The 72,089-nt window shown below is 42.3% G+C and overlaps 1 long non-coding RNA gene across 1 annotated transcript; it reads right to left on the reverse strand.

Moving 5' to 3' along the window:
• Window positions 1-7,924: 7,924 nt before the first annotated feature.
• On the reverse strand, window positions 7,925-20,559 carry LOC148151811 (uncharacterized). Its single transcript, XR_015758945.1, has 3 exons — window positions 20,451-20,559; window positions 20,254-20,337; window positions 7,925-8,970 (listed from the first exon to the last, which is right to left on the reverse strand). It is a non-coding gene; the product is annotated as an uncharacterized LOC148151811 (long non-coding RNA).
• Window positions 20,560-72,089: the final 51,530 nt, after the last annotated feature.

The following is a 72,089-nucleotide window of genomic DNA, read 5'->3' on the forward strand; positions in this document are numbered from 1 at the left end:
AAATTCTATATTAATTGAAAAGCAGACTAACATCATGCTGACCCAAGTCAGTTTCAGAACTAAAACAAAAGAATGCATATAGCTATTAGACAGAGGCCCTTCAGCCCATCACATCATTACCAATCACAAACAAACGCCTCAGCATTCTAATCTCATTTTCCTGCACTTGACCCATAGCCTTGTCACCACAAGTGCACATTTAAGAATGTCTTCAATCTTATGAAGGCTACTGCCTCTCCCACCCTTACAGACAGTGAGTTTGTGTTTCCCATCACCCGCTGGGTGAAAATGTTTTTCCTCACATTGTTTTTCCTCCTGCCTCTTACCTTAAATCTAAGCCCTCTGGGAATGATCCCTCCATCAAGGGGAAAAGTCTCTTCCTACCTCACCTACCTGTGCTCCTCATAATTTTATACATCTCAATCATGTCCCCTCTAAATCTCCCCCGCTTTATGGAAAACAACTGCAATCTGTCCAATCCCTCTTCATAAATGAAACTCTGCAGCCCAGAAATAATCCTGGTAAACCTTCTCCAAACCCTCTCCAGTGTTATCACATCCCTTTTATAATGTGGATTCCAGAACTGCACACATTACTCTAGCTGTGACCTAACCAACATTTTATACGGTTCTAATAAAACCTCGCCTCTCTTAAACCTATGTCTTGGTTAATAAAGGCAAATATGCCTTCTTAATTATTTTATCCATCCATCCTGTTACCTTCAGGGACTGTCAACATGCACAGCAAGATCCTTCTGATTATCAGTGGTTCCAAGACATGTATATAAAGTACTGCTTTACGCAAATTTATTTCTTATTAAACATAATAAGAAAACAGATTATCACATTGCTATTTGTGGGACGTGGTTGTGTAAAAATTGGTTGCTGTCTTTCCTACATTACAACACAGATTACACCTAAAGAGTACTTAAAGAGTACTTTTTGATAATTTATGAAAGGTGCTACATAAATATAAGTCTTACTTTTTATCTTTATTCCTCTTTGCAGAACTTCATTAGTCACTGGCTGCCAAACTGAAAAAGACCCCTTAATATTTACTGTCTGCCTTCTGCCAGTCAGCCAACCATCTATCCATGTCAGTATCTTGCCTCTAACACCATGGGCTCTTATCTTAGTTAGTAGCCTCCTGTACAGCACCTTATCAAAGGCCTTCGGGAAATCCAAATAGATAACATCCATTGGCTGTCCTTTGTCTAAATTGCTGAGTAGATCCTCAAAGACTGCCCAATGTTTTAGATGGTCTAGGTACTGGAACCAATCTCTTAGCCTATAGAGTGCCTCCAGGATCCTAACTGTTTCAATGAGAAAGCCTCTTAGTCTTCTAAATGACAGAGATAGCGAACCTAATTTCCTCAGCCTCCCAGTATTCCACTTGGCTTTGCATCATCAGATCGTTTAATTAAAGAGCAAAGCACTGTGTAGGCTGGAAATCTGAAACAAAAACAGAAATTGCTGGAAAATCTCAGCAGGTCTGGTAGCATCTGTGGAGAGAAAGCAGAGTGAAGGTTTCGGGCCGAGTAACCTGAGTTCTGAAGAAGGGTAACTGGGACCTGAAATGTTGACTCTGCTTTCTCTCCACACATGCTGCCAGACCTTCTGAGGCTCTCCAGTAATTTATATTTTTGATTACTTCAATCCCTGCTATTTCACCAAAACTGTATAGAATATAAGCAGCTGTAGTCCTTGCATTGATCATTGTGCCATCCCAGCTATTAGTCACGGTCTGTCGACTTGAAAATATCCCATTTACATCACTTCTTTACCGTCTGTCCACTAACCAATCCTCTATCCATGCTGATGTATATAACTCTTTAGCTTAACTATGGATATTTTGTAGGAGCCAAGTAAAATTCCCTTTGGAAATCCTTTTGGGCTACATCCACCTTTATGTGGCCTACTAGTTACATAATGAGAAAGAACATTCTTTAAAACATTATCAAACTCCATTTCCATTTTGTAACACCATGCTGATTTGTGAAAGATTTTGTTAATAATAGACACAGCATCGCCCTACACTGATGAAGGGCTTTTTGCCCAAAACATTAATTCTCCTGCTACTCGGATGCTGCCTGACCTGCTGCGCTTTTCCAGCACCACTCTCTCAACTCTGATCTCCAGCATCTGCAGTTCTCACTTTCGTCTATTTCCCTGCACTATGTTAGTCTAACTGGCCTCCTTTCTTGAAAAGCAGTATTACCATTTAAACTAGTGGGACTATTCCCAAATACGAGGAATTTTGGAAAATCATAGCTATAGCATCTGCTATCTTCACAGCTACTTCTTTTCGAACCTGGGGGTTTACGGGCCATTTGGACTAAAGAATATTTTGGACTTTAGTCCCTTTGTTCTCAATACATTTTTCTTCACTGATATGACTTCCCTCACTGTCTTCACTGTCTCTAAACCCTGGTTGCCCTCTGTTTCTGGCATGTAACTAGTGCTGCTTACATGTGGCTCAATATTGAATGTACTTTAAAATAAATTGTTGGTTGAAGTGTGCGATTGAAAGGTTAAGAGTTCACTTCCAGAGTTTTTTTTGGGGTTCTGTAAATTACACCAGTTTCCTCAGTCCTGAAATTATGAAAAAACTTTCACCAGAAAGCTAAAGTTGTTGACTTTGTGCTGAAGAAGGAATTTGTGTCTGATGATTTAAATGCTTCTGAGCTTCAAGAACTTGTAAAACAGTTTATAAGGCAGAATGAATCACTGTCTTAACCGTTGAAATTATTTAAAAGACCGTCTTTCATCTGAGTCCCAGTTTAGTTGATTTCCACTTTCATAGTTGTGGAACAGTACTGGTCTATGATATTTAAAATTAATTATTCCCCTCAATAGGACAGTTGCTATGGTAGTTTCAAAGCAATGATTGTAACCAAATGAATATTTACAAGAGTAGTGGCATATTAGCTCAGTCTGAGACTTCCAGTCTGTGGTAGAAATAGAAATGAGCTCCTTAGGGATGTGACCTCAGGTACTGTTCTCCATCTTCAATCAACCCACATTCTTCAGCAGGATCAAAATGCACCATGCTCGGTACTGAAGTTTGAAAAGGTAGCCTTATCGTTTGGATTCCAGGCTCCACACCTCACTGCCTCCCCCTCACCCACACCTTCAAGGTTATCTTTACTCTCCCCACTTTGATTAAACATAATCTAGGATACTTTCTCTTCCAAAATAGGGCTTGCAATGTTTATCTCATCTTCAGCTAGCCTGTGTCCATCTCTTACCATGCTCTTAAATATGGATTCTGTCTCTATGTCTTGAGAACATCACAGGGATTGCAATTTGAGAATAACCAATTAAACAAGGTCATAAGAATATAAGAAGTAGGAGCCATTCAGTCCCTTGAGCCTGTCCACCCATTTAATACGATCATGGCTGATCTCATCTCAGCCTCAACTCCATTTTCCTGCCTGCTTTTTATAATCCTTCAACCCGTTACTCATTAAGAATTTGTCTATCTCCTCCTTACATTTATTCAGTGTCCAAGCATCCATTGCACTTTGCGATAATGAATGCCAAACACTCGTAAGCTTTTCTGAGAAGTAATTTCTCCTCACATCTGTTTTAAACCTGCTACCCCTTATTCTCAAACTATAACTTCTCATTCTAGATTTCCCCACAAGGGGGAACATCTGCTCTAATCTACTCTGTCAATCCCCTTCAGCATCAATATACTTCAACTAAATCTCTCATTCTTCTAAACTCTAGCAAATATAGGACCAAACTGTTCAATCACTCTTCATAAATTAAGCCTTTAACCTGTGGAATTAATCTAGTAATCTGAACTGCTTCCATTTGCCTCCAATGTACTAACATCCTTCCTCAAGTAAAGTTATATGCAAACGTCACAGATTTTCACTGATTTCTCAGCAATGGATGCTCTAGTGACTGGCTTCAGACTCAACAGGGGCTCACCTATCATATAGTTTAGCTCATCTGGCCTCTCCCAAAAGAGAGCCACACTCATTATCTATCTTTAAAATGCAGAATTGAGAGTCGAATGAATACCATGAATTAATTGTTGATGGTGGGCAAAAGCCCATCTGGTTCACTAATGTCCTTTAGAGAAGGAAACTGCCAACCTTACTGGTCTGGTCAACATGTGACTTCAGACCCAGAGCAATGGGGTTGATTCTGAACTGCCCCTTGGGTAATTAGGGATGGGCAATAAATACTGGCTCAGCCAGCAACATCAACATCCCATGAATGATTTTTAAAAATATGCAAAAACAACTGATAGCGCTCTAGAATATTTGGCAAAATATAGCACAAAAACTGGAGCATCAGCGAGAGAGACAGAGAGAGAGATAGAGACACAGAGACAGAGAAAGAGAGCGAGGGAGAGAGGAGAGAGAGAAAGAGAGGCACAGAGAGAGGGCAGTTCAGGCAGCATCCAATGAGCAGTAAAATCGACCTTTCGGGCAAAAGCCCTTCATCAGGAATACAGGCATAGAGCCTGAAGGGTGAAGAGATAAGTGAGAGGAGGGTGGGGTGGGGAGAAAGTAGCATAGAGTACAATAGGTGAATGGGGGAGGGGATGAAGGTGATAGGTCAGGGGGGAGGAGGTTGGAGTGGATAGGTGGAAAAGAAGATAGGCAGGTAGGACAAGTCATGGGGACAGTACTGAGCTGGAAGTTTGGAACTGGGGTTGAGGTGGGGGAAGGGGAAATGAGGAAGCTGTTGAAGTCCACATTGATGCCCTGGGGTTGAAGTGTTCCGAGGCGGAAGATGAGGCGTTCTTCCTCCAGGCGTCTGGTGGTGAGGGAGCAGCGGCAAAGGAGGCCCAGGACCTCCATGTCCTCGGCAGAGTGGGAAGGGGAGTTGAAATGTTGGGCCACAGGGCGATGTGGTTAATTGGTGCGGGTGTCCAGAGATGTTCCCTAAAGTGCTCTGCTAGGAGGTGTCCAGTCTCCCTAGTGTAGAGGAGACCGCATCGGGAACAATGGATACAATAAATGATATTAGTGGATGTGCAGGTAAAACGTTGATGGATGTGGAAGGCTCCTTTAGGGCCTTGGATGGAGGTGAGGGAGGAGGTGTGGGCACAGGTTTTATAGTTCCTGCGGTGGCAGGGGATGGTGCCAGGATGGGAGGGTGGGTTGTAGGGGGGCGTGGACCTGACCAGGTAGTCACGGAGGGAACGGTCTTTGCGGAAGACGGAAAGGGGTGGGGAGGAAAATATATCCCTGGTGGTGGGGTCTGTTTGGAGGTGGCGGAAATGTCGGTGGATGATTTGGTTTATGTGAAGGTTGGTAGGGTGGAAGGTGAGCACCAGGAGCATTCTGTCCTTGTTACGGTTAGAGCGGTGGGGTCTGAGGGCAGAGGTGCGGGATGTGGACGAGATGTGTTGGAGGGCATCTCTAACCACGTAGCAAGGGAAATTGCGGTCTCTAAAGAAGGAGGCCATCTGATGTGTTCTGTGATGGAATTGGTCTTCCTGGGAGCAGATACGGTGGAGGCGGAGGAATTGGGAATATGGGATGGCATTTTTGCAGGAGATAGGGTGGGAAGAGGTGTAATCCAGGTAGCTGTGGGAGTCGGTGGGTTTGTAAAAAGTGTCAGTGTCAAGTTGGTCGTCATTAATGGAGATGGAGAGGTCCAGGAAGGGGAGGGAGGTGTCAGAGATGGTCCAGGTAAATTTAAGGTCAGGGTGGAATGTGTTGGTGAAGTTGATGAATTGCTCAACCTCCTCGCGGGAGCACGAGGTGGCGCCAATGCAGTCATCAATGTAGCGGAGGAAGAGGTGGGGAGTGGTGCCGGTGTAATTACAGAAGATGGACTGTTCTACGTAGCCAACAAAGAGACAGGTATAGCTGGGGCCCATACGGGTGCCCTTGGCTACCCCTTTGGTCTGGAGGAAGTGGGAGGATTCAAAGGAGAAATTGTTAAGGATGAGGATCAGTTCGGCCAGAGGAATGAGAGTGTCAGTGGAAGGGTACTGTTGGGGATATCGGGAGAGGAAGAAGTGGAGGGCTTGGAGGCCCTGGTCATGGCGGATGGAGGTGTAGATGGATTGGATATCCATGGTGAAGATGAGGCGTTGGGGGCCGGGGAAACTGAAGTCTTGGAGGAGGTGGAGGGCGTGGGTGGTGTCTCGAACATATGTGGGGAGTTCCTGGACTAGGGGGGATAGAACAGTGTCGAGGTAGGTAGAGATGAGTTCAGTGGGGCAGGAGCATGCTGAGACAATGGGTCGGCCAGGGTGGTCAGGCTTGTGGATCTTGGGAAGGAGGTAGAACTGGGCAGTGCGGGGTTCCCGGACTATGAGGTTGGAAGCTGTGGGTGGGAGATCTCCTGAGGTGATGAGGTTCTGTATGGTCTGGGAGACGATGGTTTGGTGATGGGGGGTGGGGTCATGGTCAAGGGGGCTGTAGGAGGAGGTGTCCTCGAGTTGGCGGAGAAAGTGAGGTCTGCAGATGCTGGAGATCAAAGTTGAAACTTTATTGCTGGAACAGCACAGCAGGTCAGGCAGCATCCAGGGAACAGGAGATTCGACGTTTCGGGCACAGGCCCTTCTTCAGGAGGAAGGGCCTGTGCCCGAAACGTCGAATCTCCTGTTCCCTGGATGCTGCCTGACCTGCTGTGCTGTTCCAGCAATAAAGTTTCAACTTCGTCCTCGAGTTGGCGTCTGGCTAAACTGGCACCACTCCCCACCTCTTCCTCCGCTACATAGATGACTGCATTGGCACCACCTCATGCTCCCGCGAGGAGGTTGAGCAATTCATCAACTTCACCAACACATTCCACCACGACCACTTCCACCACAGAACACACCAGATGGCCTCCTTCTTTAGAGACCACAATTTCCCTTCCCACGTGGTTAAAGGTGCCCTCCAACGAATCTCATCCACATCCCGTACCTCCGCCCTCAGACCCCACCGCTCCAACCGTAACAGCTCAGCACTGTCCCCATGACTTGTCCTACCTGCCTATCTCGGTTAAAAATACGGGGTAGACCATTTAGGACAGAGATGAGGAGAAACGTCTTCACCCAGAGAGTGGTGGCTGTGTGGAATGCTCTGCCCCAGAGGGCAGTGGAGGCCCAGTCTCTGGATTCATTTAAGAAAGAGTTAGATAGAGCTCTCAAAGATAGTGGAATCAAGGGTTATGGAGATAAGGCAGGAACAGGATACTGATTAGGAATGATCAGCCATGATTATATCGAATGGTGGTGCAGGCTCGAAGGGCTGAATGGCCTACTCCTGAACCTATTGTCTATTGTCTATTGTCTATTCTTTTCCACCTATCCACTCCACCCCCATCCCCCCTGACCTATCACCTTCATCCCCTCCCCCACTCACCTATTGTACACTGTGCTACTTTCTCCCCACCCTCACCCCCCTCTCATTTATCTCTCCACCCTTCAGGCTCTCTGCCTCTATTCTTGATGAAGGGCTTTTGCCCGAAACGTCGATTTTACTGCTCCTCGGATGCTGCCTGAACTGCTGTGCTCTTCCAGCACCACTCTAATCTAGGCTCTAGTTTCTAGCATCTGCAGTCATTATTTTTACCACAGAGAGAGAGAAAGAGAGAGAGAGAGAAAGAGAGTGAAAGAGAGAGAGAGAGAGAGTTAGTTCGGACCATGACAGACACATTAATATCGATGTGGTGGAGGGAAGCAATGTGCCTGATTTTAACTCTCTGCAAGTGGGTGGGTTTTGAATTAGTTAAAAATGTGCCCAATGTTTTCTCATGGGACCAGGAAACATACATGCAGAAGAAAATAAGGTGAGTTGGCCAATGACATTAATTCCTCTATTTGAAAATAGTAGACATGGAATTTAACTTCAATTCAAAATTGAAGCTTATTCTCAAGTTGTAAAGACCCATCTGGTTCATAAATGGCTTCAGGGAAGAAAATCTGCCAGTTTGACAGATCTCACCCACACGTACCTCCACAACCACAGCTCTTTATTGATTGCAATCTGAAATTGTTTAGCAAGTCACTCAGTTCAAGGTCATTTAGAGATGGGCAACAAATACTGGTCTTATAAGCAATGCCCATAATCCATGAAAAAAGAGGAAAAGCAATAAAAATTCAGAAGGTGATTTAAATGGAGTGGCGTACAGGAGAACATTGATGGTCATGCACACCAAGTGGCTTGTGTTACCACACATGCTACAAACTCTCATGTCACTGTCAATCTGACTCCGCCATGGCACAGAGCTTCAAGCAAAGTCTGAAGCTAATCCCTTCCACTATGGAACTAGTGGTCATCTCCAGCACCGCAGCATCTAGTCTCCAATGTGTTAGCATCCAATACAGTGCAGGCAGAAGTCACCTAACTTCTCAGCATTGAGCTTAAGAGGGACATGACTGAGATGTATCAAATTATGAGGGGCTTAGATAGGGTAGACAGGAACAGACCTGTCCCCTTGATGGAAGAATCAATAGCCAGGGAACATAGATTTAAGTTAAGGGGCAGAAGGCTTAGAGGAGATTGGAGGAGAACTTTTTCACCCAGAGGATGGTGAGAATCTGGAACTCACTATCTGAGGAACAGTCATTTTATTTAAGGAGTATTTAAATGGGCACTTACAAAGTCAAGGCATGCAAGATTGTGGGGCACGTGCTGGAAAATGGGGTTAGAAAACTGAGGTGGTTGTCTTTGACCAGATGGACTGAAGTGTGTTTTTCTGCCCTTTAGATCTCTGTGACTCAATCTCATCGCTGCGCGGAACCTCAAACTAAGGTCATGTGATCCATATTTGATAGCTTGCAAGACCAGACTGCGACCTTCAAGATGATGAAAGAGTCCTGAAAGGAGTATTCCAGTTCTCACAACAGTCCAGCAATCTCACTTCCAGCAGATTACTATGACTGCTGTAGCATTGGCCAATGCACAAATCCACTGTCTTTGCTCATGACACAGCTCCCTCCTCTTTTTCTCCTTTCTTCTTTTCCTCTCCCTCCCCCTGAGGAGATGTCTGAATGCCTGGTGACATCCTAGAAACATAAGGTGTTTACAGCACAAAATGAATTGTCATTTGCAACAAAAAGGCACATTTTAACAAAACTTTCCATCTTGCAATCAATAATTTGCAGAAAAATTAATTTTAGGAGAAAAACATTTAGACTGTATGAGAGGAGAGTGGTGTTTGGTTGGTAGGAATGTTCTGATTGTTAGAGATGTTGCCATAGGGATTGACTACCAATCATCATTAATTCATTCAATATCCATGGCAACACCTCTCCCAGTACACATGCCAACAATTCAGCTTGCTCCTTTCATGTAGGATCAATTTCGGTTTCCGCTTCAATTAGCAATGTTTGCAAATTGTCCTGATGAGTGCAAGACAAAAAGCTTTAAAAAAGTCTTTCTTTTCAGCCATACGGATTGAATCATCTTCCCTGTGAGCCTGCACTGGGCTGGCAAAGAACTACCAAGGCTAATCCCATTTTCCTAATCTTAGTTGTGAACCTCGTCAGTCACAACATCTTCAGAACATAGACTGTAAGAACCAGGTCTTTATGACCTTTAAGCCTGTGGTGCCATTCAATAAGAACTGCTCACTTGCTCTCTCAGCACACATTCACCTGCTGTCTGCAGCATGCCTTGCCTTGTCTTGCCTAACACTACTGTACCTTGTGTTGGCAACTGACCCAGTCACACAGCCTGGTGTGCTGTACAACAGTCCTCAAAAAAGGGCACGTATATGTTGCTTGTTATCAGTGTGGCACCAATACTGCATGAATTCAATGTTCTCATCAAACACACACACGCACATGTACATGTACACACACAAGCACACACACACAGACACACACACAGGTATATATACACACACAGACAAACACACACACACACACACACACAGGCACACAAACACACACACAGGCACATACACACACACAAACATACACACAGACACACTCTTTCTCTCACACACACAAACACAAACATACACACAGACACAGACACACTCTTTCTCACACACACAAACACAAACATACACATACAGAGACACATAAACACACACATAAGACACACACACACACAAACACAAACATACACATACAGAGACACAGACACCCACACACACACACACACACACACAAACACACACATAAGACACACACACACACGCACACACACATTGCAGGAGAGATGTTCACTGAGCAGTGAGTTGCTTGCAGAGCAGCAAATGGTGAGATGGGCCAGAAAATCACACTAAGTGTTCTTAATATTTTATTTTGTGAGAGTTTGTCTGTATAGGCTTTTAAATTGCTGTTTTGTTGCCTCAATTTTGGATTTATAATGTTAACAGTGATGTGACTTTGGTTTCAATTATATTATTTCATATGATTTTAGATTTCCCTGCACAGCTGCACTTTCACTTGCTTTACTGTCAATTGAAATTGTGAAATGTAAGTCATTATTTTTTCACGTCTAGTCTCCTCAGCTCATTCTACACCATTAATTTAAAGTTTTCTTTATTCCCAAAAGGAATGTTTACCCTAATCCACAGAGCTCCAAAGTCTGTCTATTTCTCAGCTGAGCCATGAATGCAAACTGCTCCAACAGATTCTCACTTCTTGATGAATTTGAATCTCCCGCCTATAACTAGCATCGAGCTCAGAACCCATTCTTCACTTCTTACCTGATCTGAAATTAAAGACTTTTACAATAAAGTGCTGTTTCTGTCCTCTGATTGCTCCACAAGTTCCTCTGCAAGATATATTCAGTGTTCAGCTTCTTCACTGTTCCTGCCACTGAAACTACTGACTGCCTTTATGAGTAGTTCTTAAAGCTTTAAATGTAAAAAACTACAGTTGTAAATGGAAATTGTCTCTGGGTTCACTGAAATTAGTTCTGTACAGCTGAATTGAATTCCAATGCTCACCGCTGATCACCATGTTATATTTGATTTTGGAATATAAACCATCTGCTTTTGTTTGTACTTTTCTACCACCAACTGAGTCTAAATGAGAAGAGGCACTTACCTGACACAAGATGGAGCTTCTTGCATTTGTTACAAGTGTCAGTAGTGCATTCTTTGCTAAGACTATAGGAGTCCTGTTGATATCTGTCTTCAGTTCACCCAGATTCTAAGATGTTCTGTTATGCATCATCAGATCAGGTGGAGGTTAAAGCAGTCTACAACATGAATGATCTCAGAACATTTATCTCATAAAACTGAATAAACAAAACCCTAGTCCCTTATACTAATATACTATACTTATATTTCCTGAAGAAGGGCTTATTCCCGAAACGTCGATTCTCCTGTTCCTTTGATGCTGCCTGACCTGCTGCGCTTTTCCAGCAACACATTTTTAAGCTCCCTTATACTAGTGTTAACTTCAGCCATGATTGACAGTAAAATTACTCAAGCATATCGATTCAGACCAGGAGAGTGGTTTCAGAAGATGCAACAGGTATTGATGGAGTAAATAGCCTACTTATCATTTCCATATTGATGTTCTTCCTTTAGAATCCTTATAAATCCATCACCCACTTATGCCAAAGACTGCTGTAACCTTTAACGTCTTTGCACTGAATGAATTAAATCCAAAATGTAAACATTTCTCAAGCCACTGCTCTATCATTGATTACAATGGTCAGTCGTAAAACTCCATGAGACATTTTCACACTAAAGATGTTGCATTCAGATTCTTATTTATGAGGAATAATTGGAATCTAATGTTCTAAACTCTGTTCAGAAAATAAAGAAAACATTTTAAGGCTTAAAAGAATCTAGATTTATAGCCTCAGGCAGCTGGTTGTCATGACAACAGTCGACACCAAACATTAATAATTATTGTCCTTCACATTAATGAACAACATTTGAATTTTATTCTCCAAAATCCTGTAATCCTTACAAAGATTTTGCATTTCCATTCATCATGTACAGGAATTCCAATTATCTGTCTGAAAACCATGCAATTTTAAAATATTACTCAGGCTGTTTAGAGGTCCATATATTGCCAGCATTCCAATTTAATACTGTATTCATTCACTAATGTTTTGATTCAATTTTTTTTCTGCGATCATTCTCTGAGGCTTTTATTTTACTCTGAGCCCAATGTCATGTCCTTAATCGCATGGTAGACTGATTAGCAAGGTTAGATCACATGGAATACAGGGAGAACTAGCCGTTTGGATACAGAACTGGCTGGAAGGTAGGAGACAGAGGGTGGTGGTGGAGGGTTGTTTTTCAGACTGGAGACCTGTGACCAGTGAAATGCCACAAGGATCAGTGGTTTTTGTCATTTATATAAATGATTTGGATGTGAATATAGGAGGTACGCTTAATAAGTTTGCAGATAACACCAAAATTGGTGGTATAGTGGAGACTGAAGAAGGTTATCGCAGAGTGCAATGGGACATTGATCAGATGGTCTGATGGGATGAGGTGAGGCAAATGGAGTCTGATTTGGATATATGTGAGTTGCTCTGTTTTGGTAAGACAAATCAAGGTAGGACTTATACATTTCCTGATAGAGTCCTAGACAGTGTTGCTGAGCAAAGAGACCTTGAGGTGCAGGTTCATAATACCTTGAAAATGGAGTAGCAGAGTGGTGAAGGCAGTGTTTGGTATGCTTGCCTTTGCAGTGCATTGAGTATAGGAGTTGGGAGGTCATGTTGTGGCTGTATAGGACTTAGGTTAGGCCACTGTTTGAATACTGCATTCAATTCTGGGCTCCCTGATATAGGAAAGATGTTGTTAAACTTGAAAGGGCTCAGAAAAGATTTATAAGGGTGTTGCCAGGGTTAGAGGGTTTGAGCTATAGGGAGAGGCTGAATAGGCTGAGGCTGTCTTCCCTGGAGTATTGGAGGCTGAAGGGTGACCTTATAGAGGTATACAAAATCATGAGGGACATGGATAGAGTGAATAGCGAAGACCTTTTTCTCAGGGTAGGGGAGTCCAAAACTAGAGTGCATAGGTTTAAGGTGAGAAGGGGAAGATATAAAAAGGACCTAAAGGAAAACTCTTTCATGCAGAGGCTAGTGCATGTCTGGAATGAGCTGCCAGAGGAAGTAGTGGAGACTGGTAAAATTACAACATTTAAAAGGCATCTCCATGGATATACGAATAGGAAGGATTTGGAGGGATATGGGCCAAGTGCTGGGAAATGGGACTAGATCAATTTAGGATACCTGATCAACACGGACGAGTTGGATTGAAGGGTCTGTTTCTGTGCTGTTAACCTCTATGACTCTATGGTTCTGTGTGTAAACTTAAAAATTGATATTCATCTCATTCGCTAAATTATAAAACCTGAACACAAGTCCAACTTTGTTCTCACATTATAATATTTGTTATTTGATTATCCATCTCCTTACCAAAAATTATCAGTGTGAATCTTTCATATAAGACTGGCTGATTCTGACACTACTTTGTGGATGTTAAAAGCCTCATTTGTTTTCACAATGTTGGACAGGAGTATTTCAATATTTGAAACTTTGGAACTCCATATTAGGCAGATAACTGGAAACCTAGAAACAGCTTTTGTGCATTTGTAGAGATTTCTTAAAATGTTACCAAATCTAATACTTTTAGACTTTTATTCACTCATAGGATGTAGGCATTGCTGGCTGGGCTAGTATTTATTGCCCGTCCCTACTTGCCCTTGAGAAGATGGGGGTGAGCCTCTTGAACCGCTGCAATCCACCTGCTATGGGCTGACCCATAATGACCTTGGTGAGGGAATTCTCGGATATTGACCCAGTGACAGTGAAGGAATGGCAATATATTTCCAAGTCAGAATGGTGAGTGGCTCAGAGGAGAACGTGCAGATGGTGCTGTTCCCATGTTTCTGAATGGAATTAGTTGACACATGAAAGATGTCAGATGGAATTAGACACATGGACAAGTGTGAGTTAACCAGAGAAAACCAGCTAGGATTTCTTAAAGGTAAATTATGTTGATTTGACTTGGTGGAGTTATTTGAAGAAGTAGCAGAGAGAGTTGATGAAGATAATGCTGTTGATGTAACATGTGTGAACTTCTAAAAGGTGTGTGATCCAAAGTAACATGACAGACTTCTGAGATAAGGTGTAGCTCGTAGAATAGAAAGAACTGCATGAATGTGGCAGCAAAACGATAGGAAACAGAGTGATGGCTAAATGATATTTTTCAGGCTGGAGGAAAGTTTGTAATGGAGCTCCTAATCTGTCAGTATTTCTTGATAAATGCAGATGCCAGGTTGTGAACAGCTCTGTGCTTGATCACATTCGCAAGGCGATTTGTTCGCAAGTGGTTCAGAACTCAACGGAAGACAATAAACAGCAGTCATTTGTAAATGCAGAAAATGTTCATAAGTCAGATATCTAAAATTGTACCATTGTATGGGGCAGCATTCACAAGTAGGAACATTCATAAATTGGGGACCCCTGTATATTTGATTGAACTAGGCCTTGGAGCACAGGGAACAATTTCAAAGTTGCAGATTGTACAAAACGTAGATATAATGTGAATTGTGAGGTGGGCAGTGTAGAATTTCAAAAGGATACTGACAAGTTGGTGGAAGGGTGGGATAAATATCAGATGAAATGTAAATAGTCCAACAGGTTTATTTGGAAGCACTAGCTTTAGGAGCACTGCTCCTTCATTAGGTGGCATCAAGTGTAAACAGATACTTTTGGGAGAAAGAAAATGGAAAAGTAGTATAAAAGAAAGTCTACTACTCAAAAAAAGAGCATAGAAGTTGAGAGACCTGAATCCCCATGTGCATTAGTCATTAAAGTTGGCAGGGCAAGGGAGGATTGTGGTTAATCAAGCAAACAGTCTTCTTGGCTTTATTACTAATGACACGGATCACAAGAGCAGGAGGCCTATGTTGAATCTGCATAAGACGTTAAGTACATTCTCAGTTGGAATGCTGTGAATGGTTGTGGACACCACACTTTAGGAAAGAAGCCAGCTCACTGCAGAGAGTGCAGAAGCAAATGTTGCTGCGTTTGGAAACTTCAGTTCTGAATACAGATTGGAGAAGCTCAGAGAGGCTGTTTCCTTGGAGATGGGAAGGATAATAGGAGATTTGATTGAAGGTTTCAAAATCATGAGAGATGTGGACAGAGTGCAAAGGGAGAAACTGTTTCTGCACATTTTTCAAATATTTCTTTGAACAGTGGAACAACTCTATCTATTTTTGATATGAAAATAAATAACAAAATACCATTTTACTTTACTTTCAAATAGATAACTGCTTTCATCACAAATTCATTCAGGATTTAAAATATATCCCTGAAATCTTTAAATTTCTTGCTGTCTGAAATCAACGATTGATTGGATGTATGTTTATTTCACAACATGTTAGACATGATATTTCTAATTGGTTCATGTGTTGTGAGAGCTGGCAAGGTCAGTGTATATTGCTCCTCCCTAGTTAATCTTAAGAAGGGGGTAATGAGCTGCCCTCTTAAGCCCTGAAGCAGATGATCAAAGGCAAGTCAAGACAGTGAGTTACTTGGATGGGAACCTGCAGGTGGTGGTGTATGGAGTTTAGAGTCATACAGCATAGAAACCGACCCTTTGTCCAATTCATTCAAACTGAACAAATATCCCAAACTAAACCAGTCCCATTTGCCTGCGTTTGGCCCATATCCCTCTATACCTTATCTATTCATGTCCCTGTCCAAATGTCTTTTAAATGTTGTAATTGCACCTGCATTCACCAATTCCTCTGGCAGTCTATTCCATTATGAACCACGTTCTGTGTGAAAAATTTGCCCTCATGTCCCTTTTAAATCTTTCTCCGCTCAACTTAAAAATATTTCCCCTAGTTTTGAACTCCCCCACCCAAGGGAAAAGACCTTTGCTATTCTCCTTGTATGCACCCCTCATGGTTTTATAAAACTCTACAGGGTCACCCCTCAACCTCCTATGCTCCAGTGAAAAACGGCCCAGCCTGTGCAAGCTCTCCTTATAAGTCAAACCCTCCAGTCTTGGCAACATCCTGGTAAATTGTTACTAAACCCTCTCCAATTAGATAGGATAGGTTTTGTGTTTGCGGAATGTTTTTGAATAAGCCTTGGTGAGTTGCTGCAGTGCATTTTATGGACTTTATACCATGTGAACCAGTCTGCGCCAATGATAATGGAACTAACATTTTGAGGTTGTGGATGGTGTGGCAGTATTGTGAGCTGCTTTGGCCTGGATGGTGTCATGCTTCCTGAGTGTTGCTGGAGTTAGATTTATCCAGGCAAGTGGGAAGTAATCCATCATACTCTTGATTCATAATTTGGTAAATCTAGAGTTGAGTTACTTGGTTCAGTATTCCCAGCATCTGACCTAATCTAATAATCTAAGTATGGTTTAAGTTTCTAATGAATCATAAACCTCAAGATGTTGATGCTATTGATTTCAATCACGGTAATACTGTTGAATGTTAAGAGAGGTAGTAAGATGCTCTGTCTCCTGAGAAGTAGTCACTGCCTGGCACTTGTGTGGTACAATTGTTAGAAACTATTTACCAATCCAAGCCTGAATGTTGTTCACATCTTGCTACATGTGGACATGAACTGTTCATTATCTGAAGAGTTGCAATGGAGCTGAGCATTGTGAAATCATCAATGAACATCCAAATTTCTAACCTTATGATAGAGAGCAGGCCTTTCATAAAGCAGTTTAGAATATTTGGGTCTAGGACACCACAGGAACCCTTTCAGTTATGGCACTGACAAAATTGGCCTTCAACAGCCACACTCACTTTTCTTACGTTGGGTAGTACCTCATTCAGGTTTTCCCAGAACTCCACCAACTTACCACAGCTCCTCGATGCCGCACTTTGGGTAATGCTCCTTTGATATTAAGGGCAGCCACTGTCATCTCACTGATGACATTCAGCTCTTTATTACTGCATGTTGCCCTTCCCCATTTGTATAAAAGCTGACCAAGAATCCAAACATTTGTGGTTCAGTTGCAGTGCTTGCGGATTGATACCTGACAGAGTTTGGGATTTCAATTTATTTTTACGTTGTTTTCTGCTTCAGCCATACCATTTGTCTTTTATCTAATTGTAAGTCACCACTGACCTCATAATTTTCCTTATTTTCTCTAGCTTCTCGTAGTTCAGTATTTGGATTTCCTGTCTTTGTTAGAAGATTTTAGGAACGTAGCACCATAAGACCAAGGAATAGGAAGAAGAGGAGGCTCAACCATTCTGTAGGATCATAACTGATCCAACATTCCTCATGTCCATTTTCCTGCCCTTTCCCAGTAACCCTTGATAACTCGACTGACCAAGAATCTAAATATTTCAGCCCTAAATATAGACAAGGTGTCTACCTCTATGGGTCTCCATATCTAGGTGTTCCAAAGACCCTCTACAAATAGAAATTCTTCCTCATCCCAATGTTAAATTGGTGCCCATCTAATCTGAGTCTATGGTCTCTGGTCCTGGACTCTGAGGTGAAACATTCTCTCAGCGTTCACCCTTTCAAGCCCCTTAAGAATCCGATATGTCTCAATGAGATCACCGCTCATTCTTTTGAACTCCAGTGAGTAGAGTCTCAACCTGTTGGTCTTTGCTCATAATCCTTCCATACCAAGGGTCTCTCTGGTGAACTGAAACTATGACAGGTAATCATATCAAAAGCAAAACACAGGAGGTCTGAGAGACAAAGAAAATACTGGGATCCACTCAGGAGTTCAGACACCATCCACTGTAGGACCTGCTGAGGATTTGAATAATGAGTCAGAATTGTTTTGTGTCATGGCTGGACCAGGGCTACGGAAGAGGGAGCCTCTCTAAGTGGGGTGTGCAGATCTCGAGCTTGGCCCAGCATAGCCTACGTGATATCCCAGGTTTGGAAAATTGTTGTCTGATAAAGTATTGGGGAATCAATGGCAAAAGGTATTGATTTGCACTAATGATTTGCCTTAAACGGTTGAACTGGGTGCTTGCAGACATGGCAGACTGAAGATCGCAATGGCTGTGGGAATCACAAATGAAATGATTGCAGGCATCGTTGCCTAACCTTGGACTGTTCTTGTCTAATCTTCTCCCCTGTCTTTGAATGGACTGTTTTTTTAAATTAATAGAACATTGTTGACTACTGTGCTTATCTACTTTTGACTTATGTGGACACTACTATTTTGGCCTATATGAACCACTACCAGATGTAGTAACATTAAATCATGTGGGGCTTGGGAAATGTGTACTAGTCATGCATTTGAGGGCTATAAAATATACTACTTTTACGCTCTGGACAGAGATCTGTTGAGAGTCCACCAAGAGATAGCTTGAAGGTTACATTGTGGTGTCGACTCTAGATCTCTCGCTGGTTAAGCTGAAATAAAGGGTGTGTTGAAACTGAAGCTTTTGCGTGGTTTTTTGAGTCAACGTTCATACCATGTGCGTGCTGCTAGCTTCCCTGCCTGTCTCAACATGACATCAATCAGCTCACCCAGCAGAATTAATGCACAATTTTAATACCTGAACCTTACGGGTCTATTCACACTATTCACACACCAATAAACCTGCATACATGGCCAGGGGAAACCACCACCAGCACTATTTAAATGTTCATGCATTCGACTTGGAGGTGAGATGAGTCACTCTAACCTCTGCTGTTTAAAATCTCTGGCAGTGTGGCTAAATATTTTTGGAGATGCTGTTCTAGATTCGACGCGGTGTCTCCTTGCATCTTCATAGGACATGGGGAGGATTTTGTTGCCGATCCACACCAATGCTGCAAACTGCTGGCAGTGTCACTTTGCCTGCAAGGTGTCAGGGAGGTTGTGCAGAGGCACCAGAGATGGGAAGCTTTGTACAATGCCCTCTGCCAACTTGGAGTTGGATTTCTCTCTCCATTGTCCTTGACAGTGACAGGAGACTGCCTGGAAATCCAGCTAATGTAGCCATCATGTGGTTGTGCATCCTGATTTGTTTTGATTTGACTTATTATTGTCACATGCAGTGAAAAGTTAAGTTTAGCGTTCCTCATCCTCATCAGTGTTCTCCATTATGTCACCAATGTAAGATCATCATCTGAGCTCTCTGCCACAACACCCACCTGTCACCTCACTGCCTTGGGGCCAACACAGACACCATTCTTTACCCATAACCTCACTGCAAACTCTTCACACCCAGTGACCCACCATACCATAATTGTTATCCCGCCCTCGGTTCTAAGACACATGCTATGCTCAAAGCTGAACTGATGATAAGGAATTGTAAAACAGGGGTTCCTTCATCAATGTTGTGGTTTTAGTCTCCTTTCTTCCCTTTGGATATGCAATAGCTGAGTAACTCCTGGGCATCTTGAAACAGAAACAATAGCCTTAATCTCAGATCCCCGGCTTCCGTATATCTATAACATACTCCTACAGGAATATTAGAACAGGAGTAGGCCATTCAACCCCTCAAGCCTGTTCCATTAATCAATGTGATTGTGGTTAGCTTAGTTGGCTAGATGGTTGGTTTGTGATGTTAACACTGTGGTTCAATTCCTGTGTTCTCTGATGTTACCATGAAGGGCTTCTCTTTCTGTGAGGCATGTTAACCCACCACCGATCATCTCTCTTCATTTAGAGAACAGGACTATAGAGACTTGACCCTCTAATATTTTACTAATGGAAATATTCCTCCAGGAAGCCCCAAACTATGACTGACAAACACTTATATTATTTCCTTCAGAATGTTGGTCATGTTCTTTTGTGCAAGCCAGATTGTCTTCAACATGAGTCAGCAATCCCCCTTCACTTAAATGTACCTTGAAATAGCCTTTCCTTGTCAGAATGCATTACTGGGTACTATAGCAAAAGGCAAAAGTGTCCAACATTTGACAGAATGTTTCATCTCAGCTGGATCACTAAGGGAACATTGCTCACATGAGAATTTAAAATCAACACAACATGATGAACAATTTCTAACAGTCTAGCTTTATCACGGATCATTTAATTGAGATTAAATGGATATGCTGATTTTGGAAGAAAAGATTGATTTTGCCAAAGCATCTTCCTAAAATACGATGAAATAATTGCTTGCAACCAGCTTTATAACAAAAATTGGGTGGCAGATTCAATATGTATCTACAATCTGATAAAACAAACAGATAAGTAAGAAAATTATGGAAGTATATAGCCATTTCAATCAAAATTATGAAAACAATCCACCTATGCAAAGAAAAATGTAATGTTTTCTATAATATCTACCCAGCACTAAGTATTGTGCTAAAACAATGAGACATTGAAATTACAAATTTTTCATTTGATTTACAAAAATGAACATTTCTAAAATAGATTCCAGGTCTATTCTTTTTGTAAATGAGGGGACAAGCACCTGTCATCGAAACTCTTTGGCAATGAGTTTCCAGGAGTAAAACAGCAGGCACCAGACCCAATCCATTCAGACTTAGTTGAAAGTCTAGAGAGCAACAACAAACAAAAGCAGATTTTGATGCTGTCCAGAAATCCAACCGCATTAGGAGTGGGAATGGAGAGAACGGCCTTATGCTGTACTTGTTGTCAGATCCTTACCTTATTACATGCTGATGTTGTATCCTGACCTTTTATCTTGGCATCTTTATAGCATTTCCTTCCAGTCTCAGGTGTATGATGAGAAGACAGCTCCTGCCTAGAATGGGATTTGGATCTGTGTAATTAGCATTATTGTGAACTACATGCCAGCCAACAGAGCCAACCACCAACAACACCTCCTCTGGTGCAATGGTACAGGGATAAATAGTAATCTCATAAAATGCTCCAAACAGGATAGAATTCCATACTGAGTTTGAGAGTGAAACAAGAACATCACACTCAAAAAGAATTATGTATTTTGAGTGGGTTGGCGAAAGTAAATTGTGAAATTAAAAGATATGACAGGAACTGAGCAATGACAAACATTTGAAGAGGTATTTCATAATTCCCAAAATCTGTACACTACATTGAAAAATAAAAATTCCATCGGAAAAGTGATCCGTCTGTGGGTGTGTGTAACTAAAGAGGTAAAATACAGCATTAGATAAAAAGAAGAGGAGGCTTTTAGTGCTGTCAAGAAAACTAGTCAGCCTGAGGATTGGGAGAGCTTTAGAATTGAATAATCATAAGATTGTTCAAAAGGGGGAACACAGAGTGTGAGAATAAACCAATAACAAGTTTAAAAGAAGTTGTACATCCTTCTATAAGTAGTCTAAAAGTAGAAGAACTGCAAAAGAATGCCTAAAGGCAAGGACAGGAGACTGTAATTGGAAATATAAAAAAACATTGTAACTGCCATATTCAGAGATTTGTGTTCTTCGGACAGAAAAGCAGTACACGGAGTAACGGGGGTGGGGGAGGGGGGGATGGGTGGAGAGGGTGGGGGTGGGGAGGGCGGGTCAGGAGACAACGGCTACTGACTCAAAGTGGGGTTGGGAACCCTACATTTGGATAAAATCTAAGTCTCAACCCTGACCCTTAGCCACAAAGCGACTTTACAACTTCAGATGTCCTAACAGATCATGCACGGACTGTACAAAACACTACATAGGGCAAACAGGAAGACAGCTAACGATCCGCATCCATGAACACCAACTAGCCACGAAACGACACGACCAGCTATCCTTAGTAGCCACACACGCAGATGACAAGCAACATGAGTTCGACTGGGACAACACTACTATAGGACAAGCCAAACAGAGAACAGCCAGGGAGTTCCTAGAGGCATGGCACTCATCCACAGATTCAAATCAATAAGCACATCGACCTGGACCCAATATACCGACCACTGCAACGGACACCTGGAACTGACAACCGGAAGCGGCAGATTCAAACCACTACAAATGCCGGAGGAAAGATCACAGAAGCACTTCACAGGAGGCTCCCAAGCACTGAAGATGTCACCCAGACAGGGGACGAAACGTCTGCAACACAAATTCCCAGCTCGGCGAACAGAACCACAACAACGAGCACCCGAGCTATAAATCTTCTCACAAACTTTGAACACCTATGGGAGAGAGACACTAAGACAAGCCAGGAAATGGGAATCCGGCGCTAACCGCCTCAGCGCCACATACGAACAACTCCAGTTCCTGCATGAATGCTGAAAGAATCGAATCCTTCCACCATGTGTCAGATACAGACCACCAGTCAACAACCCACAAGCCAGGGACACAGCCAGACAGAACGGATTCAGGATGATCCAGGTAATGATTACAGACGCTCACAACTGACTTCACAAATACAGACAAGAAATTGCGTGCCAAAAATCATTAATTTCAAAAACCACCAATCAGGAATGGACCCAGACCATAGAACAGGCCGTCACCATAGGACAGAACAGGACCACACGCCGCAAAAAAACAGCACTAAAAGAAAACATGGCCAAACTAACACACAACAGAGAGGACACCACAACACACACCTGGGTTAGAAACCTCTCCCACAGACAGCTCACAGACACGGAAGGAACAATACTGGCCAAGGAACTCAACTACAACCACAGGGATACCAAGACAGCAGACTTCCTAGCAGCACTAGAATGTACACTCAGGAACAATGGACTGACAGAAGAGAGTTGAAACTTTATTGCTGGAACAGCACAGCAGGTGAGGCAGCATCCAGGGAACAGGAGATTCGACGTTTCGGGCACAGGCCCTTCTTCAGGAATCTGAAGAATCGGCCTGTGCCCGAAACGTCGAATCTCCTGTTCCCTGGATGCTGCCTGACCTGCTGTGCTGTTCCAGCAATAAAGTTTCAACTTTGATCTCCAGCATCTGCAGACCTCACTTTCTCCTCACTGACAGAAGAGACACAACAAACAGTGAGGCAAAGTATCGTACCTCTGATAACAAGGAAAAGACAAACACACAACCTCAACACCAAGGAGAGGGAAGCACTAAAATCACTAAGAAACGATAAAAACATAATCATACTACCAGCAGACAAAGGCAGAATGACGGTCATCCTGGACAAAGCAGAGTACATCCAAAAAGCACAACAACTACTTGCAGATACCAACACCTACCAAAAGAGGGAGTTTGACCCCACCCCACAGCTCACCAATAGGATAAACAACATACTGAGGAACCTACAAAAAAACGGACAGATAACCAGGTCTGACCTACAGAGAATGAAACCTGAAAGCAACAACACCCCCAGATTCTATGGACTACCTAAAGTGCACAAACCAGACATCCCACTCAGACTCATAGTGTCACTCCCAGGGACACCATCACACAAACTGGCTAAAGATCTACAGCAGAAACTGAACACCTGATCAGCGGATCCAGACACTCTATACAGTCAACACAGGAATTCTTGGACATCATCAGAAATATACACATAGACAAGGAAGAAACCATGGTCTCATTCGATCTAATGGCACTGTTCACCTCTATCGACAAAACCCTAGCCAGAGAAACAATAGCCAACCTGCTGGACATACAGAACAGACAACAGCACGTTGAACCTATCAACAAAGAAGGCATACTCAAACTACTGGACCTGTGCCTCACAACACACTTCATATATGAACAAATCAACGACACACCCATGGGCTCACCCATCTCTGGACTCATAGCAGAAGCAGTAATGCAAAGATTAGAACAAGCAGTCTTACCGCAAATTCAACCCAAACTCTGGGTCAGATATGTGGATGACACCTTTGTAATCATTAAAAACACAGAAATAGAGAACACACACCGGATCATCAACGCCACACTCACAGGAATCCAATTCACTAGAGAGGAAGAAAAGGACAACCAACTCCCATTCCCAGACGTGATGGTACAGAGAACACCGAACGGAGAATTCACCACTAAGATACACAGGAAAGCCACACACACAGACCAAGTCCTAAACTACGAAAGCAACCACCCCAACACACATAAAAGAAGTTGCATCAAGACACTGTTCAAAAGGGCCACAACACACTGCAGTACACCAGAACTGCAAAAAGAGGAAGAGGAACACCTATACAATGTATTCGCCAAAAACAGATACCCTCGCAATTTCATCAACAGATGCCGAAGGGAAAGACAACGGAACAAGGACATGCCACAACCCAAAGGACTAGCCACACTACCATACATCAAGAGCATTTCCGAACTGACAGCCAGACTACGGCGACCACTAGGACTCATAACAGCACAAAAACCAACAGCCACTCTCAGACAACAACTCACCAGAACGAAGGACCCAATACCCAGCATGAGCAAAGCCAATGTAGTGTACAAAATCCCATGCAAGGACTGCACAAAACACTACATAGGACAAACAGGAAGACAGCTAATGATCCGCATCCATGAACACCAACTAGCCACGAAACGACACGACCAGCTATCCTTAGTAGCCACACACGCAGATGACAAGCAACATGAATTCGACTGGGACAACACTACTATTATAGGACAAGCCAAACAGAGAACAGCCAGGGAACGCCTAGAGGCATGGCACTCATCCACAGATTCAATCAATAAGCACATCGACCTGGACCCAATATACCGACCACTGCAATGGACAGCTGGAACTGACAACCGGAAGTGGCAGATTCAAACCACTACAAATGCTGGAGGAAAGATCACAGAAGCGCTTCACAGGAGGCTCCCAAGCACTGAGGATGTCCCCTAGACAGGGGACGAAATGTCTGCAACACAAATTCCCAGCTCGGCGAACAGAACCACAACATTGTAATTGATGTCAAAAGCAGGTCGAGGTCAGAATCAGAGCTCAATGGGCCTGCTGTCAGCCTTTGCGCCGGTTTGACATGAACAAATGTGACCAAGAGCCAGTTTTGAAGAGGTAGGGTCAGAGTGGGAACCGACATCCAGATATTGAGGTGAGTAGTATTTGTGGGAAATTACACTTAATTGGTCTATTATTCTATCAGGTCTGAGGAAGGGTCACTGGAATCAAAACTCTGATTTCTCTCCAAAAATGCTGCTAGATCTGTTGAGTTTCTCCAGCAATTTCTGTTTATGTTCCTGTTATCCATCTCTTTGTCTATCTAACTGTGTCTTTCCCTCTGTCTGGGCTTCATTTCCACCTTTCCTTAGTGACTCCTAGCTCTGAAGAAAGGTCACTGGACTCAAAAAGTTTGAGTCTCTTTCTCTCTTTTCCAATGCTGCTAGACTTCTTGAGTTTCTTCTGCAACTTTTATTTCTGGTTCACATTTTAAGCATCCATAGTTCTTTGTACAATCAATTAAATCCTGTTCCTTGTGCTAACTGGGATTTCCAATCAGCAATGACGGCAAGGGACATTGACCTGGACCATGGTCAGATAACCATAGGGATTCAGCTGTACTTTAGTTTAGAGGAGACCCCATCCTATTCTGCATTAATCATAAGCACCAGATCACAGCTGTAGCCAATGGCTGTCCCTTGAATGTTTGCACTGCATTATGACAACCAGAAATGATTTAACATGTCCAAACAAGAAAATGTCTGACCTGTGCTTCCAAGAAAGATCCAAGTGGACATTCCCTCTTTCTCTTCACCATGAATGGGCAGGTACCACCTTGGTTGGTGGGACTGCTAATGTGTCAGCGCTGGAGGGGACCCCACTGGGGACCTATAGCCTGGAAGCTGGCCTGCTGTCCTTCATTAAACAATTAACCCATTCCCTGAAATTGCCCTAGCCAGTCCTTAAAAGGTTTGTGTTAATAGGTGTGAAACTTGCCAGAGTCAGGACCCAGGCGTTGGGATTCCCATCCCAGCAGTTGTTGGGGGAGAGCAGGAGCTTCATCATCACGCCATTTGCAACTTCTAAATCAGAACATACTGTGTTGTACGGGGAGATGGGATATAAGAAGATAGATGAGGAAAAGACATCAATATAATAATTTAGTTTCAGCCCTGCTGTTGGCCACAACTTTATTCTGATGAGTTCAATCATGGTAATCATTGAACTCTCCAGGTGGTGAGGCCATGCAGCCATATGTGTCCTCCAAGAGTTAAATGCTGCTGCTTCCTGTTATCATAGAATCCTTACAGTGTGGAAACAGGCCATTTGGCCCAGCAAATCCAAACTGACCCTCCAAAGAATGTCCCACCAGACCCATTCCCCAACCCTATTACTCTAGATATCCCCTGACTAATGCACCTAGCCTACACATCCCTGAACACTATGGGCAATTTAGCATGGCCAATCCACTTAACCTGCACATCTTTGGACTGTAGGAGGAATCCAGAGCACCCGGAGTAAACCCACACAGACACGGGGAGGATGTGCAAACTATACACAGTCACCCAAGCGTGGAATTGAACCCGGGTCCCTAACACTGTATGGTAGCAGTGCTAACCACTGAGCCACCGTGTTGCCCCATTTTGAGCCATCTTGCCCAGTATGTCAGTGATTACAATATCTTGTCTTTGGATGGATAAATAGCAGGTTATGCAAGTGGTGAGATGTGAGCATGTGGCTTGCACAAGGGGCTAAATTTATGAATGTGAGATGAGCTAAGGATGTTAAAGTATGAAATGCACTGGTGATAATCTCACAGTAAGTGAGGAAAGGGATGTAATGAAATAAGCCATGTGTGAGGTAAGTTATTCATTTCTAAGAATGTGGCATATGAAAATGTTTTCATTGATCTTCATCCTTCATGCACCCCAGGGGACTAAAAGAGATGGTGGAGAAATAGCAATGTGTTTGTGGTAATTTACTAAATTTCGCTGGACTCTTGGGCGGTTCCAGCAGTTTGGGAATTAGCAAATGTGACGTTAGTGTATGAAAAAGGAGGTAAATAAAAGTGAGTAACTATAGGCCCATTAGCTTAACTTCTGTAGTGAGGAAAATGCTTGAATCTATCATCAAGGAAGAAATAGTTAGACATGTGGGAAATACGAAATGTAGTTTTCTGCAGGCGATATAGAAATATAATTGTTGTAAGTGCTAGTGGAGTGTAATTTCTGCAGATGGGGGAGGGATGAGACATTATACAAACGGTCATGGAATTCTTGTAGCATGTAGTATACTTAAGGCTAAGACTTTAATGAATATAGGGGGTCTTTTAAAGAAGTAGTTTTAAAGAAAATAGTTTTAAGCTAGGAAATAACTATGGAGTGTTGTAGCTGACCACAAAAAGAAGAAGTAAGGGTATTTTCACAATAAAGCTTATAGTACCAGAACAAGGAATGCAGTCATCCAAGGACACGGACAGCCTGGTACATAGGTAAGGAAAGAGAAAAACAAGTGAAGTAATCATCTTAAAGTTAGTCCAAATAAGGGAATGAAATGAAATAAATGATTATGATAAGGTAAGAATAGGGAAAAGGGATGTGAGCCTGCAACACACAAACTGTATGAAAATGATTCCATAACTGATATCTTTGCACTTTTTGCCAGGCTAGCGGAGTGCCCGGACTTGCAAGTTTGTAATAAATTGTCCTTGTTTCCATGGCTTTGTCTCCGGCTGATTTATAAGTGAGTTTTGTTTCTAACAGACATCTGGATAAAAATTGTCCCATTGGGCAGACGCAGTATGGGTTAATGAAAGGCAGGTCATGTTCAATGAATTTATTGGAATTCTTTGAGGACATTATGCACATGGTGGATAACGGGGATCCAGTGGATATGGTATATCTGGATTTCCAGAAGGCATTCGACAAAGTGTCACACAAAAGGCTGCAGCATAAGATAAAGGTACATGTTGTTACAGGCAATGTATTACCATGGATAGAGGATTGGTTAACTAACAGAAAGCAAAGAGAGGGGATAAATGGGTGCTTTTCTGGTTGGCGATCAGTAGTTAGTGGTGTACCTTGGGGATCAGTGTTGTATACAATTGTATACAATTTACATCAATGCTTTAGAGTTGGGGACTGAGTGCAGTGTGTCAAATTTTGAGGAAAACAATGAGATGAGTGGTAGAGCAAAGTGTGCAGAGGACACTGAAAGCCTGCAGAGAGATATAGATAGATTCAGTGAGTGGGCAAGTCTCTCGCAGATGGAGTTGGTAAGTGTGATGTCATCCATTTTGATCAGAATAACAGCAAAATGGCTATTATTTATTAGGTGAAAATTTGCAACACACTGCTGCGCAGAGGGACTGGGTGTCCTTATGCATGAATCTCAAAAAGTTGGCTTGCTGCTGCAGCAAGTAATTAAGAAGGCAAATGGAATATTCTCCTCCATTGGTAGAGGGGTAGAGTTCAAAACCAGGAAGGTTATGCTGTAGCTGTATAGGGTACTGTTGAGGCCACACTGGAGTGCTGTGTGCAGTTTTGGTCTCCTTACTTAAGAAAGGATGTACTGGCACAGGAGGGTGTGCAGAGGAGGCTCACTGGGTTGATTCCAGAGTTGAGGGAGTTGACTTATGAGGAGAGACTGAGTAGACTGGGACTATGCTCATTGAAATTTAGAATAATGAGTGGGGATCTTATAGAAACATATAAAATTACCAAGGGAATAGATAGAATAGAAGCAGGGAAGTTGTTTTCACTGGACGATGAAACTGGAACTTGGGGGAACCACCACAAGGCAAAAGAGAGCAGATTTAGGATTGACTTGAGTGGGAACTGCACCAACATGTATGGGCTCAGCATCTCCATGTATAGGGTGCCATTGACTATGCACAACAGGCACTGAGAGAGTCATAGGTATTTCTGATGGAGGGTTTTTGCCCAAAATGTCAATTTTGCTGCTCCTCGGATGCTGCCTGAACTTCTGTGCTCTTCCAGCACCACTAATCCAGAAACCGAGAGAGCCATGTTTACAACACTTGGAATTCATCACCGTGAAAGGTTTCCTATTTAGTTCATGCTCAGGTGATCTGTAAAGACCATTACCACTTCATGGAGGTATGTGCCCACTCTCCGGGAAGCTGCCATAATGCCTATCCGCTGGAACACTCTCCTGTACCTGACAGTTTGATGGTCCAGGTGTTTTTCAAGGCTAGTTGCTGGGAGCTAGGATGACTGACTGTGACCACAGCTCACAAGATAAACAGATATAGGCTGCCCTTCCTCTAATCAAGGCCATGAGGGAGCAGACAATGGGACTGCTGAAGATGAGGTCTCACTGCATGCACCAGTCTGGAAGTGCCCTCCAGTACAGTCTGGATAGACTGTGCCACATCACCTTGGAACGTTGTTTACTGCACAGCTGGAAGAAGCAATGAGGCAATGGCATAAATGCTGAGGATCTGTGAGAATGGGAGCAGTCTCCCAAGGAGGAATAGAACAAGGACATTGGAGAGGATGAAGCTCTCTGTGTTTGTGAGTGAATTCGGCTGTGCTGGGATCTCCAATCCAGACAGCTTATTCTTACCATCCGGGTCTGTCGATGGGGCAGACCATCATAGGCTGTAGAGCAGTTGTTTGTTATGATGCCAGTATTTGGTTTGCTTTGTGAGGCCAACAGTAGATTCTATTCATGTTGTTTGTGTTCACTCTTGATGGCTGGAAATAAAAGCTCCTGTCTGGAATTATCCAGTTACTAACCTGTCTGTGATGTTCCCCTCCTAGACAATGACAAGCTACAAGTCTCCACTGGGCACTGGGCACTGGGGACAGAGTAGTGGTGACACAGAGAAGCTGTTTAGACAGGTTGTGGCTAGGAACTGGTAAGCTGTGTGGTCTGCTGGCTAAACAGTAATTAGGATGAGAGAATGAGGTTGTATGTGCCTGGGAGAGTCAGCTATGTGTCGTGAATAATGTGGTTTTATGCCTTCAATGCCAGTATTTTGCCAATAGAGAGTAACATTGGATTTGAAACTCTTGTCTGCCTATCTTTTAAAGATGGCACGGGTACCAGGGGGCTGGTCTTCCAGCAGATATCTGGTGAGTAGTGGGTTCTTCCATGAACGGCAAACAGTAAGGTGGAGTTAGAATGGGAATACAGAGACGTCATTGGAGCAGAATCAGGAGTTAATGACATGAGGTTAGTTCAGTACGTTGCAGTGAGAAATCACAGTGGGTCTTGTGGAGAACACTTCATGAAACGTGACGAAAATGTCACTTAGTCAAAATCATCAGGTTCAGCCCATTACTGGAGACCATGAGGAAAAACCCCAAAGGTAGGTCTTACTCCTTCAAAGTTCTAAACTGTTCTCACTTCAACTCCACATCACATCATCATCGTGGATAATACTTAATGCTACTCTCATTATTAACCCTCTCAGGTTTACTAGGATAAAGTGAGGACTGCAGATGCTGGAGATCAGAGCTTAAAAATGTGTTGCTGGAAAAGCGCAGCAGGTCAGGCAGCTTCAAAGGAACACCTTTATACTACAATTGGCTTCAACAAACTTGGCTCTGTACGATCTCCTTCACATTGCTACAGTTTATGTTAACAGAATGTAGGTGGCACCATTATGGGTGAGCACAGGTTAATTGAACATGCTGGCTCCACAGTCATTTTCTGCTTATCCAATTTTTTTCCCTAAGCCTCTAATCATTTATGAGCGTCTGTTTATGGAAACTACACTTTGCTGTCATTTGGAAAAAAAAATTGTTGGCTTGGTTGTAAGAAGTCATAAAGAAAACACATTTTTCAACTCTCATGAGGATAGATTCTCAAAGGAACAAAATTGGACGCATTTGACCTCAAACTAGCCACATAATGAAATACATCCATCATCCGCAGTAGTAGCTATGTGCCAGGTATTTGCTTTTCTGTACAATATGTACTGATTAAGAATTGGGCCCGACTGGAGGTGGAAGATTTAGGTCAGGCTACAGAATATCCAAGAAGTGTAATCAGTTGTGCACACATTGAGCATTAGATTGGCACGGTGAGCAGATCATAAAGGTTAGGTTTCATCGTCTAAGTGGAAACAATGGCCCTAATCTTAAAGTCAAGTTGAAGATGGAATAATAATGAGCAAAACATGCTTGGTATTTCAACAGGTCTGAATCTACCAATCAACTGAATTGAAGCAACTAATTTTGACATCTAAATTTATTTAGGCTAAGCCATACAACAGGCATCATGTGGATCTGCAGGATCTGATCTCACCTGTTGGTATAGGGGCAATAAACAACAGAGATTGAAGGCCTTTCCAATGGATGGCGGGTTTAGAAACAGGACTTAGATTTAATGGTAGATACAGCCAGGGAAGGCAAGGTACTTTCCATAGAATCATAGAATCCCTACGAGGCAGAAAGAGGCCATTCAGCCCTTTGATTTTGCACCGACCATCCAAAGAGCATCCCACCCAGACCCAGCCTCCAAACCTATCCCGCTTTTACCGTGGTTCACCCACCTGTGGGAGGAAACCGGAGCACCTGGCAGAAGCCAGTGTAGGCACAGGGAGAGCGTGAAAACTCCACACAGGCTTTTCTCCAGCAGAGGGAGGAAGAAAGCTTGTAGCTGTCATTAAAACAGTGTGGTTAGAGCTTGTTGAAGCGAGCTTTACATCCAGGTCTGGGAGACTTTGTTTTTCATTATTTATTCATGGCCTATCAGTTTTGCTGGCCAGCTCAACATTTAATGCTCAATCCGAGGTACCTGAGAGAAGATGTTGGTGAACCGTTTTCTTAAATATTTGGTATAGGTGCCACCACATTGCTGATAGGATTCAGGATTTTAACCCACTGACATTGAATTTTCAAGTCGATATGGTGAGTAGCTTGGAGGAGAAGTTACAGTGGTGGTGTTCCCATATATCTACTGCCCATGGTCGTGGTTTTGGAAGTTGCTTTCTATGCAGCTTTGTTGAGTTTCTGAAGGGCAGGAAATGGTTTAATAACTCAACAAGGTCAGCATGTTTTCAATTCAACCGTATCTAGTGCTTTGATACCACAAACCTATCTGTCATGTTGACTTATGAAACGTTCTCCATTACTTTGCATCAGGCTTCACACTCACTCAGCTTTCAACAACACCCAGACTTTATCACCTCCCCATTTATCCATACGCACCCCAACCCTAGTGCAATTTGTCTCAGTTATTGTCTCACCTATTTGAAGGTGTTATATCCTGGTCTTGAGATACCTACAGGTCTGGTTTAAACCTGTGGACTGAAAATTACAAGGGCGAGTGAAAAGATCAGGGGTGGGCCAGTGTAAGCAATAAGCTGATTGATGCAGAAAAGAGATTTGAAGCATACAGTGCCTCTCTCAGTGTGAGACAGTGACGGATAGAGGTTTGTTACAACTGATGATTAGTTACAAACATCACATTCCTCTGGCACATAAGTGTTTGGGCTAATATTAAGTTATTAGTTTACAGCAGAGCAGCATGTTTCCAGTAGAGTGTCATGCTTCAAATGATTTGAGGTAAGAAGGAGTAAATCTTCACCACACGGTGACAACATAGCTTTATAGATGTACAGCACAGAAACAGACCCTTCGGTCCAACTCGTCCATGCCAACCAGATATCCTAACCTAATCTAGTCCCATTTGCCAGCACTTGGCCCATATCCCTCTAAACCCATCCTATTCATAAACCCATCCTTTTGCCTTTTCCATGTTGCGTTTGCACCATCCCCCACCACTTCCTCTGGTAGTTCCCACCCACTGAGTGAAAAAATTTGCCCTTTTGTCCCTTTTAAATCTTTCCCCTCTCACCTTAAACCTATGACCTCTAGTTTTGGACATCCCCAAACCAGGGAAAAGACCTTAGCTATTCACCAGTCCATGCCCCCCATGATTTTATAAACCTCTCAGCCTCCGACGCTTCAGGGAAAACAGCCCCAGCCTACTCAGCCTCTCCCTGTCGCTCAAACCCTCCAGCTCTGGCAACATACTTGTAAATCTTTTCTGAACCCTTTCAGGTTTCATATCATCCTTCCTATAGCAGGAAACCACAACTGAATGCAGTATTCCAAAAGTGGTCTAATCAATGTCCTGTATAGCTGCAATATGACCTTCCAACTCTTACACTCAATGCTCTGACCAATAAAGACAAGCATATTAAATACCTTCTTCACTATCCTATCTGCCTGTGACTCCACTTCCAAGGAACGATGAATCTTTGTTTGTGCACACTCTCCGCTTCCTTACCATTAATACTTCCCGCCCGGATTTACCTTCCCAAAATCCAGCAACTCACATTTATCTAAATTAAACCCCCTCTGTTACTCTTTAGCCCATTGACCCATCTGATCAAGATCCCGTTGTAATCTGAGGTAACCTTCTTCCCTCTCCACTACACCTCCAATTTTGGTATCGTCTGTAAATTTACTAACTATACCTCTTATGCTCGCATCCAAATCATTTATGTAAATGACAAAAAGTAGAGGGCCCAGCACCGATCCTTGTGGCACTCCATTGGTCACAGGCCTCCAGTCTGAAAAGCATCCCTCCACCAACCCCCTCTGTTGTCTACGTTTGAGCCAGTTCTGTATCCAAATGGCTAGTTCTCCTTGTATTCCGTGTGATCATGACATCATGAGCATGTCTCTTAAAGGCACATTGACAAACTGGCTGCGAGATATAACTCAACACTACAATTAAATAACATCTCTTTCTTTTACTTTGGAGTATTTTCACCTTCACAACAACTGTTTTAGGACAATCGTGAGGATGATTCCTCACAGGTGTTAACTCTTTCTGAGGTTGTATGTGACAGGACCTAGAGCCACGTGTCAATGCAAATAATCACACTTTGATACATTGAGCCACCAGTTGAATTTTTGTCCAGTGAGTCATATTTAACAACTCCTTGTGAAAGAATTATTTTCTGTCCCAGAACGTAGAAAAAAACAGCCGCTTCCCTGAGGAACAGATGAGTTATTGACACAACTTTATTTAGGATTGCTCTCCTGAACAGATAGAATGAACAGGTGTAGGCACGATCATCAACGAAGAATATGTATCATGGAGATCAATAATTTCCAAATACAGCCCAGATGGACACAGACATTGGAAACTCAAGAGAAGGAAAGGACTGAAAACAGATCAGCAATTTAGTTTAGGGGGATGGCCATGGTGTATCAATAATGTCACTAGTAATCCAAAAACCCAGGCTCATGTTGTAGTGATTTTGTTTCAAGTTCCACCATGGCAGCCAGTGTAATTTAAATCCAAGCAACAAATCGAGAATATAAAATTGGTAATGGTGATCATGAAACTATCATTGATTGTTTTTACTAAAAAAAGCTGACACATTAATATTCTTCAAGGAAAGAAATCTGCCATCCTCATATGTGATCCCAGACTTACAGCAATATGGTGACTCTTAACTACTATGTGAAATAACCTGGCACGTTATTCAGTTAAAGGACAATTAGAGATAGGCTACTTACCCCCATCTCATGCAAAAATAAAGAAAATGTGTCACATCATCTCTGTCCAAAAGTGAAAGGATGGAGGAGACCAATTCAATCACCAATAGCACAGAGAATTGTGAAAATGAGGGTACCCAGTATTGGTTCCCTTACTTGAGAGACAATTCAGAGAAAGTTTACCAGACTTATGCATGAAATGGATGGGTTGTTTTATGAGGAAAGTCTAGATTGGCAAGACTTACATCAATTGAAGTATAGAAGAATAAGGGATGAATTGTTTGAAACATTGAAAAAATTCACAATGATCTTGCCAGGGTTGGAGGATTTAGGCCATGGGAGAAGCTGAGGGGTGACCTTATACAGGTTTATAAAATCATGAGTGGCATGGATAGGGGAAAGAGATAAGGTCTTTTCCCTGGCTCGGGGGGAGTCCGGACTAGAGGGCTTAGGTTTAGCTTGAGAGGGGAAAAATTTAAAAGGGACCTAAGGGACAACTTTTTCACACAGAGGGCAGTGCTTGTATGGAATGAGCTGCCAGAGGAAGTGGTGGATGCTGGTACAATTACAATATTTAAAAGGCATCTGGATGGGTACATGAATAGGAAGAGTTTAGAGGGAAATGGGCCAAGTGCTGGCAAATGGGACTAGATTAGGTTAGGATATCTGGTTGGTATGGACGAGTTGGACCAAAGGGTTTGTTTCCATGCTGTACATCTCTATGAGTCTATGACTCTATGCTGTGGTTCTGTTCGCCGAGCTGGAAGTTTTTGTTGCAAACGTTTCATCCCCTGTCTAGGTGACATCCTCAGTGCTTGGGAGCCTCCTGTGAAGCGCTTCTGTGGTGTTTCCTCCGGCATTTATAGTGGCCTGTCCCTGCCGCTTCCGGTTGTCAGTTTCAGCTGTCCGCTGTAGTGGCCGGTATATTGGGTCCAGGTCGATGTGTTTGTTGATGGAGTTTGTGGATGAGTGCCATGCTTCTAGGAATTCCCTAGCTGTTCTTTGTTTCGCTTGCCCTATAATGGTAGTGTCGTCCCAGTCAAATTCATGTTGCTTGTCGTCTACGTGTGTGACTACTAGGGATAGCTGGTCGTGTCGTTTCGTGGCTAGTTGATGTTCGTGGATGCGGATCATTAGCTGTCTTCCTGTTTGTCCTATATAGTGTTTTGTGCAGTCCTTGCATGGGATTTTGTACACTACATTAGTTTTGCTCATGCTGGGTATCAGGTCCTTCGTTCTGGTGAGTTGTTGTCTGAGTGTGGCTGTTGGTTTGTGTGCTGTTATAAGTCCTAGTGGTCGCAGTATGACTCTATCTAAGATCCTGAAGGGTCTGATTAGGACACTTGCAGAGAAGGATGATCTTCTTTGTTGGAGGATCTAGGACTAAGGGTCCCTGTTCACAAATCACCATTGGCCAATGTAAAATGGAGATGAGGTAAAGCAATTTTTCCTCTCAAGTCTTTGTAACTCTTCCTGAAATGAGGTTAAGGTAGTCGGATTCTTATTAAGCAAGGGGGTGAAAGGTCATGAGGGTCACCCAGAATGTAGAATGTGGAATTAGTCTTGATCTTATTGAATGGCAGAGCAGTCTCGAGAAACTGAATGTCCATATGATCAATACGATTCCATGGAGAGATTTGGTTTTTGTTAGTATAGCTGTCAAAAGTGTTCATGCAGGCCGTGATGGTATAAGAGCGGTTTGTCACCTCAGACAGGATGATGAATCTCTCTGTCCTCCTCTGCCTGCAGTATTTTCTAATAATATTCCCTTGTGAACACACCGGAAGGTGGACCCTTGTTGAGGCATTAGGGGAATCTTACGTGCCCCTGGAGAGCTGACAAGCAATCCATGCTCCTCTTTTCTCAAGGCCCATCAAACCATATGCTAATCATGCAGGGGGAGGCCAGGTGCAGGCTGCAATCAGGAATTCTGGGGCAGACCCTTCACCTCCACAGAGCTAATAGCAAACCAGCTCAGAGGGGGCCAGGGCTGCTCCAGGACAAACACAGGGTTGTGGTGGAATCCTGATTAGAAATGGGTAGTGCAGAAGGAGAGGTTACTGAGGTGGGACTCGATAGTAAGGTGAGGGATGTGACTCCCAGTGACCCTGCCTTCTTGTGGCTGACTTTGTTCATCAGACTCTGTCAATTCTAGCAGGGATGGAATGAGACACTTCTTAATTGGTTACTTAAGGGCCACAACTGGGAGTGGGGCAGGAACGTTGACCATTAGCTTTCCTACCTATAATGTTGTTCGAGCAGAGGCAAGGGGCAGAAGTGTTCAGGTATGTCACTGACGCTCCCCATCTCCAAGCTCAACACCAGGCAGAACAAGAGACTCTGATCTAATAAGCCCAGGTTTCATTGATTGCTCTCCAGTGATGCAGCAAGCACTAATTAAGGAACAGTTACATACCTTTTCATTACAAGCTGCTAATTATCTGGATAAGGCATTTCATGGTTTTATTAATCTGTTTAAATTAGAACTCATAGACATGATAATTTAATAAGTCATTTAACTGGAACGTGCACTGTTAATTATGAGGCATTTCTAAATAAGGAGAAAGTGAGGACTGCAGATGCTGGAGATTAGAGTCAAGAGCGTGGTGCTGGAAAAGCCCAGCAGGTCAGGCAGCATCTGAGGAGCAGAAGAATTGACATTTCGGGCATAAGCCCTTCAGCAGGAGTCAAGGGTTTATGCCCGAAACGTTGATTCTCCTGCTTCTCGGATGCTGCCTGACCTGCTGTGCTTTTCCAGCACTACACTCCCACATTTCTAAGTAAGTCAAATTCATCGAAGAAAGAATTACGTGTTGTACAAAAAACAACGCAATCTTTTAATTGCTTTTATATCTAAAAATTGCTTTTCCTCAATATGATATTTGAAAAAAACATTGTTCTTTATTCGTAAAAGATTAAGAAAAATGTTATGAGGGATTAGCATTTGAAATTGAGGCAGCATAATTCCTAGCTGAGGAACCAGCCCCTGAACTTTTTGTTTCACATAATGATGCTATCAGCTTTCTGTCTCTAGGTCACCAATTCGGAGATAAGAATTCATCTCGTTTGCTTTCAAGGTCAACTTGATAAATCTTATGTTGTGGTAGAGATATGTAATAACTCTTAGAGAAGCATTAGTACCTCAATTGGTATTTTTCTCTTGAAAAAAGCCAGTTCCTGATAAATTGACTAAAGCAGTTACTTAGAAAACATACTTGTGTTTGTCACTGTGCCATCTGACTTAAAGGAAATAAAACCACATCAAGGCTGTGACTCTCAATTATTCATTGCCAGAGACAGATGAGTGACAAAATTCCATAGCCATTGAAAATGGATGTGGTGATCTCAGGGGGGTTACCCACTACCCTTGATGTGGGTAACATGCCAGCTTTGAGCCCCCAGATGATTATTCTGATTGCTGTCTGCAGTTAAAACTAAACACTGTGCAGGGGGCCTGCAGGCCTCAGCAGGAGACTCCATGTTGACTGGGACTGGCACTATCTTAAGGCTCATTTGTTCTGTTTAAAGTCTGTGAGTCGAGAGTGTGGTGCTGGAAAAGCATAGCAGGTCAGGCAGCATCCGAGGAGCAGGAGGATCGACATTTCAGGCATAAACCCTTCATCAGGAATCTCCTGCTCCTCAGATGCTCCCTGACCTGCTGTGTTTTTCCAGCACTACACTCTCGACTCTGATCTCCAGCATTTGCAGTCCTCACTTTCTCCCAGTTAAAATCGATGGGCAGCTCTTAAAGGAAGGGGGCATTCTGACTACAGGAGATGTTAGATCTGTTTGTGGAAGAGAGTGTAAGCAATCTCATCTGTTTTCCTAATGCTGCATCAATCAGCTGGGGGGCAGAGGAATAGAATATCATACATTCACAGGGAGCTACAGGAACCCAGGAGTCAGACTTTCTGAAACCAGTGGGAACAGGTAACTGAGACTTTATACAAGATATTGATATCTGGGGACCTGAATGGGATACTTTAAAAAGAAATTAATGCCTTCACGTGTGGTCAAGGTCAGCGAATGGTTCTTCAAATGACATCCAGGTCGTTCTGCTACAGTGTGTGTTTCGTCAACACGAATTCACTGTAACGCGATTGACCAATAGGGGACGCTGTTTCTAAAGGACTAACTTTTAAAATGTGTGTTTGTTGCAACGCATTTGCATCACCAATACTTTAAATGTTATTTGTATTGCGTGACTCTTGTATAGCGTGAGGTCACACAGGAACGCAACTCCCACGTTCTGGAAAAACTGCCTGTATCCCCTCAATTGCAATGTTTGTTACTTGCACTGTTCAATAAAACAAACTACACATAGGACCCTATTGTGCAAGCCATTCCAGTAAAGAAAGTGAATAGGAATGTAGGAAAGAAAGGGAAAAATATAGTTGGTATGCTATGTTCTCTGCAGCAAGTTGCACCGTGCTCTACGGCCTGTTTCCCGGGACGCACACCGAGACGAACATCAACTGCGCCTGGAGGATCATCAACTCGGTGAAGGACGCTCTCTGGGTGGTCCGAAACTTGTTGATCTTCCAGCTGAAGGAGTTGACCCTGACTGAGTGCTGCAGACTGGCACATTCCAAGGTCCAGGACTACGTGTTGCAGGATGCGCTGAAGCTTGGGGCAGCTGCCGCCAAGGCGCGGTGGGGAAAGACCACTGTGTAAAGTCTGCCTGCCTAACGAAGAACAAGGGGCCCATGTAGTCATTTGGGCTTTGCTGACGCCTCAGCTAAATATGTGGGCATATGATTGAAAAATGTACAGACCTGTATAAAAATGATAAATTCTGATCTCTGTATGTACATGTTTACATATGTATGGCATGACCAACTGTACAGACCATCAAATTATTTTATGAATAAAGTATATTTTTGAAATTAAAAAAAAGTTGCACATTCTCCCAGTGCCTGCATGGGTTTCCTCTAGGTGCTCCAGTTTCTTCCCACAGTCGAAGGATCTGCAGGTTAGGTGGATTGGCCATGGGAAATGCAGGGTTACAGGGATAGGGTAGGGGTAGGTCTGGATGGGATGCTCTTTGGAGGGTTAATCTGGATTCAATGGGTGAATAGCCTGCTTCTACACTATAGGGATTCTTTGATTCTATGCCCAGTGCCAAAGTTAATCACATATTCTTGTGGCTGGAGCTGAACTTGCAATGGGCAGGAGAGGATTCAGTTGTTATGATCAACAAGTAATCAACAACATAGGTCAAACAAGGCATGCTGTTCTGAGTTTGAAGAGATACAATCCAAATTAAAGTGCAAAATTTCATAGTTAATCACTTCTGGATTAGCAGCTGAGACGTACAACAATTACTTTGGGTCTAACAGATGAGAGCGATATGAACACATGGTTGAGAAAGAAAGTGTCTCTATTCACGGAGCACTGCCACCAGTACTCGGAAAACAGCAAGTGGTTTTATTGGGACGAACTATGCCTAAACGGGTTGATTCCAGATTCTTGGTGAATCATTTAATTAAGATCTTAGACAAGGCTTTAAATAACAGAATATTGGAAGCAGTGGGTGTGGTAAGGAAACAATTCAGGTGAACAGAGATTTAGAAATCCAAAGAGAAAAGTTGAGACAATAGAACAGTTCAGTGATGTGGGGAAAAAAAGTAGAGTGGGACAGAAAGGGCAAGAGATGACAGACTTTTGCTGAAGGGGCACATATTACTCACTTCCCTGAACAAATTTTAAAAAGAACGCTTTACAGCAATAATACACTGGAGATAGCTTTAAATATCTAGAATCCCTACAGCGTAGAAACAGGCCCCCTCAGCCCAACAAGGCCACACTGACCCTCTGAAGAGTAACCCACCCAGGCCCATTCCCCCACTACTTTACACTTCCCCTGACTAATGCATCTAACATCCCTGATCACTACGGGCAATTTAGCATGGCTAATTCATCTAAACTGCACATCTTTGGACTATGGGAGGAAACCGGAGCACCCGGAGGAAACCCATGCAGACACGGGAGAACTTGCAAATTCCACACAGACAGTCACACAAGGCTGGCATCAAACCTGGGTCCTTGGCATTGTGTGGCAGCAGTGCTAACCACAGAGCCACTGTGCCACCCTAGGTAATTATCAAGATCGCTGTGTGTTGAGGAAAGGAAGTAATTATTTTCCTATTGTATTACTGGGACATCCTGGGATTGGATAGGAAGGTGGTGGAAATAGTCAACCATCTGTGGGCTCTAGGAACATAGGATTAGGAAGAGGACATTCAATCCCTTGACCCTGGTCCACCATTTTAGATCCAAACTGATCAGCCATCTCAATGCCATACTCTTTGACATCATTATTAACCAGACATCTTTCAATTTCAGTCTTGAACTTATTTAATGACTGCACTTCCACAACACTCTGGAGGAAATAACTTCAAACATTCAGCGCCCTCTGGAGGAAAATATTCCTACTCAGCTGTAACAGTGATCCCTGGTTTTAGACCCAGTGGTTAGCATTGCTGTCTTATAGTATCAGGGACCTGGGTTCAATTCCAGCCTTGGCTGAGTAGCTCTGTGCAGTCTAGACCCGACAGCCAAGGGGAAAACATCTTTTCTGCATCTACTCTTCCCCAATTAAATAGTTGTAGGCGGCACGGTGGCACAGTGGTTAGCACTGCTGCCTCACAGCGCCAGAGACCCGGGTTCAATTCCCGCCTCAGGCGACTGACTGTGTGGAGTTTGCACATTCTCCCCGTGTCTGCGTGGGTTTCCTCCAGGTGCTCCGGTTTCCTCCCACAGTCCAAAGATGTGCAGGTTAGGTGAATTGGCCATGTTAAATTGTCCGTAGTGTTATGTAAGGGGTAAATGTAGGGGTATGGGTGGGTTGCGCTTCGGTGGGTCGGTGTGGACTTGTTGGGCCGAAGGGCCTGTTTCCACACTGTAAAGTAATCTAATCTAATCTACTCTACTCTGTCCATCTCTTTAAGAATGTTGTCAGTTTCTATGAGACTGCTTCTTACTCTTCAGAACTCCAGAGAATAGATATCCATTCACCTCAATCTCTCCTAATAGATCACACCCAAAATCCCAGCAGTCTAGAAATCTTCGCTGAATACCAAGCCCCCTCACATCCCCCCACCTTCCACCCCTACCCCTGGTCCTACCATCCCACTATTGGAAAGTGCTACATCTAGACCCTAAGCAAGGTTCCTTAAGTTTACCCTGTCCACTCTTCTAGGCGGGATACCCTAAATTGTCAAGTTGCTGAGTGGGGAATAATAAAATGGCACCTCTTCTTTGCTCCCCAGTGTCAGTTATTCACAGGTTCATTTATAAAGTATCCTTCACACGTGGATACCTTTCCCATAGACCAAATAAAGTGTCCTCATAGGACATCGATTCCTGTTCATCTGTTTGAGCTGGCTTTATTCAAACTCCCTTTCCTGCTAATTTTCCTGAAATGTTCGCTTCTCTCCTTGCTCTTTTCTCTCTTTTCTATTTTTCTCTCTTTCTTTCTTCTTGCTCTCCCCATCTTTTTCTCTGTCATTGCCTTTTTTCTCTTCTCTTGAAATTCTAATTTATGCTACTCCAGTTTTAATCTCTCTATCATTGCTCTATCAATTTCATTATCCTCACTGACCATCTGTAAAGCCTTAGCTACCCTTTGAAAATTTATGATTTTCTGGCTTTTAAGTGATATTCTAATTCCAAGTGCTTGCTGAGTCCCTTTAGTGTTCAAGGGACAAAACTTTGACATCTCAAAACAAGCATCTCCTAATTCTTCAAGGAAAATACTGGCAACAAAAGCAGACGCCTCTGTACAGACAGTCTCCGATTTATGAACACTCATACTGAGAATCAAGATCCCATATTAGTATTAATTTTAAGAATCTTAAGAATCTAACATACCGAGTTTACTCCTAAAATTGAAAAGCTATTTTAAATTGTCCTGCCTTGTGTTCCAATTTGTGTATAAACTGATTAATGAATGTACTCAAGAATGGAACCCGGTCGCAACCTGGGGTTGACTTATAAGATAACAGTGGAAACTCAAGAAAGGTTTTATCATGGATTTTTTAAAATTGGTTTCAAAGTGACAATTTACACAGTTTAATTTTCTTCATATTGGCTGTGGGTTCCATTTGCAGCCACAATGCCTCAGTTTGCTATATAACCAGACCTCAAGCGAGTTTCTCCAGGTTGCTATGGTTCCAGACAGATACCCCAAATTATCAAGTTCCCCTTCTTTATTCACCCAATTCCTCTGTTGGTCACAGCAAGGTTCATTGACTAAGGGTCTGCTCACCTATGGGTCCCTTTCTCCCAGACCTAAATGAATTCATGTTTAAAAGGAGCCAATTTCATCCAGGTTATGTTGAGTTGACAAAAGAGCATGCTTACTTTTTATTTCATTACCTTATGAAATAATAAGGTAACACATATACACTCAGATCAGAAATAAAAAATGAGTCCAAAAAGAGACAAAGTCACGGCACCAGGTTATAGTCCAATAACTTTATTTGAAATCACAAGTTTTCGGAGCACTGCTCCTTCCTCAGGTAAAGAGATGAAGGAGCAGCACTCCAAAAGCATGTGATTTTAAATAAACCTGTTGGACTGTAACCTGGTCCCATGTGACTTTTGACTTTGTCCACCGCAGTCCAAAACCAGCACCTCCACATCAAAAAGAGATAAAAGTTAGAAGACATGGAATGATCTCTATGGGTCATTCATGAGAAATAGATAATGGAACATCAATTGTTTAACAGGAAATTTCAGGCTTTTTGGCTTTTACTTGTTAGATATTATATACTGTTTCGTTTTGTTGTTAGCTGCCAGCACTCAGTGTGTGAGGAGCCCCCTTCAGTCATGTCCCCTTTTGACTAACTTACTGCTCAATAAAGACAACCATACCAAATGCCTTCTTCACTATCCTATCCACCTGCGACTGCACTTTCAAGGAACGATGAACCTACACTCCAAGGTCTCTTTGTTCGGTAACACTCCCCAGGACCTTCCCATTAAGTGTGTAAGTCCTGCCCTGATTTGTCTTTCCAAAATACAGCACCTCACATTTATCTAAATTAAACTTCATCTTCCACTCCTCAGCCCATTTGCCCATCCGATCAAGAACCTGTTACACTCTGAGGTGACCTTCTTTACTGTCCACTACACCTCCAATTTTGCTCCTTTGATTGTCTTTAGCACTTCTCTTTTAAAATCACATGTTTGAATTAAGGTCTGATATATCCATAGATGATCTGGGGTCATTGTCTGTGATCATGACACAATTCTATTCCTACTATGTTCCAGATGCAGCCTCACCAGTGTTCTGTATGTAAGTCTTTTTTACTCCTGTCCGCCAGTTCTCTTGTGATAAAGGCTGTTATATTGTTTGTCTCCCAAATTTCCTGCTGCACCAGGTGTCCATAGCTCTTTGGGTGTCATCACTTTCCAACCTCTCACCATTTAGGAACGATTCTGCACTTTTGTTCCTCCTACCAAAGTGGATGACCTCATTCTTATCCGCATTATATTAAAACTGCCATGATCTTAACCATTGCCTAACCTGTCCAAACTCCTTTGAAGCCACTTTGCACATTTCTCATTATCCAACCAAGCTTAGTATCAGTTGCATACTGAGAATAATGCAATTGATCCCTACATTCAAATAATTGATAAAGGAAGTGAACAAGTACCGTTCCTTGCAGTATCCCAGTGGTACTTCACCTGCCAACCTAAATGTGACCCATTTATTTCTATTTGCTTCTTTCTGCTGGTTAAACAATTCTCATGCTAGAATCTTAACCCTAATCCCATGTGCTTCAATTTTGTTTAGTAACCTCCTGGGTGGGACTTTCATAAAAGCTTGCTGAAAGTACAAATACACCACACTACAGGTTCCCCCTTATCTACTCCTGATGTGGAGGTGCTGGTGTTGGACAGGGGCGGACAAAGTTAAAAATCACACAACATCAGATTATAGTTGAGCAGGTTTATTTGGAACCACCAGCTTTCAGAGTGCTGCAAGGAGCACTTGCAAATAAGTGCTTCCAAATAAACTTGTTGGACTATAACCTGGTGTTGTGTGATTTGCTACGTTATCTACTCCATTAGCAACATCATCAAAAACCATCATAAAGTTGGTCAAACATGATTGCTGATCAGAAATTCATCATCTGGCAATTGGACAATATTTTATGCCATACTCTCCAATCTCCAACAGCTGTAAATTCCCCGCTGGGTGGTGGAGGTGGGTGCAGTAAATCTCTGTCCAGAGGTTAATGTTAATTATGCGTCAGTGGATTTTGTTCTTCCAAAAATAACAGTAAAATAATAAAATTTTTCTGAATTTGCAAAGACATCATAATAAATGAAATAGTGACACTATTAGAGGTAAATAATTCAGATCTGATCACCAGTGTGGAGAAATGATTATGTAATGGTCAAGTTCAAAAAGTAAATATTCCAAAATATACAACATTTCTAAAAGAGGAAAAGACTGATAAAGAATGACAAATATCCCCAAAAGTAAAGGATAACCTGGGGACCATAGTGGCTCATCATTACCCTCTCAGGTGACAATTAGGGATGGTAACAAATGCTCGCCTTACCAGAAAATACCCACCTACAAGAAAGAAAATAAATAAATAAATCTTGTCTCTGAAGATCAGGAAATAGGATGAGTATTGATAGAGATTAGAAATAACAAATGTCTGAAAATGTTGGTTTGAGTATTTTATGGATTCCCTGAATATGTTATTCTGCTGGACACAGCATTAAGCAAGAAATTACTGGAGTATGTAATAAAGGCACAGCAATAATTTCAGGGGAGTTTAATCTTCATGGAGGTGAGACATAATCAAATTGCAAAGGTGGTCTGGAGGGTTAGTTTATCGAGTGTTTTTGCGACAGTTTCCTGGAACAATATATTGTGCAACCAACCAGAGATAAGGTTATTTTGGATCTAACATTAAACAATGAGGCATGGTTAATTAGTAATCCCAAAGTAAAATATTTGTTGTGAGACACTAATAAAATAATTGAATTCTGCATTCAATGTGAAAGCAACACACTTTAGTCCTAACTGAGAATTTTAAACTTAAACAAAGCCAATAACATTGGAATGAGGGAAGGCTGGCTCCCATTGTTTGGGTAAATAAATTAAAGCTATGGCTATAAATAAATAGTGGAAACACTTAAAGAAATAATTCAAAATACTAAACAAAAATGTGTTCTATTCGAGGGTCAGTGGTGCTTGAGGGTGTAATGAAGAGCCATCTGCAGTTTTCTCCAGTGTGAGTAATAGCTGTCGCCCAGTCATACTGTAATGTAACTATTGCGATAGCATGTGTATGAGCACCAGGTTAGATAAAGGCACAGGGAGATCAGGCTACAAAGGGAATCTATAAAAAAGATTAGACAAATTAGGACCATTCGGTCCCTGAAACTTGCCTCCAGCATTCAATAAGATCATGCCTATTTTCTGTCATGGTATTAGATTACTTACAGTCTGGAAACAGGCCCTTCAGCCCAACAAGTCCACACCGACCCACTGAAGCGCAACCCACCCAGACCCATTCCCCTACACCTAGCACTACAGGCAATTTATCCTGGCCAATTCACCTAACTTGCACATTTTTGGATTGTGGAATGAAACTGGAGCACCCGGAGGAAACCCATGCAGACACAGGGAGAATGTGCAAACTCCACACAGGGAGTCGCCTGAGGCAGGAATTGAACCTGGGTCTCTGGCGCTGTGAGGCCGCCCACAAATTGGAAGCACACTAGCTTTCGGAGCGATGCTCCTTCATCAGGTGATAGAGGAGCGTCGCTCCGAAAGCTAGTGTGCTTCCAATTAAACCTATTGGACTATAACCTGGTGTTGTGTGATTTTTAACTTTGTACACCCCAGTCCAACACCGGCATCTCCAAATCACAACCAGAAATAGTTTGTGTCAGTTATCTCCTCCTGTCCTTTACCACTTCCTACTTTTTGTTTCATTCACTCATTGGATTGGAATCACTGCCTGGGCCAGTATTTTTTATCCGGTCCTAGTTGCCCTTGAGAAGGTGGTGGTGAACTGCTTTCTTGAATCACTGTGGGATTGTTATAGTGTTAAAGGCTTGGATGGGAGGAATTTGTTAAGTGTGTACAAGAAAACTTTCTTATTCAATATGTGAATGTACCTACGAGAGAAGGAGCAAATCTTGACTTTCTGTTGGTAAATAAGGCAGAGCAAGTGACTGAGATGTCAGTGGGGGAACACTTTGGGGCAAGTGATCTTAATTCTATTAGTTTTAAAATAGTTATTGAAAAGGATAGAACTGATCAAAAAATCAAAGTTCTAAATTGGAGTAAGGCCAACTTTGATGGTATTAAACAGGAACTTTCAAAAAGTTGATTGGGGGAGGTTATTTGCAGATAAAGGGGCAGTTGAGAAGTGGAAAGCCTTTAACATGTGATAACAAGAATTCAGAGACAATACATAGAACATAGAACATAGAAGAATACAGCGCAGTACAGGCCCTTTGGCCCTCGATGTTGCGCCGAACCAAGCCCACCTAACCTATACTAACCCACTATCCTCCATATACCTATCCAATGCCCGCTTAAATGCCCATAAAGAGGGAGAGTCCACCACTGCTACTGGCAGGGCATTCCATGAACTTACGACTCGCTGAGTGAAGAACCTACCCCTAACTTCAGTCCTATATCTACCCCCCTTAATTTAAAGCTATGCCCCCTTGTAATACCCGACTCCATACGCGGGAAAAGGTTCACACTGTCAACCCTATCTAACCCCCTAATCATCTTGTACACCTCTTCACATAACGTTCCTGTTATGTGAAGAGCAAGGCTGGTAGGTATAGAGAACACTGGATGACTCAAGAAATTGAGGCTGTGGTCAAGAAAAAGAAGGAGGCATATATCAGGTATAGACAGCTGAGGTCAAGTGAAGCCCCTAAAGGAGTAAATGGGCAGGTGGAATATACCTAAGAGCTAAATCAGGAGGGCGAAAAGGTGACATGAGATAACTTTGGAAAAATAAAGTTAAGGAGAATCCAAAGAGATTCTCTAAGTACATTAAGGGTAAAAGAGTAACTAGGGAGACAATAGTGCCCCTTAAAGATCAACGTGGCCATCTATGTGTGGAACCAGAGGAGATGTATAAGATACTAAATGTGTCATTATTTACTGTAGAGAAGGACATGGAAGATAGGGAACTTCGGGAAATAAATAGTGATATCTTGAAAAGAGTTCATGTTACAGAAGAGGACATGCTGGAGGTCTTAAAACACCTAAAAGTAGATAAATCCCTGAAATCTGAACAAATGCTTCCCAGAACTTTGTGGGAAGCTGGGAAAGGGATTGATTAGATTAGCTTAGAATCCCATAGTATGGAAACAAGTCATTTGGCCCAAAAAGTCCACACTGACCCTCTGAAGAGTAACCCACCCAGACCCAGTCCCCTACCCTGTAAATACCCCTGACTAGCGCACCTAACACTATGGGCAATTTAGCATGGCCAATTCACCTGACCTGCATATCTTTGGATTGTGGGAAGAAACCGGAGCACACTGAGGAAACCCACGCAGACACGGAGAGAATGTGCAAACTCCATACAGTCAGTCACCTGAGGCTGGAATCGAACCATTGCTGGTCCCTTGCTGAGACAAGTGAAGAAACCAAAAGATCGAGACTCCAGGAGTTGAAGAGGTAGAGGGAAGCATGGCAGGATGTGACAAAGAAGAGGACATTCCTCTAGACTGGGAATGTGGTGGAATGTTTGAGAAGACTCATTCACAATCTTGCCAACTCAGATAAAATCCCTCTTTACTTTCCAAAATGTTTTTCAAACTGAGAACAAAGTCGTCCATCCATAGCTCCAGCTTATTTGCTTGTATTTTTAAATAAGCGGTATAAGATAATACTGTTTCTTTTGTTACTTGGAATTGATTGCAGACACAGGCACACCAAAGCATCCTCACTGTGGGAATTCAAATTGAGCCAAATAGGTATATTTTATATTTCAATGTCTTACTTACAGCTAGATTTCTTAAATCAATCCTGTACTCTGACAAGACAATTAACAACAACCTACTGATTTTATTTTATACAAATTCAATTTTCTTTCTTTACTCATGCATTTTTTAAGCATTAAGTGTTACGTACAGTTCATTAATTTCTTTCAGGAACAGAATTTCCTTCACAAGGAAATGTGTCAAAATGTATCAAGGCCCTGAGAATTTTGTTTAAGTGTGGCACCATTACCATATCAAATCTCAAACATCGGATTTGTATGAAATTGAGCTGTTTGAATATTAGTGTACACGGAGTTACCATGCCTACCTGGTTTCAGCAGACATTGGGCTGGTGATAGGAAGTTCACCCTCACCACTTTGTCACCAGTGAGATGCCTGGCCAAGTTTTCAAATGGACCTCATGCGTGCTTGCTGTCTGGTCATTCAACACTTTGGAAGACAAGTGGAAAGCTCACTTATCAGAGTCAGTCAATTCAATATCTACCTCACAGAGCCCAAGTAATGCAATCCAGCTCATCATTGTCTGAGGTCACCAGAGTCACCAGCAATGAGAAAGAATGATTTTTATGGGTTCTTAGGTATTTTAAATTGGCCTGGAGTAGTTCCTTTGAGGACCAGTAAAATTAAGATGTTCAACTACAAGTACTCATGGTTTGATGTCCAACCTCAGGAAGAAAGCTTCTTGCCAAGTGCCATTAATCCACTACCTGCATATTAAACTCTGTATTAATTTCCTGCTGAATTGTACAAAACATTATTCATCATTTACAACACAACACAGTTCATATTGCTCTTTGCACAATCTAGCTTTGACATTTTACTTTGGTCATAGAATTAAATGAGTCACACTTATCAAGTTTAGGGCTCCTTGAAATGATGCTCACAACAACAGAAATCCTGCTTGGAATTTTCCCATCCATAAACAGCATGGGCAATGGCAAGTAATGTGGGAAAATATCAAAATGAAAACTATCTGATTCTTGATGTTAGGACAGATATTGTAGATAGTCCACACTGCTGCCACTAGGCATCAGTGTGGACAGAGTGGATGCATGTGGAGCTCTTAATATTATTTTCCTATCCAAATTGCCAGTGGCTCCAGTAGTAATCTGGAGATTATTATTGTTGTGGCTCTGCTATTTAATTTAGACACAAGCTGCTTGTACTCACTCAACAGAACCTCTTTCCTAATCCTATTGCTGTCATTGGTACTGATGTGGACCACAACAATGGAACCTTCCCCTCTCACTCCAAGTTCCTCTCCAGTCCTGAAGCAATCTTCTGAACCTTAGCACCAGGAGGACAGCATGTCCTTTGGGACTCTCTGTCTTTGCTGCATGAGCAGTGCTTATTCCCGCAACTACGCTATCCCTTATTTCTCTTTCCCCACCTCTGCCCACTTCAATGGCAGTCTGGGCCACACTGCTGTGGTCAGTTCCTTCATGCTCTTTGCAGTCTGTAGACCAGGAGCAAGAATCTCACAGCTATTGGATAATAATACTGGATGAGGCTCTTCCAAACATAAATTCCAAATCTTCATACTTGACTCACTAGCATGCACACCATACTGTCGTAAAAGGGTATGACTCCTTCCTTAAACACATTGTCCAGGTACCTCCCCCCTCCATGATGTGTTGCAATGCCTATCATCCAAAGTTCCTTAAGCAGCAAATACTTGTTACAGGTGGAGTCACCGTGAATCACATCAGCATCCATTAGCTCCCACCTACTGCAACTGCACAACATCGCCCACACAACCATCTTTATTCTGTTTAATTAGTTAATTTGGATGCTAAACATTTTAAAAGTAAATTTCCCTGCCTGTACTCTTCAGCCTTAATCATGCCTCCTGATTTAAACCATCTGGTCATTCAAGAAAGACACAAAGAAATACCCATGAATCACCTCCCTGTGATGTTACACTTTAACTTTGACAGACAAAAGCAGATTTGTGAAGGTTTGTAGCTCAGGTTGAGGTTTAGGGTGTAAGGTTGCTCGCTGAGCTGTAGGTTTGATATCCAGACGTTTCATTACCTGGCTAGGTAACATCATCAGTGGCGACCTCCAAGTGAAGCGAAGCTGTTGTCTCCTGCTTTCTATTTATATCTTTCTCCTGGATGGGGTTCCTAGGGTTTGTGGTGATGTCATTTCCTGTTGGTTTTCTGAGCCCTACCAATCATCAAACCAAAAATCTGGGTCCGCTACGTAGGTGACACCTTTGTCATCACAAAACGAAACAAGATGGAAGAGACATTTAACATCATCAACAACACCCTCACAGGCATAAAGTTCACCAAGGAGAAAGAAACTGACAACAAACTCGCATTCCTGGACATCACAGTAGAAAGAAAGGACAAAGGAGAACTACAAACCTGCGTATACAGAAAATCGACAAACACTGACAAAACACTCAACTACATCAGCAACCATCCCCCAACACACACAAACGAAGCTGTATCAGAACACTATTCCAAGGAACCACCACACACTGCAGCACAGACGAACTTCGGAAAACAGAGGAAAACCACCTATATGACGTATTCAAGAAGAACGGATACTCAAAAAATACAATGTGCAGATTCCTCAGGAACAAACCACGACAAGCAGACCAAACACAGCCAGAAACCCTAACCACCTTACCATACATCAAAGAAGTCTCAGAAATGACAACCAGATTACGAAGACCCCTCAGAGTCCTAGTAGCACACAAACCCACCAACACTCTCAAACAAAAACTAACAAACTTAAAAGACCCAGTACAACCCATGGACAAAACCAACGTCATCTACAAAATTCCATGCAAGGTCTGCTACAAACACTATGTAGGACAAACAGGAAGAAAGTTAGCCACCAGGATACACGAACACCAGCTAGCCACAAAAAGACATGACCCTCTCTCCCTCGTAGCCCTACACACGGATGAAAAAGACCACCATTTCGACTGGGACAACACATCTATCCTGGGACAGGCTAAGCAAAGACATGCCAGAGAATTCCTAGAGGCCTGGCACTCCAACCACAACACCATAAACAAACACATAGATCTAGATACCATCTATCAACCCCTCAGAAAACGAACAGGAAATGACATCACCACAAACCCTAGGAACCCCATCCAGGAGAAAGATATAAATAGAAAACAGGAAACAACAGCTTCGCTTCACTTGGAGGTCGCCACTGATGATGTTACCTAGCCAGGTAATGAAACGTCTGGATATCAAACCTACAGCTCAGCGAGCAAATCTACACCCGAGACAAAAGCAGGTTAAAGGGGCGCTCTGCTGCCAATTGTTATTTCACATGTTGCTGTCCTTCTCATGCAGGTCTGGTCTTTTAATTATAAAGAGGCTATCCCTGCTCCCAGATGCACAACTTTGCTCCCTTTAAGATTACATTTTCGATCTGTAGGTTTTGGCCATGGGAGCAAAATTCTATCAAATTCCATCCCAGTTGAAATTTTCAATCAAGTTAAGCACGTAATAAGATTGGCGATTCCTTTGGGCTACAATCTAACACTTTACTAATAGAGCTGACCTCATCAGTGTGATTCTTATTGACTTGACTGTGCCTCACCAAAGGAACAGAGAGCTATTGTATAGAAATGTACTTACAGCATCTTACAGGAGAAAAATTAATTCTGCTGACAGATATTTCAAATCATCCAAAATGAAATAAAATTGAAATAAATGCAGACTATGGAATACATTGTAATTTTTTCTTTCATTCCTGCTGATTGCTTTCTTAGAATCTTTCAAAATCTGAGTAATATAATGGTGACAAGAAATGTTACGTTTAATACCAGTTTAACATTGAATGTTTTAAAGTAACATTTGCAAGTTGCACCTTACTATCAGACTTTTCCTGCATGACAACTAGTCACCAATAATGAGATGGTCATGGAATTGTCAATTATTCAAATCTGAGCACAGCTCAGAGCCATTTAGAACTGGATTAACAATTCTCGTGAACCTGGATACATGGACCATCATGATCCCTTCACAACCGATACAGAACATCCATGATCCACTAAAACACAAGTGGGAAATACAACTGTATTTATCACTCTTTTGAAAGCTAAATCAAACTGAATGAAAAAGACCATTGAACCTATCATGTCCATGCTAGCCATCAAACATCCACCTATTCTCATTACATTTTCCAGCACTTAGCCAAGAGCCTTGTAGGTCATGGCATTTCAAGTGCTCATCTAAATAATTCTTAACTATCTTGAGGGTTCTCATCTCTACCACTCTTTCAGGCAATGAGTTCCAGATGCCTACCCCTCTCTGGTGAAAAACACTTTCCTCAAATCACCTCTAGACCTCCAGCTCCTTAATTTAAAACCATGCCACTTGTTCATTTGCCCCATCCCCCAAGAGGAAACATTTATCCCTATCTACCCCATCTCTGCCCTTCAGAACTTTGTACATTTCAAACAGGTCTCCTCAATCTTCTCTGCTCAAAGGAAAACAGCAACTGTCGATCTCATCTTCCTTCAGATCTAAAATGTTGCTCCATCCTGGGCAACATCCTGATGAATCTCTTCTACACCCTCACTCGTGCAATCACATTCTTCCTATATTATGGTGATCAGAATTGCATAATCAATAATCCAGCTCTTGGCTGACTATTATTAGAAATAGCCCCATCATCACCTCCATCCTGTTGTATTCAATACTTTGACTAATAAAGGCAAGTATCCATGATGCCTTCTTGACTATATTATCTACTTGTCCTTCAACCTTCAATGATCTATGGACACTTGCATCAAGGTCCCTCTGATCCTCATGTTAGGGTCCTGTCATTCAATGTGTGCTGCCTTGCCTTGTTAGGCCCCCAAAATACACCACCTCACACTTTTCAAGGTTAAATTCCATTCCCAGCCCATCTGCCCAGCTCACTTACAACATCCTGTAGACTAAGGCTTGTCTCCTTGCTATTTCACACACAACAATTTCTGTGTTATCCTTGGATTTACTGATCATAAATCCTACTTCACGTTGTCATTATGAACATACACCACAAACAGCAAGGGACCCAGCACCGACAAGCTTCCTATCACAAAAACACCCTTCAACCATCACCTTTTGCTTCCTGCCGCTAACACAATATTAGATTGGATTAGTCAAATTGCCCTGGATCCCAATGGCAAATGTATATTTACTAGATGACAACCTATCAGGAGAGGCACAGAAATAAAATAAAATCAAAAGAAAATCAAGGATGTTAAAGCCAAGTGTGGTATTGAGGGGAGATAATGTGCTCCTGCCTCTGTAGTGCCCATTGGTCATTGAATGTCTCAAACATATTGCAAGATACCATGAGCTTCCCCTCCAAGGACGTCTGGATGTAATATAATCAAAGGAGAGGCAGTTAATCAGCTCAAACAACTTTCTTCATGGTCCACAGCCTAGACTTGTCAATGGGCACTTTGCCCAGCCCCAGGAGCAGACCCATGAGATGTCCTTGGATTTGCATATCCCTTTCTGCACCAGGTGACTCAGCATCAGAAGCATGAGGCTAAAGGAAAAGCACAATCTGAAGAGCAGCCCTCTCAAAAATTACAATATTAACTGCAACCTCATGCAACAATGTCAACATGAAACATGGGCTTCTAAAGCCCACAGAAAATGCAGGCAGACTGAGGTTCAGAGAACCATATGGATGGCACAGTGGTGCAATAGGTGGCACAGTGGCACAGTGGTTAGCACTGCTGCCTCACAGTGCCACAGACCTGGGTTCAATTCCTGCCTCAAGCAACTGTCTGTGTGAAGTTTGCACATCCTCCCCACATGTCTGCGTGGGTTTCCTCCGGGTACTCCAGTTTCCTCCCACAGCCCAAAAATGTGCAGGTTAGGTGAATTGGCCATGCTAAATTGCCCGTACATAGAACATAGAACATAGAAGAATACAGCGCAGTACAGGCCCTTCGGCCCTCGATGTTGCGCCGATCCAAGCCCACCTAACTTACACTAGCCCACTATCCTCCATATGCCTATCCAATGCCCGCTTAAATGCCCATAATGAGGGAGAGTCCACCACTGCTACTGGCAGGGCATTCCATGAACTCACGACTCGCTGAGTAAAGAACCTACCCCTAACATCTGTCCTATACCTACCCCCCCTTAATTTAAAGCTATGCCCCCTTGTAATAGCTGACTCCATATGTGGAAAAAGATTCTCACTGTCAACCCTATCTAAACCTCTAATCATCTTGTACACCTCTATCAAGTCACCCCTAAACCTTCTTTTCTCCAATGAAAACAGCCCCAAGTGCCTCAGCCTTTCCTCATACGATCTTCCTACCATACCAGGCAACATCCTGGTAAACCTCCTCTGCACCCGTTCCAGTGCCTCCACATCCTTCCTATAGTATGGCGACCAAAACTGCACACAATACTCCAGATGTGGCCGCACCAGAGTCTTATACAACTGCAACGTAGTGTTAAGTGAAGGGGTAAATATAGGGGAATGGTTCTGGGTGGGTTGCTATTCGGAGGGTCAGTGTGGACTTGTTGAACCGAAGGGACTGTTTCCACAATGTAAGTAATCTAATGAACCTTCTATTCGGACTGTGGCTGATGGCAATTCCCCAGTGGTTAAAGGGAGGATTCCTACTGGAGGTAATTGCATTTATATTATAATAATATTATAACAAATAATAAGGAAAGAGGGGACTTTACATCACTCCTTTTGACAGTCTGCTTAAATATTGGTGACTTGAAACAGGTTTGCAGAAGCCTGAAGAGTTATACCTTAGGAACCTCATGTAACGGGAGTACCTGAGCATAAACCTGATGGGGTTATATGTTAATCCACCCTAAGACTATCTGTGTTGTGTTACTCCTACTGTTTTTAAGTTAGAACGTAGAACATATAGAACATAGAACGTAGAACAATACAGCACAGAACAGGCCCTTCGGCCCACGATGTTGTGCCGAACATTTGTCCTAGCTTAAGCACCCATCCATGTACCTATCCAATTGCCACTTAAAGGTCACCAATGATTCTGGCTCTGCCACTCCCACAGGCAGCGCATTCCATGCCCCCACCACTCTCTGGGTAAAGAACCCACCCCTGACATCTCCCCTATACCTTCCACCCTTCACCTTAAATTTATGTCCCCTTGTAACACTCTGTTGTACCCGGGAAAAAGTTTCTGACTCTCTACTCTATCTATTCCTCTGATCATCTTATAAACCTCTATCAAGTCACCCCTCATCCTTCGCCGTTCCAATGAGAAAAGGCCTAGAACTCTCAACCTATCCTCGTACGACCTATTCTCCATTCCAGGCAACATCCTGGTAAATCTTCTCTGCACCCTCTCCAAAGCTTCCACATCTTTCCTAAAATGAAGCGACCAGAACTGCACACAGTACTCCAAATGTGGCCTAACCAAGGTCCTGTGCAGCTGCAACATCACTTCACAACTCTTGAATTCAATCCCTCTGCTAATGAACGCTAATACAACATAGGCCTTTTTACAAGCTCTATCCAATTGAGTGGCAAGTTGGAGATATCTCCTCAATTCTCTGTTCTCTTTCCGTGTTAGATACAATGGTGTACATCAAAAAGTATAAAATTACATGTGACCTTTATTCATATTAGACTTTGATAGAATTTGCATCTTCAAGACCTCTGGAAGCAGTTGTAAGATGGTGAGCAGTATAGGACTGTCAATAGTGCAGGATTTTCAGGAAGTCTCCAATAAGGAAAGATCAATCTTCAGCACTACAAGCAACCTAGGTCATAAAAAGCATTGGAGCATTTAACATAATATTGTTTTTTCAGATTAGATTAGATTCCCTACAGTATGAAAACAGCCCTTCAGCCCAACAAGTCCACACCGACCCTCCGAAGAGCAACCCACCCAGACCCATTCCCCAACCCCACATTTACCCCGACACTATGGGCAATTTAACATGGCTACTTCACCTGACCTGCACATCTTTGGATTGTGGGAGGAAACCGGAGCACCCGGAGGAAACCTACGCAGACAAAGGGAGAATGTGCAAACTCCACACAGACAGTCACCCGAGGCAGGAATCGAACCCAGGACCCTGGTGCTGTGAGGCTGCAGTGCTAACCACTGAGCCGCTGTGCTGCCCCATTTTTCTCATTTTACTTTTTTTTGTAAGTTGTAAGTATTTTGGAGCTGAGAAAGAGTTTGACTGCCCATTAATTATCTGCACATCAATAAATAAAAATTTAGATTGTTTTCTATTTGACTAGGAAGGTGCTGCACTGTGAGAATGACCATGTCCATTGACTAGTGATGTGAGTATGGGTGTGGGGTGGGTGGACGCAGGAGTACAATGATGCAATCTTCTGGAATATTCTTAGCAGTTTTTCATCTTGTGTGATGACAGTTTGTACCATGGTGGTCAGGTTTGTTCTCAACGTTGCCCACTGTAGCTCAGTAGCCCATCTCTACTTTAGCAGTCTCTGCATGTTAGCCACAGAGGAAGGAAGCAGCTCAATATGGTACAGGACTTATTGACTTCTGGTTTCTCTGGAAATTCTTCTTGGTCAGCTGAGCTTTCTACTTCTGCTCGCTTCTTCCAGTGGCCCTCCCAACAGTCAGCCTCCAGAGCTCATGGCTATCAGTGACTCTCTCCACCTTGTCAGCATCACTGTCCACCATCTTGCTTGGAGGTGTCCTTATGGAGGAGCTGTGAATACCCAGGAGGACACAATCTTCATTCATCCAATAAACATGAATGATGCAGCACTGATTACATTGCTTAGCAATTAGTGTATACTGATTGACTTTGTTGACCAGGACCTCTGAATTGGTGACCTTTGACCAGTGAAGAAGTTCTGAGGTTATGCCTGAAACAGTGAAGGTGTAAACTGTTCAATCTTTTCTCCTGCCTTGTATATTTTGTTCAGGTCTCACCACGATGAAGGAGTGAACTGAAGATGTAGATTTGATAGTCTTGCAGTTTGACATTCTGTTTTTCCACACTGTTTTATGGAACATTCCTACTGTGACATTTGCAATGTCTGTGTTGATTTCAGCATCAAATGTCAGGTAGCTCAGGATTTTGCATCTTGTATATAAAACTATAATCAATCTCAGGCATCACATTGCCATCTTGACATCTATCAACTTTGACAGGACACTGAACTGTGACACTGTTTTCCTGATGCTGATGGTCAAACGAAATTCTTTATAGGTGTGAGGGAGTCTATCTGTTTACCACTGAAGGTGTTCCTCAGTACAGAACGGTAACATAACATCATCAGCGCAGCACAATTCTCAGACAAGGATTTTCCACACTTAATCTTTGATTTCCAACAGCAAAGGCTGAAGAGGTTTCTGTCAGCTCCTGAATGAAAGTAAACACCCTCCGTAGATGAACTGAAGATGTACGACAGCTGCAAGGAAAAGTTTATACCAAAGAGCATCAGGGCCAGATTCAACCCTGTTTGATTCCAGTCAAATCTCAAAGAGTTTTGATGTTGCCTCATCATGGCTGACATTTCCTGTCTTCTTCAGTCAAAAAGTGTGGTGTTAGAAAAGCGCAGCCAGTCAGGCAGCATCCAAGGAGCAGGACAGTCAATGTTTCCGGTACAAGCCCTCCATCAGGAAGTCCTGATGAAGGGCTTATGCCCAAACCATTGACTTTCCTGCTCCCTGTATGCTGCCTTACAGAGAACACAGAGCATAGAACATTACAGCACAGTACAGGCCCTTCGGCCCTCGATGTTGCACCGACCTGTGGAACCAATCTGAAGCCTATCTATCCGAAACTATTCCATTCTCATCCATATTCCCAGGCAATGACCATTTAAATGTCCTTAAAGTTGGCGAATCTACTACTGTTGCAGGCAGGGCATTCCACACCCCTACTTCTCTCTGAGTAAAGAAACTACCTCTGACATCTGTCCTATATCCATCATCCCTCAATTTAAAGCTATATTCCCTCATGCTAGCCATCACTATCAGAGGAAAAAAGCTCTCACTGTCCACCCTACCTTACCCTCTCATTATCTTACATGTCTCAATTAAGTAACTTCTCAATCCTCTTCTCTCTAATGAAAACAGCCTCAGGTCCCTCAGCCTTTCCTCATAAGACCTTCCCTCCATACCAGGCACATCCTAGTAAATCTCCTCTGAATCCTTTCCAAAGCTTCCTCATCCTTCCTATAATGCGGTGACCAGAACTGTACACAATACTCCAAATATGGCTGCATCAGAGTTTTGTACAGCTGCAGCATGACCTTGTGGTTCCGAAACTCAATCCCTCTATCAATAAAAGCTGACACACCGTATGACTTTTTAACAACCCTATCAACCTAGGTGGCAACTTTCAGGGATCTATGTACATGGACACTGAGATCTTTCTGCTCAGCTACACTACCAAGAATCTTACCATTAGACCAGTACTCTGCATTCCTGTTACTCCTTCCAAAGTGAATCACCTCACACTTTTCTGCATTCAACTCCATTTGCCACCTCTCAGCCCAGCGCTGCAGCTTATCCATGTCCCTCTGGACCCTGAAACATCCTTCCGCACTATCCACAACTCCACCGACCTTAGTGTCATCCACAAATTTACTATCCCATCCTTCTACACCCTCATCCAGGTCATTTATGAAAATGACAAACAGGAGAAGCCCTAAAACAAATCCTTGCAGTACACCACGAGTAACTGAACTTCAGGATGAACATTTCCCACCAACCACCACTCTCTGTCTTCTTTTAGCTCGCCAATTTCTGATCCAAGCCACTAAATTATGCTCAATCCTCTGCCTCCATATTTTCAGCAATAGCCGACCGTGGGGAACCTTAACAAACACCTTACTGAAATCCATATACACCACATCAACCGCTTTACCCTCATCCACCTGTTTGGTCACCTTCTCAAAGAACTCAGTAAGATTTGTGAGGCACGACCTACCCTTCACAAAACCGTGTTGACTATCCCTAATCAACTTATTCCTCTCTAGATGATTATAAATCATATCTCTTATAACCCTTTTCAACACTATACCCACAACTGAAGTAAGGCTCACTCGTCCATAATTAACAGGGTTGTTTCTACTGCCCTCTTGAACAAGGGGACAACATTTGCTATCCTCCAGTCTTCTGGCACTATTCCTGGAGACAATGATGACATAAAGTTCAAAGCCAAAAGCTCGGCAATCTCCTCCCTGGCTTCCCAGAGAATCCTACGATAACTCCCATCTGGCCCAGGGGACTTATCTATTTTCACACTTTCCAGAATTGTTAACACCTCCTAGTGCTGTGCTTTCCAGCGCCACACGTTTTGACTCTGATCTCCAGCATCTGCAGCCCTCACTCTCTCCTTTTCCAATCATCTTGTCATGGAAAGTGGAAGTCTCACTCAGAATCTCTGGGCAGCAGTCAGTTTTATCTGGCAGCTTTAATAGGCTGTCTTTTCCCAGTTGCTGTACTGTGATCAGTGAAGGCAGTCTCCTTTATTTAACACATTTATTTGCAGCTCTTGACCTGAGAAGGGAATGTTAATTGTGGATCTTCTAGATCTGAATGCTATCTAGGATTTGGGATGAGGTATTTAGCCAAGGGCTATAGTCTAATAAGGACAAAGGGTAAGTATATTTCTCACTATCAGGGAGATTCCTTGATCCTTGTGATAGTTCAGTCAGCAATGCTTTAGATTACAATCTTTGCAACAAGTACATCGTGGTTTAGCACCTCGTACCTGCAGCAAAGTTAAGGCTGGGATAATTCCCTCCTGAGAAAGGGACAATACTCCAGCAGATTGGAACTAGAGTGATACCTGTCCTCTTCCTGTGATCTCAGGAATCGGGCTCTGGGTGGGAAACCCAGATGTTTATGTTTCTGATCCATCACCAATGAGGGTCATGAACTCACTAATTAACAGCCATTATAGTGTCTTAGCCTACCAGCTGCTCTGTTAACATTGTTTCTGACCTTGTTCTGTGAGCTACAATGGTGTGGTCTCAATATGTCTCAATCTGAGGCTAATCTGGAGAACAGATGATAAGCAGTGGCTACTGAAAACCACCCCCTGCCCTGACATCCTTCATTTCTGGTGTCCTCTGACCTCCACCCCTCTGAGAAGTCACTATTTTCCCATTATTCCCAGTCTTCCGCACGGCAGTGCCGCCAAGTGATTGGGTCTCCGAAGTAGAGAAGGTCACTGTGTTATTGCACATTCCTGTAGGTGGCTGAGATTGTACTGAGCCAGGGCAAACCTGGGCCAAGTTGGCATAATCAGGTGTGACAACTTCCTCTGATAGTCCTGGGGAGAAGAGGACATCCCATGACTACACCACCCTGTCCAGTGGGGCCTCCAGACCCCTGCCTACAAAGTGAAAAGCCCATTCCCCTGTTGACCAAGTCCACAGCAAATGTCAGGAAAGATGCAGGCCAGCTTTGCACCAACAATGTCTGTCCAAGCGAACAATGGCCTTTTAAAGATAGTGCTGAGGTCAGGGAGGTTGGTCCATTCTGGGATGTGTTGGTGAGCAGTAGGTTGGGGCTAATAGCAAGCAAGAGTGTTGGCATAGGCAGAGGAGGCGTTTAGTGAGCGGGTTTGGTCAGGTACAGTGAGAGGACTCATCAGGTCTCACAGAGAGAAGCACCCCACATGAAACTGGACAAAACTGCCACTTATCCAAAAATAATCATAAGATTCAGCCCATTAAGTCTGTTTCTCTCTGCATATGTGTTGTTTGAACTGTTGATTGTTTTTATTTCGGATTTCCAGCTCATGTGGGTCCTGTTATTGTTTAGGTTTGCTTGGGATAACTAACTCAGGAGTACGGCAGCATTTGGATCACAAGGGAAGAGGATTGACAGAGGAATGGTGCCAAATGTTACTCAGGAAGCAGTACCTTGTGTCAATCTTGAAATTGACAGCTCCAGAGCATGGATGATTGTCTGAAAGAGGTTTAAAGAGTTCTCAAGTTAAATCCAAAAACTATTACATACTTTTGAATACCAGAGCAGCGTATACATAACACTTTGCAACAGGGTTGGAGAATGACTGTTAAAGATTTCCCCAAATTTGCACCTAATATTATTTCTGTCATCTTCTTTACACTCTGTTTTACCTCTCACTTACTCACTACCAGCAATATTAGGAACTATGAGGCAAATTGCAAATAAACTTACTTTGCATGTGATTCAATCATATGTTTAGCTTTCCTTTCTGTAATAACAATATCAAAATCACTCAAATTATTGCTTAAAACCTCCTAATATTTAAAATCAGACCCATCTGCTCAAATACCAGCTTAGATATATCTGCTTTGGGGATTTGTTAAAAAAAAACAATCAACATAAAACATGGAAATCTGAATACTATCACAAAAAGATGCTTATATCAAATTTAACGTCAGATTGGTTTTGAGCAATGTCACCTTTGTGTACAACCTGAAATGATCCAGCAGTGTTACTGACTCATATCCATGCATTTGGATCTTTACTTCCAGGAATTCCTATTACAGCTCCATAAAGCCAAATGAAATATAAGGAGGAGTAGGCTATTCAGCCCCTTGAGTCTATTCCAGTACTCAGATGTTGTCTGATTGTGGCTTTAACTCAACTTTCCTGCCTGGCCCCAAAACCCTTGACTCCCAGATTTAAAAATCCATCTAACCCAGTGCTGCATATGTTCACTCTCCTAGCTTCCACAAACTGCCTGTTTCCACATTAAAACTGGTACCTTTACCCCACGCAACCTGACTCACAATTTCCCAATACAACATTTCACCCTTTCTATCCCCATCACCGCATTATGTCAAGTGTTTGCATCAAGTAGGAGGGGGTTGGGAACCTTAGCCATCAAATGTGGGTTGAAAAAGGCTTCAGTTTTGGAATCTCTCCACATGACCAATCCCATTGTCATGTTCATGTGTTTAGATGCAGGAAACTACAACGGGAAATGGATCATTTGTTTAAAGCTAACTTTCAATAAATCACTGACAGGAAAATATGCCACAAATCTTCCATATTTCACAAAATCAGTGATAAAGTAATTTTCACAATGTACTAAATATAAACTAATATTACACTTTGTTTTGTGGTGATAAGTTTATGAAATGGTACCCTCACAGGAGCATTTTTTTTCGGCTACACAGATCAGACAGCCCCTCCAGATGTGAGTCAATTCTGTTAGCTTCCTCTGGTACAGTTTCAAGTTCAAAGAATTATTAGGGAAGATACACGTCAACTGCCTGCTCTTAATTCCAACTGGTTCCACCTGCCAATTGGTTTAGAAAGAGCCTTTCACACCTCACCATGTTTTTCAGTCAATGAAGTATTTTTGTAGTCAATGTTGTTGAGCTGGGAATTCTGACATTAATTTGCATTTAGTAAGATTCACAATCCAAAAGGACTAGATCTGGGGGTAAAACTGGATTTTTGGATCCTGTGAGACCTCTTAATCTCATCTCTCCCTTCAGCACTAGTTTGGAAATGGAAGCTTTTGCTCTTGATGTTGAGATGCTCCTCAAGGGTCATTTCATGCAATTTTTCCATTTTCTTCACTATGGCCTACATCACTCAGGCCTGGGAAGATCCCACCTGTAGTCTTCTACTTTCTATTTCCCTTCTTTATTTAATACAGGGACTACATTCCTGGTTTTCTAATCTGCTTGGAGCTTTCCAATTCTAGGAAATTTTAATAGTTTGCAAACAATGCATCCACTATTTCTGCAAATAGTTCCGTTAAGTCCCTACAATATACATCATCAACTTCAAGGACATGAGTCTTTAGTCCCATTAGTTTCCCCAAATATTTTTCTTGAAGTTTCATGATTGTTTTACCTTCCTCCCTCCCTTATGCTTTTTGCTTTCTTATTAATCTTGAATACTTCCTACATCCAAGTGTAGATCAATGTATGATTTTTGGAAGTCTCAGCAATTTCCTTACTTTCCTAATTTTCCAGTTTTTGGTTACTTTAGCTGCTTTTCCTTTTTATGTTTTTTCTAGTCATCATTTCCTGATTTCTAAAATATTCTCAATTTTTTGACCATGTAAAAACTTAAAATGTTTTTACTTAAAGTGTACTTAAAATGCAAGTCTTCTGATAACTGCTGCTGATAACAGTTGAACACATTTGTACAATATTCTTTGTCTAATATCATAACAGAATTATACTGATTATTTCATGCAAACCAATTTTTATGTTTATTGAGAATAATTGTTGTGTATGTGATGTATGTTTGGTATTTGTCTTATCTATTGCGCAGTTGTGTTTGAATTTGCTTGTTACTTCCTTTGCTCTGGTAGATGCAGAACATTTTTATTAGTTAAGCTAATCACACATTTATTGGTTATGTCTTTTTTTAAATTGGCTCATTGTATATGGGCATTGCTGGCTTGGTCAGAATTTATTGTCCATCTCTATTTGGTGAGAGGTGATTGCTGTCAGTCTGGAATCACATATAGGGCAGTCCAAGTAAAGGTGATGTATTTCAGAATTTTGAGGAATTCAAATGTCACTGTTGACCACGATAGGACTCAACCTTATGTCCCCAGAGCATTAACTGAGAGTTCTGGATGGCAGGCCCAGTAACATTACCAAGATGTTTCCACCTCCCTCTGTTTGTCCTTCCTTCGGGCTGAATACTTTACAGAAATGCAATCTACTTTGTGTCAAAGCATTCTTCCAATCCAATGCTTGTTTTAATTTTCCATGTCATATTTTTCCTGGATGTACACTGTATTTCATACAGTTAAGAACTACCAAGATTTTGAAACTGGAGATTAGTACACTGACAATGCCAGAAACCAGCATTCATTGTATTATACTGTATCCATCTCAACCCTTTTGAAACTGCAAATACTGCGAAATTTCTTCAATAAAGTCAGAAAGTGCTAGAAAAACTGAGAAGGTCTAGAAGCATCTGCAAGAAGAGGTACAAAGTTGATATTTCAGTTTCAATGACCCTTTGTCAGAACAGTGCTGACACACTTGGCTGAATATCTGTGCCTCTCCCAGTATTGCCCATTGGGCTTTCCTGCACAGATATTACATCATGAACTCTGCTTGATTGCATTGGGCATGGTGTCACCTATAGTGAATCCTCATTCCAGGTTTGGTGTTTGCAGACTCTGCCAAAACCCATCCAGGTTCTTGTTTTCTGGCAAGTAGCATCTCAGAACAAAAATCCTGTTTCTTTCCTCCATAGCATTGAGGGAGCACACATTGGGTGGTTTCATGGGGACTGGTATAAAACCCAATTTCCTCTGCTAATGTCTGAGCCTCCAATGGTAGTGAACCTGCTTCATCCTTCTTCATGCACCTTGCCAGTTCAAACTCCTCAACCACCTCCTCTAATTCAGACATGCCCCTTTCAATCTCACCCACCATGGCATACTGGCTGGGCTTTGGAATCCTGCTGACTGTGCCAAAACTGTAACTCAGGGTTTCAGCACATCGGTAGCCTGAAGATCATGAAGCAGGCATTAATGGATGTAGGTTTGCTCAGTGAACTGGAAGGCTTAGCGAGCAAACCTACATCCAGAACTTCAACCTGAGCTTCAAATCTTCTCAAAACCTGCTAGCAGGCATTAATTTTCCCACAGGCATTAGGTCTTGACAATCATGAAAGGAAATTAAAGTTAGAAAAGGAAGGCAAAGTGTTTTCAAGGTATTAAATCTGTAGTCTATATCTGTTGAGGGAATTCTTTGTCAGTATCTCTGTCTCACTGTCACCACCTGCTGCTGGGACCCCATTATAATTTGTTCCACTATAAAAAAATTCAAATATTCTACATAGAAAAGAAACTCAACAGTAATTAAAGGAGGAATATGATTTGAACAAAGTCTCCAATTGATGGGGATTGGTGTCATTGAGTGTTATCTTACCTCTTAATGTGCATGACAAACCTAAATAATCTCATTTAACTATATTATGTTTTTGTATGATTTGCTTTATTACTGTGTTGTGTCAATGCTCTGTGGGCCATTTTATTCTGCATTTTACTGCAGATTTGTACTTTGATGGATGGAGAAGGAATTGTGAGAATGTTGCAAGAATTCGAAAACGTTTCTGTTGTCCAAACTCCAAGAAATTGTTTACCCAGCTTTGAGCTCCTCTGTGGAGTAGATTTTATGGTACTGGGCATGAGGAAAAATTCTAAAGTGGTCTCAAATTGAATGAAAACCATAACCTTTTCAAAATAACTTCTCAAAATTTTCAATTAACAGAAACCTATAATTTTTACCTCAGTCCTATCTTCCCCTTGGCATATGTCATCTTTTCCACACAAAATGACAGACGTTTGGAACACTGTTCAGTTCTGGTCTCCTTGCTATTGAACAGATGTCGTTAAACTTAAAAGAGTGCAGAAAAGATTTACAAGGATGTTGAAGGGTTTGAGCCATAGGGAAAGGCTGAATCGGTTGGGGCTATTTTAACTGGAGCATCAGAGGCTAAGGGGTGACCTTGTCGAGATTTACAAAATCATGAGGAACATGGATAGAGTGAATAGCCAAGGTCCTTTCCCTAGGGTAGTGGAGTCCAGAACTGGAAGGCACAGGTTTATGGTGAGAGGGGAAAGATTTAAAAGGAACCTAAGAGGCAATCTTTTCATGCAGAGGGTGCTGGGTGTATGAAATGATGTGCCAGAGGAAGTGGTGGAAGCTGGTATAATTACAATATTTCAAAGATATCTCTATGGGTACATGAGTAGGAAGGGTTTAGAAAGATATTGGCCAAATGCTGGCAAATGGGACTAGATTAATTTAGGATATCTGGTCAGTATGGACGAGTTGGACTGAAGGGTCTGTTTCAATGCTGTATATCTCGATGACTGTATGACTCTTTCATTTTTAAAAAGCACACAAGCATCAAAATCCATTCCACATACTAATTTATTTATAAGAAGTTCAATCATTTTTGTTACACTCAAGTTAGAATTTGTGATGCTGTCCTGAATCGGTTGTATTTCTGAAAAGGAAATTGTTCTTTTAAACAAATATACGTTTGGTGTATTATGTACTTAAATAAACAAAACTAATACAATAAATTGAAAGCATTCATCTAGCTTGAGGTATAAAAAAATTTGGAAAGCAAAAACAGAAGTTGATGGAAAAGCTCAGTAGGTCTGGCTGCATCTGTGGAGAGAAATCAGAGTTCACATTTCGGGTCAAGCGACCCTTCCCTCAGAACTGAGTTCTGAGTTCCTCAGTTCTGAGGACCATACCTTTGGTCATTACAGATTGATCATAGCATCTCTGTGAAGTAGAAGTCATCAAAGACCACCTTAAAAGTGTCACCAATGGATTACAGTTTACAGAGGCAATCCAAGGTCTTATAGACTGCTTAAGGGTATAGAGCTGATTTCTTCTCACCTTAAACTATATGTAATTGACAATATGGTCTTGCATGCAATACAGCTTTCTTCAGCTGATGTGGGGCTAAGGATAGGAAAGATTTCAACAATCCCATTGAGAACACTATATCAAAATACAACAGACTGCATCAAATCCATTCAGTAAATGTACACATCACCTGTGACTATTGGTACCAAACCTTAGAAATTGATGCTAAATATCCTGGAAGTTGTAATGATGCTTAAATCATTGATAACCCTCAGGTTTCTGCTGTAAGGGCTGAATGCCTCATTAGATTAGATTACTTACAGTGTGGAAACAGGCCCTTCAGCCCAACAAGTCCACACCGCCCCGCTGAAGCGTAACTCACCCATTCCCGTACATTTACCCCTTACCTAACACTACAGGCAATTTAGCATGGCCAATTCACCTGACCTGCACATCTTTGGACTGTGGGAGGAAACCGGAGCACCCAGAGGAAACCCACGCAGACACGGGGAGAATGTGCAAACTCCACACAGTCAGTCGCCTGAGTCGGGAATTGAACCCGGGTCTCTGGCGCTGTGAGGCAGCAGTGCTAACCACTGTGCCACCATGCCACCCACAAATGTTGATCACTGGGAGAAAGAATTCCCCTCTACAACCATAGCTGCTGACTGTGTTACACAGCCCCGGCCTGAAGCCAAGTGTAGATACAATACAGCTCACTCTTCCAATGAGGCATTTTGAAGCAAACAAGATGCCAACATAAACCCCAAAGTGGGGATTCGATGTCAAAATGGTCTGGGGAGATGTCACAGGTCACTCCAGACACAGTGTGCTGCATCATGCTGACATGCTCTGTTCTGTCCAACTGGAATAATCAAAGATGGGAGCTAATGGAGGGTGAAGAGCTGGGAGAGTGGCAGCAGTCTCTAGAGGAGGAGAAGGAGGATAATCACCTTCAACATGACCGAGAGCAGCGTCAGAAGCAACAAGCCAGACAGGACCTAACTGACACCCAGTTCCAATGGATATGATTTGCAGAAGGTCACAATTCATTTCCAGCAAACCTTTCCAAAAGGCAAGCAACCCCAGTTTATTCACAGACGAAAAAAACTTTTCTGTTTGCTTACTCTTCACCTTTCTTGTTATTTAATAAAAATTAATATCATTAACATTTTGAAGACATTTCCAGTGTGCGCTCTCGTATTGAACAATGCCATGGTATTCAGCTAAACTGTGCATTAGAGAAAGTGTAGCACTCCCTTCGGCAGGATTCTATACTATGACAAGGAGAAAGTGAGGATTGCAGATGCTGGAGATCAGAGTCAAAAAGTATTTTGCTGGAAAAGCACAGCCAGTCAGGCAGCATCCGAGGAGCATCAGAATCAATATTTTGAGCATAAGCTGTTCATCAGGAATGTCTGCTGAAGAGCTTATGCTCAAAACATCAATTCTCCCGCTCCTCGGATGCTGCCTGACTGACTTGCTTTTCCAGCACCACAAGTTTTGACTTGTCCACTATGCCAGTTGATCAGACAGATGATGTTGTAAAGAGGCAATACATTTACAGTTGTAAGATTTAAGTTATTTTATGAGTCCTCTGTGCCACCTAATTATCTTCAGAAGTTTATTTCCTTTTCACTTCTCTCCCATCACGCAACTATGCTGGCCCATACCAGGCTGGCAGTAATTGACGTACTGCAAAGCCAAGCTATAAAAACAGTGTTTGCAGGCACAAATCCCAGAAGTCCCCAGAAACAGCCAATAACTCTGCCCTAGTGAGTCCACAATATTGCTAGGCGGGGGCAAAGGAGTGTGGTGAATACATAATGAGGTGGACAGCAGAAAAAGGTGTGGGATAACTCGCGAGAATTCACAGTAAGAAACTCTCCTTAAACTGTCCAAAATTAACATGTAACTCAACCTTTGGTAAAATTCATTCTGGATTAGTGCTGCTGGAAGACCACAGCAATTCAGGCAGCATCCAAGGAGCTTCGAAATTGATGTTTCGGGTAAAAGCCCTTCATCAGGAATAAAACAGGTTTTATTCCTGATGAAGGGCTTTTGCCCGAAACGTCGATTTCGAAGCTCCTTGGATGCTGCCTGAATTGCTGTGGTCTTCCAGCACCACTAATCCAGAATCTGGTTTCCAGCATCTGCAGTCATTGTTTTTACCTCTTTGGTAAAATTCAGCCTATTTCTCCTTATAAAATGCTACATGGAATGTTAGGCAGGCTAAGCAAAAAGGAAATAACCTGAAAAAATAGTGATGATTATGGGAGGAGGAAAAGACGAATGGATAGTGGAATAAAGCTGGAGCACATTGCAGAAACAAGATAAAATGGTGAAAAGCCACTTGATCAAATACATATTTTTGGGTGTGAAAAATTCATGCCTTGACCTTGACAGAGAAAATAGGCTAGAAAAGGACAATATTTGATGCATAGATTGCTGATGTTTATCAAAAATCTACATGACATGTCGTACCAAAAGGGGCTGGCTGACAACAGTCACAGCAAATTGAATAAGAAACTGCGAATCTTTGGCAGGAGGAGCACAAATTTAAATAATTCAGCGTTTATGGGATCATGTACTTACTTACTGACCTAACTCTATAGCATATTAAAAAGAAGTAACACTTCCCAAGTTGGTCCACAAAGGCTTGAACCTGGAAATATTGGATGTAAGTATCATGCAGAGCTAGCTATGTATTAAACAGTAATTAACAAAATACATTTTATTAAATTGAATTTTGATGCTTTGAAAACAGCATTTCCAAATAGATGATAAAAATTGTAAGTTAAAATGTGTTGGAAAAATTCAGCAGCCCTGGCAGCACCTGTAAAGAGAGAAACCAAGTTAACATTTTGAGACCAATACAACTCTTTTAATACTCAGGTGCAATGTTGGAAGTGAAATGTTTATTCTGATTCACTCTCTACAAATGCTGGATATTTTCAGCACTCTGTTTTAATCTCAGGTCTCCAGCATCAGCAGGAGTTTGTTTCTGTTTTGACTGTGAAGGACATTGTGGTACACACATTCTTCATTTACTGGAATAGGTGAAGCAGTGGGTTGGCAACTGTGATTTTGACTAGCCGTATATCGATGAGCAGCTGGTCACAATTTTATACAATAATGACCCCTTAACATTGCATAAGCAGCTAGGACACCATTTCATTAACATTAGTATTATACTATTTGTCAATCCTGCTTTTGGTGAACACAATTTTTAATGAAAATGACCAAATGACATGTGAGAAAACGTTGACTTGATACGATGCTGCAAATGTTGGAAATTTCTATATGAGTATTTTTGGTGGGGTTGCAGAGATTTTAAATAGGGAGGCCAAAAGTGCATTAAAATTCTGTCTTATTTTCTCACTAATACTTTACAGACAGAGACAGCTCAGTTTGAATTTAAGTCAGATGATTTATCGAGAAACCTGCAAGACCTTCTATACCTTATCTGAGAGCCTCAAGATAAGGTATGAATATTTCCTGAAATCAAAGGATATGCATGCAGAGTTGAAGTTGCGAAGGTTATATACAAAATAATTTAAAACTGGACATGCATTTGGCAAATAAAGCATTTGAAGGGATAGAAAGTAAAGCTGTGAAAAAATATATTCTCATTATTCCTGTAAGTGGCCTCAGCATGTTAGGTTTGAGAGTGTGCTTGTACTACCTAATAACTGTAAGATATACAAAGGATTGATAATGCATAATTTTGCGAATGAATGACTTTTATACTGTACTTACAGTATGCATATTTAACCAAAACTGCCTAGCATTCATGGCACACAGTTGTTAAAATGGTTGACTAAAGCTTCACAGGAGGCTCCCAAGCACTGAGGATGTCACCTAGACAGGGGACGAAACGTTTGCAACAAAAACTTCCAGCTCAGCGAACAGAACCACAACAACGAGCACCCGAGCTACAAATCTTCTCACAAACTTTGAACACCTACGGGCGAGAGACGCTATGACAAGCCAGGAAATGGGAATTCTGCGCTAACCGCCTAAGCGCCACATATAAAGTCTCACCCATCTGTTCTGGTTTAATTGCTGTTCACCACCATTTTAATCAGGCAACCACAAGCTTAAAAAGCTCCAAGATAAAGTAATTAATCGGTTGCATTTGTTACTTGCCTGCCTCACCTCCATCTACCTGAAACTCATGCTCAGTGAAAACTTCACTTCAGCTCCAAATTACTTGTTTTCTTAATAAATGATCATTAATAATTAACTGGAGCCACACTCAAAGACCATCGCCAACCTCATTAAAACTATGAGCACCCTTATTTCAAACAAATAGCAACACAACGTAAGTCAGTCGGCTTTCATGAAGAGAAAGCAAGCTCATGTTTCAAGTCTAGATGACTCTTCAATTGTGTTCTGATGAAGAGTCAGCGAGACTTGAACATTAGCTTACTTTCTCTCCATGAATGCTGCCTGACCCGCTGTGATCATTAGTTGTTTTCAATACAAATACCAGCATCTGCAGTAATTTGCTCCTACAACACAATATAGGGCAAGGGTGGAAGCCTTGCAGATTGAGCCAGCAAAGAATAAATGAATAAATGGCAGCAGTAGTGGTTGTTGACATGGAGCTGGGTGGCACAGTGCAAAGCTCTAATAAGCTGAGCTGTATGGTCTGTGGATCTCCATTGTTATCATCCCAGAGCCCTGCAACTCCCTACAAAAAAATATCCTGGGACTAGCTTCACCACACGAACGACAGCAGATCACAAAAAAAGCTCAGCACCATCGTAAATCCCAGTCTTTCTGACAGTGCCTTTAATAAAGCCCCAATTGCCCTGCTTTAAACAGAGAAAGGACTTTACTTAGAGAGAGTATTGAGCACAGAGTACACCCTAAATAGAGTGGCTGAACTGAGTGGCACAGAAAATAGTAGAATGATATTACCATGTAATAATTTGAGGTAAATAGATGGTGGAAACAAAGTGGTAATAAAGGCACTAAACTTGGATGTGGATTCAGGCTAATACTGAATCATGAATTTGAAGCCCTCTGTGGCTGTGGGTTAAATTTAATTACTGGAGTCATGTGGCACAGTAATAATGTCACTTCCTCTGAGCCAGGAGGCCTGGGTTCAAGTTCCACCTGTTCCAGGGGTGTATCCTGACATTAACAGGCTGATTATAAAGTAAATAGATTGGCAAGAGACGTATGTGAAACATACGCTAAATGACATGATCTTGTGCTATAAATTCGATACACCATTGTTAAACTAGATATGTCCCTGTACAGCATACAGGAAAGTATGTGTTTAGATTACCTACAGTGTGTAAACAGGTCCTTCGGCCCAACAAGTTCACACTGACTCGCAATCCACCCAGACCCATTCCCATAACACTACAGGCAATTTAGCATGGCCAATACACCTAACCTGCACATTTTTGGACTGTGGGAGGAAACCAGAGCACCCGGAGGAAACCCACACAGACACGGGGAGAATGCGCAAACTCCACAGTCAGTCGCCTGAGGTGGGAATTGAAACCGGGTCTCTGGCGCTGTGAGGCAGCAGTGCTAACCACTGTGCCACCGTGCCACCCGTGTAGAGTGGCAGTATTTCTCAACTGTCTAATGTGACGGAACAATTTGGAAATAAAATCTTAAATTGGTCGAGTTACATTGAGATTTGTTTGGATAAATTTCTGCTACGAATCCTAATGATATTTCTCGGTGTATCTTACCAAAC

Source organism: Chiloscyllium plagiosum, unplaced genomic scaffold, assembly GCF_037043375.1.
Source record: "Chiloscyllium plagiosum isolate Xiang-an unplaced genomic scaffold, Cpla_swu_hap1 HiC_scaffold_2, whole genome shotgun sequence".
Classification (NCBI taxonomy): Eukaryota; Metazoa; Chordata; class Chondrichthyes; order Orectolobiformes; family Hemiscylliidae; genus Chiloscyllium; species Chiloscyllium plagiosum.